The sequence below is a fragment of the Miscanthus floridulus genome, chromosome 1 (genome assembly GCF_019320115.1).
Source record: "Miscanthus floridulus cultivar M001 chromosome 1, ASM1932011v1, whole genome shotgun sequence".
NCBI lineage: Eukaryota > Viridiplantae > Streptophyta > Magnoliopsida > Poales > Poaceae > Miscanthus > Miscanthus floridulus.
The window spans coordinates 90276765-90348853 of record NC_089580.1 but is presented as its reverse complement, the minus strand read 5'-3'; the positions used below and the strand labels follow the sequence as shown (position 1 = coordinate 90348853).

Genomic DNA, 72089 nt, shown 5'->3' with positions numbered 1-72089 from the left:
GGGCTTCTATAAGTATTGTCTCCACCCGACGGGTGACGAAGACTAGATCACGAGCATGATCTCTGTTTATCTTACCCGAATGCTTTTGTGGGTTGTGATGAGCAAACTGGTACTTATATTTGAACTTGGGTGTGTGAGTTAAACTATTTGCTTCCGCTACTTTACAAGACTTGTTTTGTAATAATGATGACTCTAAGGTGTTGTAACCTATTTGCAAACCGTCTATGAAATGTTGTAACATGTGATGTGTTATGTTGAATTACTGTGATCTTGGTTGTATGCAAGTTGGTTTGAAATCCTTTGTGGTTTCAGTTGACTACCGAGTTTATATGGGCTCAAGTGCGAGAATTTGATCGTTTCGATGATTGTTTTTTGTACTTGTGCTCTTATAAATTGGACGGTTCTATGACAGTGGAGATCTAGGTGGGCAGTTGGTTTCCTCGTGCTCGTCGCCCCTATAAAACCAAAGGGTTCACCCCCCGGGTTTTATACCTTGCCTTCTTGCCTTCGCATCTGCAACTGTCGCCGCCAGTCACCTAGGCTTCTTGCATCCGTGTCCCAACTGCTGTCGAGCTCACATCCACCCACCCCCATCTTCCAATGGATCCGTTGTGCCACTCTGACATCACCTTCCAACGCATGGAGGGCCTCATCCATCATGGTCTTCTCCGTGTGTGGACCTCAGCTAAGGAGTGGCTACTACCTAGTGAGGAGGATCTACTGTCGCCGCCCTATGGCTATGTTGTGTTGTTCATGCACTTCCATGAGCACAGGTTCGCCATCCCCGACCACAAATTTCTTTGAGGGCTGCTACATTACTACAAGATCGAGTTGCAACACCTCAATCCCAATGGGATCCAACACATGGTGGCGTTCATCACCCTGTGCGAGGGATTCCTAGGGATTAGCCCCCACTTTGATCTCTAAAGATACTTCTTTGTCATCACCCTCTAGAAGAAGAGGGAGAAAAGTGGCAGGCAGGATCTACACATGCATCTAGCTTTGGAACAATCTGGTCGGTGAGTACTCGCCGATGTGCCTGTCGACATCCAATAAGGAGTGACACTCACAGTGGTTCTACCTCAAGAACAATGCTGTCGCCACCCTACTAGCGTTCACTGAGCGCCTGATCGAGGAGGCCCTAGAGTCATGGAGGAAGTGGGGCATCTCAGAAAAGGACAAGAAGAAGATCTAGGATCACATTGTCGCCATCCACATCCTAAAGGAGAGCGTCCTAAAGGGGTCAGGCATCATCAGGGCCTACCACGCAATGAGGGTGGTGCCATTGATGACGTGTGTGCTCCCGCTATATGTGATGGCGCCCGAGGCGTCGTTCGATGGAACAACGCTTGCCGATGGGGCACTCTCCAACTCTGAGATCATGCAACGCATCAAGGAGGCGATGGAGCCTTTGTGGGATGACATGGGCTCCCCCATTGACTTCATTTAACCAATGCCAAGGCATCCTCCCATGCGGCTAGAGCCTAGTCACGTTGTCTTTGTAAGTTTCCCCTTTTCATGTCTTTTCTTCAGTTGATTACCTGACCTCTTGATCCTAACTTTGAGGGGGACAGGACTAGCTGAGGGACCTCATCTTCACGGATCACTCAGCTCCATTGCTAAGGGATCCATCTATGAGGGCAGCGAATCATGCCGAGGGCGAGCGGCTGAGGAAGGCAAAGGAGGACAAGAGGAGGGAAAGGCAGCGGAAGCTGCAAGCATGGGAATAGGGGGAGGACACCGACAGCGATGACGATGATTGTGATGGCAACGATGAAGAGGTACCTAACGATGTCGAGTGGGTCATCCTAGAGAACAAAGATGCACTAACAGGTAGTGGTTTGCCCTTGTAGGAGTCAGGACCCTTTCTGTTCTATGGAGGGGAGGGTACGTCTAGGGAGCCGATAGAGATGAGATGTACCATCGGCCTCCCTTAGGAGTCAATAGGGGTGGACGGCTCTGCCGATGTGCCTGAAATGCTGGCCAAGGTGGGTGACTCCACTACCACCCCCAAGAGTCAAGGGGAGTGAGCCTCTTTGCCCAGGAGTAGGGGGCGGGCTCGAAGCGGCTGCTCCCTGATGAGGCAGAGCAGAGGTCGGTGGGTTCGCGCCCCAAACATATATGTCGCCCAACGACACTGAGTTAAGTTATTAGTTCCTCTGCTTCCTCTATTTTGGGTGGATTTCATCGTGACTTATGTTTTTTATTTCTTGCAGCATTGGGAGGCAGCGTAATCCATTGGTGTCGGCGCCAAAGAAGAGCATCGCCCTTCAAGCGATGCAGCAGCCATTGGCTAGTGCCGTGACCGTTTTGAGTGGGAGCGATGCCAGTGTGACCGCACCTCTAGCTAGATAGGCACCGCCCATGGTGGTGCCCATGCCCTCAGTGGGACTGGTGGATGTGGGGGGCCCAAGGGGCGCCTTCGGAGGTTGCAAAGCAGCCGGCGATTGCGGCGATACCACTGCCATTGACGAGATAGACAGGACTACTGGCCACGCTTATGATGCTGACCACAGTGGGCATGACATAGCCAGTCATGACCCTACCAGTGTCGGTGGAGGTGTTGGTAGCTGTGAAAGACAGGTCACAACCGGGCGCTATCGTGGTGGCACCTAGGGTTTCGACGTGACCCACGCCATCGGTAGTCCGGGCGACGGAGTCTGGCATGGGCCGGACAGAGGGGGACATGGCCAAGGGGTCCCCGGTTGTTGTGGTGCTAGGGGAGAGGTCGACGTCTGTACCGCTGACCCCTTCCATCATCGGAGGAGGCATCCCAGTGGGGGCGTCACGACAAGATGGCTTCTTAGTGCTTGGAGCCTATGGGGAGTCGTCTTTGGCCCTAACGTTGGTGGGCAATGACTCACCTGCGTGGGGCGAGCCCCTACTCCGGTGGACAAATCCATAGGACCCGGTGTCGATGCTCTTCACCCTCGACAACGCCACTGAGAGCATGGAATGGGAGAGCCTCGATGTGGGGGTTGTGTCCATGCTCAAAGCCCTAGACCATGCTCGAGGTGCCTTGGCCGATGTTGTTGTTCCCACAGGCTGGGTATTTGCTTGATCCTGCTTCTCTCCCTTTCCTTTCTCCACATATTTTTGTATTCTGACCATCGTCTTCTTTTAGTCCCTCATTGCTCATAGTTGGGGGAAGTCATGGTTCCTTCATGAGTAGAGGGAAACCTAGGACTGCCTCGTCAAGGAGGCATAGCTATGCAGGGAGGTGATGGCTCAGCTTGCTGCCGCCCAATAGAAGGTGGCTAAGCTGACTCCCCTTGCTGAGGAGGCGGGCAGCCTTTGGTCATAGGTGGCCGAGGTCGGTCGGCATGTTGATGAGGCTGAGAGGGCATTTGAGGCCCTATCGGTGAGGTCACAGAGGGATGACGAGGAGGCCACCAAGGTTAGGAAGGAGAGGGACAATCTGCTCTAGAATGATGCCGATACTCACTAGTGGATCCTCGACCTTCTGGCTAAGGTTGAGAAGGAGAGGATGCTGAAGCTAGGAGCCAAGGAGAAACTCGTGGCCCTAGAGAAGTGGGTGAGCCTAGATGCAGCGGCAATTTCCCGGTTGTGCAAGGAGCGTGATGAGCTGCTCCAAACCTCAGAGAGGCTCCGCATGAAACATGGCGCAACTCACGAGGAGCATGACCAGGCCTTTCGAGAGAGGGACCAGGCCTACCAAGAGCGTGATGACACATAGCAGAAGGTCGGCTCCCTCTAGACTGAGCTTAGAATGGTGATGTCCCAGAAGCTAGAGGCCAAGAGCATTTCAGCCGGGCTAGCCATGGATCTCACTGAGGTGAGGAGGAATCTTTAGGCGGAGTGTGATGAGCTCGGTATCCTAAGCGCTACCCTTAGAGTGGTCTGCGATGACCTTGAGGTGGTGCGGTCAGAGGAGACTAGCTCGCTCGTGGCCCGTGCTATTGAGATCACAGCTCAGGTGTGCCAGCTCGAGAGGAACACCCTTTACACCAGGGTCAATTAATCCTTCATGATTGCTCATTCTCATTATGGGGACAGCATTGACCTAGAGGCAATGAGCCATGGCTTTGCGCCTGGCTATGAAGCCCACAAGCTAGATGAGATGGAGACGGTGGTGGCACCCGTTTCGCAGGACCTGGCGGACAAAATAGAGAACATAGTTCTCCCCTAGAGGTGTTAGTTAGCTAGATGGGTTGGGCAATTTACTCATGTAACAAGCGGACAAGCTCCGACCCCTCTGTACTATCTGAACAAACTTATCATTTTGTTTCGTTTGATCAAATTTGTTTTTCCTCCCTTTCTATGTGTGAAAAGGGGTTCATGCATTCTGACCCTTCCATTTGTTTAGACCATAGAGCTTAAGGCATAGGAGGGAAACTCTGATCATGCTAGTAAGCAAGAGTGCCATAGCCGCCGAGGCATAGGTTTCTCACAGTCCGACCAGTCTTGCTGAGTCATTCGTTTCCGTAGACCTTGCTACTAGGTTTAACATGAGGAGGGATGTCGGGCGTGGTGACTATTTCAAGAAAGGGTGTATGTATACCCTTATTAGCCCTCGAGTGAGACTCGATCTCTTGCCATTGCTGAGGTCAGGTGTTACTAAAGATCGAGGAGAGGATAGAAAAATTAGCAAGAGAAAGTGTCTCTTGTTTTCATGCGTACCCCCTACCTAGGATATGAGCCATCGTTCTATGACTGAGTGTTTGGTCTCCATGTGAGTCCAATCTTTCATCGATCCCCCATGAGTAGTAGGGGTCTGGTTGAGGGTCGGCTCATCTTTGTGGTCGTCGCCCCATCCACGATTTCCACAACCGGAGGGGTTGAGCTAACGTCACTTGCCTCGATGGCTCGAGTGATGCGCTCAGTGAGCTCGCTAACGGGCATGTTCGAGTAGAATCTGGGTCCATTATTTGTGATAGGGTCAGCATAGCCCTCATGTGGCATTCTAGTGCTCCTTAACTCGCCTCCCGACAGATGCCCGTGTCGCTTCAGAGAGTGACTCAGGTGGCCTGATGGCCTCCCTACAATGGGGATTCTATGGGGTCCGCTCGAGGTTAGGATCAAACAAGAAGGTTGAGATAACCCTATCTGCTTCTAAGTAGGTTAGGCAAAGGCTGCTAGAGCTCATATGTGTTTTCGCCCCTAGCTCTATTTGACATGAGGCGGCCTCGGGCCCTTTGCGGGCGGCCTTCGAACCTTGGTCTCTCGAGTTTAGATCGAGCGGTTGGAGCCCCCAAGCCTCATGGGGCTCGATAGGGGTTGGCTATATTTCATGTGTCACCCCGTCCTTAGTTTTCGCAATTAGAGGGGCTGAGCTAACAACACTTGCCTCGATGGCTCGAGTGTCACGCTCGGTGAGCTCACTAACGGGAACGTCCGAGTGGAATCTGAGTCCGTCATCCGCTGATGGGGTTGGCATAGCCCTCATGTGGCATTCCACCGCTCCTTAACTCACCTCCCGATAGATGCCCCTATCGCTTTAGAGCGACTTAGGTGGCCCACTGGCCTCTCCTCGATGGAGATTCTATGGGCTTGGCTCGAGGTTAGGATCGAATGAGAAAGGTCTAGATGTCCATGTTCGCTTCTGAGCGGGGTCAAGCAAGGCCACTAGGGCTCATCTAAGTTTTTCTCCCTTGGCTTTGTTTGACATGAGGCGGCTTCGAGCCCTTCATGAGCCAGCCTTCAAACCTCGGTCAGTTGCCGCTCATGTCGAATGAGACAACTACCACTTCATGACACGATGCGAAGCGTTGTGATGCAGCAATTGCATATGCAATCCTTGGATGTATGGGATGAATGTAAGATGAATGGATGAATGAATGAATGAATGGATGAATGGATGGATGCTCATGCACTAGAAAAGAAAAGTGGGGGTTGTTAAAGTTACCTCGATAGCTTGAGTGATGGGTTCGGGGAGCTTTTACCGAATATGTCTATGTGGGGTCTAGGTCCATTGTTCATGATGGAGTTGGCGTAACCTGCATGAGGTATCCCACTACCCTTTGCCCATATCTCGACCATGACCCGAGCTGTCCAATCGGTCTCGGGCGACCTACCGACATCTCCTCGATGGAGACTCCACAGGTGGGCCTCTCCAAATCCTTCCGGGGAAGGTGGAGGCTAAAGCTCAAGATGCAGGGACAAAAACTCTGATCACACTGGTTAGCAAAAACGCCATAGCCACTGGAGCGTAGGTTTCTAGCAGTCCAACCAATTTTTCTTAGAGTTTATTTCCGCACACCTTGCTTCTAGTTTTTTAACGTGAGAAATGGTCGGGCATAAAGAATGTTTATCAAATAGATATTCTTGCTAGCCCCCAACTGAGGCCTGACCCCTTGCATTTGCTAGGGTTGGTGGCTCGATAGCGAAATAAGTGTGGGTTAAAGTAAGGGTGACCCGTCTCTCGACAGTGGTCCGAATCGTTCGATCGACTTGGGTGACCTGCTGGCACAGGGCTTACCTCGATGGCACAAGTGATGGGTCCAAAGAGTTCTTACCAGATATGTTTGAGCAGAATCTGGGTCCATCATTCGTGATGGGGTTGGCATAACCCACGTGAGGCATCCTGCTTCTCCCTACCCTTCCCTCGGTAGCGGCTAAGTTGTCTAGTCGGCTTATATGACCTGCTAGGATAGGACTCACCTATGGAGATAGAGGATGAGAACATCCCGCGCAAGAATTTAGTTAGGTAGATAAGCCAGGCTACGAACTTGTAATAAATGGACAAGCTCTTGAATTCTATTATAGCCTAACAGATTTTTAGCCCTTCTCCCCTTTTGTATAAAAAAGGTTAGCGCATTCCGACCCTTTCCGTCATCAAGGCCGTAAAGCTCGGGATGTAGGTGAGCAAACTCTGATCATGCTAGTGAGCAAAGGCACTGTAGCCGCCGAGGCGTAGGTTTCTTGCAGTCTGACTAGTTTTACTCAGAGTTTGTTTATGTATCCCTAGCTTCTAGGTCTCGACATGAGAGGGGGTTAGGTATGGAAAAAGTTTGCTAGGTGAACAAACTCTTAGACGCGCACCGACCTCTTCGGTAGCTAAAGCCAAAAACCTCGAGGTGCAGAAAAAAAAACTCTAGTCACGCTGGTGAGCGAAGATGTCGTAGCCGCTGAGGCATAGGTTTCTCATAGTTTGACCAATTTTACTCAGCGTTTGTTTGCTCAAACCTCGCTTCTAGGTCTTAACGTGAGAGGTCGGGGTAGAGAATGTCTACCAGATAGGCACGCTCTTACTATCCCCCGAGTGAGGCCCGGCCCCACGCTGTTGCTAGGGTCGGGTGTCTCTAAAGGTTGGGGAGTTTGATACCAAGACTGATAAGAGAAAGTGTGCGCTTATTAAGGGTAAAAGCGACGTAGCTGCTCGATGTTATAGGCATTTGCGAAGACCTCGCTGTCGATGGTCTTGAGCTTGTAGGCGCCTGGCTGGAGCACCTCCATAATGATGTACGATCCCTCCCATGGCAGAGAGAGCTTGTGACAGTCCTTGCTGCTCTAGATAAGGCAGAGGATAGGTCTCTAACGTTGAAGGCTTGACCCCGCACTTGATGGTTGTGGTACCATCACAATGCCTACTGGTACATGGTCGAGTGGAGGAGGGCAACATTGCGCGCCTCATCCAGTTGATCCATGGCATCCTCGAGGGATGCTTTGGCTCCCTGTTCATCATACGCCTTGACCCTTGGTTCTCTATAGTTGAGGTTGGTCAGGAGGACAGCCTTAGAACCATAGACCATGAAGAATGGCGTGTAGTCGATGGCCTAGCTAGGTGTTGTCCTCAGGCTCCAGAGCACCATGGGAAATTTGTTCAATTGGTTGAAGATCCTAGGTTTGAGGCCTTGTAGGACCATGCCGTTCATGCGCTCAACCTGCCCATTCGTGCGGGGGTGCGTCACGGTGGCCCAATCGACATGGATGTGGTATTCATCATAGAATTGGAGGAACTTCTTTTTAGTGAACTACATGCCGTTGTCTGTGATGATGGAGTTTGGGACCCCAAAGCGATGGACGATGTCGATGAAGAACAACATGGCTTGCTTGGACTTGATCGCGGAGATCAACCGAGCCTCTATCCACTTTGTAAACTCATTTACGGTGAAAAGCAAGTGGGTGTAGCCCTAAGGTGGTCTTTTGAGAGGTCCAACTAGATTGATCCCCCAGACCATGAATGGCCATGTGATGGGGATCGTCTAGAGTGCTTGGGCCAGTAGGTGGGTCTGTCGAGCATAGTACTGACAGCCTTCATAGGTGCGCACAATATGCTCAGCGTCGGCCACCGCAGTCAGCCAGTAGAAGCCCTATCGGAACATGTTTCCGACAAGGGTTCTAGGTGCGGCATGATGATCGCAAACCCCACCATGGATATTGCTCAACAATTGTTTCCCTTATTCAGTGGGGATATAGCGCTGTAGGATCCTAGTGTGGCTTCGCTTGTAGAGTTCGCCCTCAAGAAGGACAAAGGACTTGGCATGATGCATGAGCCACCGAGCCTCTATCTTGCCCATCGACAGCACCTCACAGAGGAGTAGTCGAGGTAAGGCGCCTTCTAGTTGACCAGAGGGTCGGGCTTTGTTGCTGGATCCTTGTCAAGCTCCATGACTTCTAGCTTAGATGGGGCCGACGGCTGGTTAGCTCTTGAGCCCAAGGCAGGTGGTCCACCACCGGCTTGTTCTGACTCCTCATAGTGGATCGAGGGCTGGTGCTGATCGCTGGCGAAGACGCCGGTCGACACCAGATCTTGGCCAAACGCTGCTTTTGCCAGCACATCGCCCGCCTCGTTGAGATGCCTCAAGATGTGGTTGAGCTTGAGGCCGTCGAACTTATCTTCTAGCTGGTAGACTTCTTGGTAGTATGTAGCCATCTTAGCATTGTGGTAGCTTGACTCCTTCATGACTTGGTCGATGACCAGCTAGGAGTTGCCCCGGACGTCAAGGCGTCGGATATCGAGCTCGATGGCAATGCACAGACCGTTGATGAGTGCCTCATATTTGGCCACATTATTGGAGGAGGGAAAATGGATGCGAACCATATACCTCATGCATACTTTGAGAGGCGAAATGAAGACTAGCCCTACGCCGATGCCTTTTTTCATCAGTGATTCATCGAAGTTCATCGTCCAGTACTTCTGGTCGACGACTGCTGGTGGCATTTGGACCTCGGTCCACTCCGCAACAAAATAAGCCATCACCTAGGACTTGATGGCCATCTGGGAGACATATGCAATGCCTTGACCCATCAGCTCGAGCGCCCACTTCGTGATCCTTCCCCTAACATCCTGGTTTTGGATGACCTCGCTGAGGGGGAAGGATGTCATGACTATCACCGGATGTGACTCGAAGTAGTGGCGCAACTTCCTCTTAGCGATGAGGATGCCGTATAGGAGCTTCTAGATTTGGGGGTAGAGGGTCTTGGAATCCGACAAGACCTCGCTAATGAAGTACACAGGGTGCTATACTTTGAGGGCGTGCCCCTCTTCTTCTTGCTCCACCACTAAGGTGGCGCTAACCACTTGTGTGGTGGCCACAATGTAGAGTAGAAGCGGTTCTCCATTGGTTGGAAGGACCAAGATTGGGGCCTTCGTCAGGAGCTGCTTGACCGTGTCAACCGCCTTTGGGCCTCGAGCATCCACTCAAAGCGGTCAGCCTTCTTTAGAAGCCGATAAAGGGGGAGACCTTGTTCACTGAGGTGCGGGATAAAGCAGCTGAGTATGACGAGGCACCCTATAACTCACTATACCCCTTTATGTTCTAAATTGGGCCCATCCTTGTGATGACCAAGATCTTCTCTGGGTTGGCCTAGATGCCACGCTCAGAGACGATAAAACCCAGCAGCATACCCCTCGAGACGCCGAAAACGCACTTCTCGAGGTTGAGCTTAATGCTATTCGCTCAGAGTTTGGTGAAGGTTTGATCAAGGTCAGCTATGACCTAGTCAGCCTATTTGGACTTGACCACGATGTCATCTACGTAGGCCTCAATGGTTCACCTAATGAGGTCACCAAAACATTTGAGCATACAACGCTAGTATGTAGCCCCAGCGTTCTTCAGACCGAACGACATTGTGACATAGCAGAACAATCCAAATATGGTGATGAAAGACGTCGCGAGCTGGTCAGACTCTTTCATCAGGATCTGATGGTACTCGGAGTACGTATCAAGGAAGCAAAGGGTTTTGCACCCTAAGGTGGAGTCGACTACTTGGTCTATGCATGGCAAAGGGAATGGATCCTTTGGGCACTCTTTGTTGAGACCCATATAGTCAACATACATCCTCCATTTCCCACACTTTTTTTGTACAAGAACAGGATTTGCTAACCACTCAAGGTGGTACACTTCCTTGATGAACCCGACCACCAAAAGCTTTGCGATCTCCTAGCCAATGGCCCTGCACTTTCCCTTGTCAAAGCAACGCAGGCGTTGTTTCACTGGCTTGGATCCTAGCTTGATCTTCAAGGTATGCTTAATGACTTCCCTCAGAATGCCTGGCATGTCCAAGGGCTTCTATGCAAAGATGTCTTTGTTGGCACGGAGGAAGTCGACGAGCACGCTTTCCTATTCTGAGGAAAGCGTAGTGCCAATCCGCACCACCTTGCTCTTGGAGCCACTAGGGTCTATGAGGACTTCCTTAGCACCCTCTGCCGGCTCAAAAGACCTGGTCGACCACTTGGAGTCGGGTGCTTCATCGGCGACCTCCTTCTTGATGGTCGCAAGCTCCTTGGAGGCGATGATTGTTGTGGTGTGATCGTAGCACTCGACCTCACACTTGTAGGCATGCTAGAAGGAGGTGCTGATGGTGATGACCCCACCTAGGCCCAACATCTTTAGCTTTAGGTAGGTGTAGTTGGGGATGGCCATGAACTTCATGTAGCATGGACATCCTAGGATGGCGTGGTAGGTTCCATGGAACCCCACCACCTCAAAGCCGAGGGCCTCCGTCCTATAATTGGATGGATCCCCAAAGGTGATGGGTAGATCGATCTACCTAAGTGGCATGACCTACTTTCTAGGTATGATGCCATGGAAAGGCGCTCCGGTTGGTCAGATGCACGCCCGGTCGATGCCCATGGCATTGAGGGTCTTGGCGTACATGATGTTGAGGCTACTGCCTCCATCCATTAGTACCTTGGAGAGCCGCTTTGTGCTGATGATTGGGTCTGAAAGGATCAAGAAGCCCAAGAGGGGGTGAATTGGGATAATTCTAAAATTCTGTGCAATAATTAAACCCTACACTTAGCCCACTTCACCCCTTGTGCCTAGAATATGTTCCTATTGTTCTACCGCACAAAATTTTTGCACCCTATGTTCCAATCCTACTCTAGCTTGGCAATTCTAAGAATGTAAAGACAAGAAATGAATTGCTCAAATGTAAATGCTTAAAGTAAAGAGAGGAGAAGGAACGCTGTGATGTTTTACCGAGGTATCAGAGAGTCGCCACTCCCCACTAGTCCTTGTTGGAGCACCCATGCAAGGGTGTAGCTCCCCCATGATCCACGCAAGGATCAAGTGCTCTCTATGGGCTGATTCTTTGACACTCCATCGTGGTGAATCGCCCACAACCGCTCACAACATGAGTTGGGTCATCCACAAGCTCCACCGAATGATCACCAAACTCCCGATAACCACTAAGCCGTCTAGGTGATGCAATCACCAAGAGTAACAAGCACGGACTCTCACTTGACCACAACAAGACTAATGAGAAGGGTGGATGCACACTTGCTACTCTCCTTCCACTAATAAGGCCTTAATCTTGGATTCTCAAATCTCAATCACCTCACTAGGCTCTTATTCTCCTTAGCACTCTCAAGGGTGTTGTTCAGCTGAACAAATGGGCAAGAGACCTCCTTGGATGAGAGGAGTAAGTATTTATAACCCCTCATTCAAAACACAATGTTTGGAGGCTAAGTCATCACTCTATGGGGTGACCGAACGCTCTAGTCAGGGTGACCGAACACTTCGGTCAGTTATCACCGCCACTGTGTCAGAAAGAGCCATTAAGTTCTGACCGGACTCTGACCAGCGTCCAGTTAGTATTGACTGGACGCCTTTGGTCACAAAAACTACTCTCTGGAACCTTACTGATGTTGACCGGACGCTGGCACCCAGAGTCTAGTCACTTCGCTGTTCAGCGTCTGGTCAGTTACCAGATCCTGACCAGCGTCCGGTCAGCACTGACCGGACGCATCCGATCAGGAATCTCCCTCTCTAGAACCTCTCTGGAGTTGACCGAACGCAGGAACCCAGCGTCCGGTCACATTTCACTGAGCGTTTGGTCGCAATTAGATGGCTCCAGTTGATCAAATGAACTGTTCGGACTCACCCTTCAGCGTTCGGTCACTACCAGACCAGCGTCCGGTCAGTCATTTGACCCTCCATTCACTTCCAACTCAAAATCATATGTGAATGAAGTTTGCTCCAATTGATCTTAGGGCTACTCTAGAGCTACCTAGTGCTAGATTTGACAAGTGTGCACCACACCTAACCCATTAGACTCACCTAGGTCAAGCTACTAGTTCATACCCCCTTAATAGTATGGCTCAAGGAAAAACAAAGTCCTAAACTACTCCGTCTCTTCAACATCAAACGACACTTAGAACTAGTCCATCCTTAACCTTGTCGTCCATCCTTTGAAAACCAAAATGATTTCCATCATAGGGGCATGCCAACCATGATTGCTCAATCAATTTCTATTACCATGGCCTAACTTAAATTGCCTCTATAAAACACACATTAGTCATAGTAATCTCGTATTATCATTAATCATCGAAACCTAACTAGGGGCCTAGATGCTTTCAATCTCCCCCTTTTTGGTGATTGATGACAATACAACCTCGAGTATGTAAAAGAGATGAGGTTTTCAACTTGCTTGGTTCATATAAGCTTTTGACAATAAGAGCAAAGGAGTTAGACATGCTTATATGACCCAAGCCAACATGGTGTACTCAATAGATATGAAATAAGCATGAGTACATGAAATAAAGCTCATTTGAATCAGAGTAAAACGCGAAAGCAAGACAAATGAGCATAATGAAGTGACATGACATATATATAAATCAAAATAGAGAGCACACATGTCACATAAGTATCACATGTCACATAAATATCATAATCACACATATGTAGTTCAATGCATGAAAGTAAACATGAATGCATAATGTATCTATACTATAAAAGAGTGAAGGAATTATAAAATAGCTGTCACCTAAAAGTTTTCTACCCACTCTATATCTAGACCCTTGAATGGTTAAGCATCTTTAAATCTGACGGTGTTCCTTAATCAAATTGTGGGCCATCTACCGTCTTACGGCCTCTGTGAGACGTCTTACGCCTGCCGTTCAAAAGTATCAAACCCCTTCTTCAATCGCGATTTTTTTCACCCACCTCGGTACGTACCCGCCGTCATGATTCCCCCCTCTATGGCACTTTCCTTGCTTGCGCCGGAGTCCACACGACCCATCTACGTCTCCCCTCCAAATCACTGGTGTGGAGGCTGCGTCCTCCCCGAGCCGCTGAAGCCCTAATGCCACGGCGGCCCCCGGCGACGACATGGTCCCGACGCACATATCGGTTCTCAATCAGCGCATATCGGGTCTCAATCAGCGCCCCCTTCTCCATCTTTCTCGACCCACCGGCCGCCCCTGCCCCGGTCGTCGGCGTCGCGGCTTCGCGCAACCGTGCCTCCGCCGGACCGTCGTCGTCCGCCGCTGACCACTGGCCGCCCGCTTGGGCACTCGGCCTCGGCCCCACCCTGCCCTCGCCCCTCGGCCGCCTCGGCAGAGAGACCGATAGCCTCGCTCCATCCAGCAAGCTGGAACCTGTCGATTCGTGTTGTATTTTTCCTTGCTTGCATGCTTCAGTTAGGGAGCCTATTGGTGTGGTTTGGTCAAAGCTTAAGCAAAGATCGCTACTGTTTGCAATGATGCAAGCATTGCTCACTCTGAGCATCAGTATGTTGCTACTGGGATGCCCACAGAAGCTGCTATGAAGTTACGATCTGTTCATGTGACAAATTTTTCTTTCCTTTCATCTGGGGTGCTGTTATAGTTAAGTTGTTTCTTCTACTGCAAATTTATCTTATTTAGGAATGCCTAGATCTTGCAATTCTACAATGGGTCAGCAAAATTGCTGGTGCTGCGATTTGTCAGTTCTATGGATCAATTTCCTTTCACAAAAAACTAAGCTAGGAAACTCTCAAGGCCCTAGCACAGATGCAGTCGGCGCGCACTGCCGCGAGTTCATGATCGCGATGAAAGGTAACCAGCTCACTGCCTGCCCTCAGATTGTTAGCCTGCGTGTTCCTGTTTTTTCCATCCAGTTTATCTATTGTCAATTTTTTTATGCATGGTGTACTACAGTCCAACAAGGCAGCAAGCAATACAGCTAGACCATAAGGATAATAATTCTGCTTGTAAGCATAATGGATCTTATTGTATTTCAAAGAAACAGGAAAGTGCAGAGGAGACCTTATTGTATTTCAAAGAAACAGGAGAGTGCAGAGGAGATCAACTGGTGGTGCACTGATAAATTTCTAGATTATGTAGGAAGCATGCCTCAGAATTTAGGCACATCCTGGTGTGATTCCTTTTCGTATCCATTTATTGTCCTTAATTAGTCGTTGTTCTGTTTAGGAGAATTCTTTAGTATGAAATCCTCCTGGTAGAAGCCTGTCAGATTAATTTGATTTGACAGTGCTACTCCATGTATAATTTTACCATTTAGTAAATAGCCATGAAATACTAATGTACTTATTTTTTTTTATATGAATTGCCTGTCCGTTGGTCAATTGGTTCTCAGGCTCTTCAATGTGTTAAGCACATTAATCTTGGCTGTGTTCGGCTAGCTGGTTGGCTACAGTTTTCAGCCGGAGCAGTGTTTTTCTCTCACAATATTTTAGAATGAACAGTGTTTTCAGCATGAACAGTGAGAATTTAAGTCCAGCCGGCCACTGCCCTTATCTCAAACACAGAGCACATGTGCAACCAGTTTCTTACTTCATTATTTTAGGCAGCAGACAAGGACCATGTCATGCCTAAAGTCCACTTGGATGGTAAAGAGAAAGAGCTCCGTCAGGTAAGAAACCAAGAGGGTAATGCTCTAATTCAATACCATGTCATTTTGCATGTTCATCAGTGATAACTGCCATTTTGTATGATCTACCTTCCTTTTTGAAATCTCTTGTTAATTTGTTTGCATGGACTGACATGGTTCAAATAATATACCGGTCTTTTGCAAGGCTATCTTATATGTCATGCTAATTTGCAAAAAAAAAAAAAAACTCATGTAAAATTGTATTCTGAATGAAGGCCTATAGTTTTTACTACCTTTTACTTGATGTTTAAAGTAATTATGATTGCAGCATGATTACTCATGTTACTGCATTTTCATTTTGAGAAATTTATCAAACCTAAACATATATAAGAAGCGAGTGTTGGAGTAGTTAAACAGTACTCTGAAAAAAATTCGTCTTCAGAACTGGAGTGGCTATTTTCTTTTGGTCGTCTTCTTTTCTCCAGGAATCTTAATGCTACAGCAATATGGCGATATAAGTGGGTGCTAATTCACCCCATTTTGATAATGTTAGAAGAGGTGTTAGATAGCAAGCTAGGGCGATGCTCTTTTGTTTAATATAATTCTCACATGTTTCTATTCTATCATTTGCACATTGTATGCCCTTGTATATTGTTTACTGAATCACACTTAAAAGGGCGGTCCAAATCTTCCCAAAAGTAACATAAGTATACTATTTCTAATATTTGATTTCACTTATTGGTTACCTTTTTTCTTTATATCTTTTTATTAGATGGTTGCTCTGTTATTGTTTGCAAGCTTGATTTTATATCTTTGCCATCTTGAAGCTCCATGGTCATGGCATATTTCAGATTAAAGGATGATGAAAACATGGTGCACAGTGCATTTGGCCAGTGGTTCAATCATTCTCCAATTTGTCATTACAAAGGAGTTCAAGAGATTTCAGAATTGAAGCAAGTAAACATTAAAGAGGTGAACTCATCTTTTAGTTATTTGGAATGAACAAAAGCAAATTGTCATAAGGATTGTATTTGGGTTGTAAACACGGTCACCATAAGCATAACAAATATTTTTATATGCTATAGGAATTGACTTCAAAACATATCTTTGCTATTTTGTTAATCCTTTATAAGAAACTTGTATCAAACATGTGCGTGTGTGTATATAATGCTTGGTCCGTAGTGTCATAAGAGCAACTTGCATCGCACGTTAGATACGAGTATGTCTTACGATAGACACGTGCGTGCCGCACGTGCATGGCCACTAGTCACACATAAAGAGCCAAAAGAAATAAATTATATGCCCCCCTAGATATAATGCTCCCCCTAGATCTAACATACTCGATCCCTCTCCCAATTTGGCATCAAGCACCAAAACCTAAGGATCGAACAGTGAGGTAGGAGCAGACGAGTTGAGCACTGAGGTGTGGTGAGAAATCTAGAACTGTGCAGCATCATCCTCTAACCCTGAGCTCTGAGCGGTCTGACCCTCTGTCGCTGGAAGTGAAGCTGAAGTGGTCTGGGTCTGCTCTGGGACTGGCGTGGCCTGTGACTCTGCAGGTATCACTATAGGAGCTGGCTCTGATGATGCAATAGATGATGGGAGCATCTCTGTAGTCCCAGTAACTAGAGCAACTGTGGTAGGAGTAGGAACTCGAAACTCTAGCGGTGTACGCTGCCTGTAAGCTCGCTGAAAGTGGCACCGAGGCTCCTAGAAACTGGTGTGTCAGTCATAAGCACCGAGGAACTCTAAGGCAGAGTGAAGCCCATAACAATAGGTGTGAAGTGAGGACACTGGGCTGTCACTGGAGAAGCAAACCACTGGGACACCTGCTCTATAGGTAAAGCAACTGAGTAACTGGTTGTCTCTGACTCTAAAGCCCACTGGGCTATACTGTTGGAGACACTAAAGTGGTGGCAGGCTAGCCTATCTAAGGTGTAGTCTATGGAGGAGCGGCCCTAATAGCAGTGACGACATGCTGCATAAAACAAAGTAGCTACTGCTGGATTAGGAGCTGCTGCTACTGCATGGCCTACTGCTGTTGCTGTATGGCCTACTGCTGTCTCTAGAACTCGTCCTGTCTAGCCTACACCTATGCAAGTGTAGCTGCGGTCTGCTGGGCCTGGCGTGCCTGATCCTGCCTCATCCTCTCAAGAATAGCTAGAAGAGCGGGGTCTGTCTGCGGTGGCTATGGAGCTGAGCTGGAGCCACTGTACTCTCTATCATGTGGTCAAGGAGGCATCTAAGGAATAACCTGATAATCATCATCATAAGTGTCACTAGGGTCGCTCTCGACCACACCCTCCTGCTGAGCATCTAGCTCCTCCTCCTCTGTCGCTGCAATGTCCCTAATGATCTCATCCTACTGGGCTACTGTCTCTGGGACCTCTGGGCAATGACTCGGCTAGCTAGGTGTCCTCTCACTACTGTGGCGGAGCATCTGAGTCATGTTATATGGTGGAAACTCAATAGTGGCACCAGTATACTCTGCCATCATCTTAGGAGACTTCACTGTAACTGCCTTGCGAATCAAGAATGTGATCCAGTGAGCATAGGGCAGCTGTCGGTGACCTTTGAAACCCTCTGCAAGTGTATCCTACATCTCTGAAAGAATGACATCCCAAATATCAAATATTGTCTACTGCACCAGAGAGTTCACCAACCATAACTGAATGCGAGTCAATCCCTCGCGGTAACCCATCCTTAGGAGCAGGGTCCTCCTCGTGATAGCATCAAGAAGCCGAGCTATAGGAGTAAGGTCTTGTGGTGTCCTACTCGATCCCTCGCCGAATGGCTTTGTGAAGCATGATCAGATCAGATCTGTGGGTGGCACAAGCCCGCCATGAGGGCATCTAGGAGGCTCTGTCTGACCATAGCAAACCTCATGTAGATGAATGGGTGACTCTAGAATCCTGAGAATCTCTCTGACCCTCGAGCTCTGTAGCCTATAGTCATGACCTCTGAATGTGAAGTGTATGAATCTGTGCCCTAGGTCAATTCAAAGTGAATAGTAGAATTCATGGACCCATGATGGAATATATCGACCAGTCCATCCAAGTAGGTCTGTCAACCCTAGCAAATATGAGAGGTGGGGGCAGATCTGCTCGCCTACTGCTGCTACAAGTGACTCAATAGAGCAAACTCTCTATGATCTGAAAGCAACTCCACTATTCGGATAAGCATTGTAGAAGTCCTCCTACAGTGGTGTGTAGAAGTGCTCAGAAGCACGCTCATCCCGCCTCAGCGAAAACCAGTCCTCAAATTGCACAAAATGGAGCTGTTGCACCTGCTTAGCTATACCTGCCCTCAAGTCAAGGTTAGTCACTAGAGGTGGACCCTATGGTCTGGGAGGTAGACGAGAACCCCTCCGTTGTGTCTCAGGCCTCGACGTCACTTGAGCACAAGTATGACTGGAGCATCGTAGCTATGGCTAAGGTGCCTGCTCTGTCTCCTCGGTCTGCTCTACCTGCTCAGTCTACTCAGCCTGCTGAGTACCCTCTAACTGCAATGGTGGCTGTGCCTGCTGCTGTGTCTCCCCCTAAGGCTGACTCTCCTCTATGGCAACACGCCGTCCTCCAAGCATGATAGTTCTAGCAGGACTACCATGAAGACTCTCAACCCTCTCGACAATGGCCCTCTGAGCTGGTGATAGCTGATCTACAATATGGACACCACTCCTAGCTCCACCTTTCTCTGCTCGCTTAGCTGCTGCTACCACTGCTGCTGCTCTCTCAGCCTCTACATCAACGAGCTTCTGCTTCTTCGCAGTAGTCTTCTTGGCCTTGCCTTTCTCCTAAGCAGTCAAGTGAGGCGGAGGCCTTGGGTCCTCATCACCTGGACCACCTCTGGCATTCTTGACACGTGCCATTGCTGGAGCTGAAAAGAACTACTACCATAGACAAGAATCAACTGCCAACTGACACTCACGAGGCTTGGCCTCGATCCATACTCGCGGCCTTGGCCTCGAGTTGTCAGGATCCATACTCGCGGGCTTGGCCTCGAGTTCACTGACAACTGCAAAGATAACCATGAAAGCACCGAAGAAGCAAGCAATTGATATGAAATTAGAGGCGATGGCTTGCTACCTAACGAACCAGCGATCGAAGAGCAAAGGAACGATCACGGGGCACCACCGGGTCAACAATGTCTAGGGTTAGGGTTTCGGCACGACGTGGTGTGATGGCTAAGCAATGCAGTGGGCACGGTGGATGGCGGCTAGGGCATCGGCATGGATGCAGTAGGCATGGCGGTGAGTGCGCGGCTGAGGTGTAGGCACGGTGGCGCTAGGGCACGGGTGCACGGCGCTGGTGAGCTGCTGGCACATCGAAGTAGTGCGGCACGGGTGCGGTGGCACAGTGTGGCGCGAGTAGGCGGCGCAGGCTGGCGGTGTGGGTAGGCAGCAAGAGTAGGCGCCGTGAGCAGGCGGCGCGGGCAGAGAGCGCAGCGGCGTGGGTGAGCGACGGCAAAGTCTGCGGGATTCGGCTTGGTTAGGGCAAAACGCGAGCGTGGCGGTTAGGGTTATATGGTGCCCCCCATGACGGATAAGAAAAGGAAAGGAATAGAGTCCTAGAACCAACCGATTTCTACTGACCAGACGTTCTGGTGGCAACAACCAGATGCTACCACCTAGAGTCTGGTCGACAACAAAGAGGTCCAAATCCCCTCAAGTCGTGATCGGACGTGTCCGGTTACCCTTGACCGGACGCTAGCCAGAGTCTGATTGATCCTGTGTTCATCTTCTTCGCTTGATCGGACGTAGGGACACCATCTGATCGGACGTAGGAAAGGTACTATTTCAGCGTCTAGTCACTCCTGTGCAGCAACGGTTCACCTCATATGAACTGACAGAGACAAGTTTTTATGGGCACTAGGAACATGTAAAACATTGTTGAGATGTACTAGATCATGTGAAGGGGTATGAACATTGTTGAGATGTAGATCATACATGATCCGCTTGCCGTGTGTACTTCTTGTCACGAAACGTACCGCACCGCACTCGCACAGTCGCACCGCACCGCACCGCACGCTCGAACAAAACGAGCCAGACCTGCCGTGCCTCCCCAACCCATCCGTCTCTGGTACATCGGCGAGCGGCGACCGCCGGCACGAGCTCGCGCCACCAAACCTGATCGCGCTTCCCCCGTCTCAACTCCTAACCTCCCTATTTTGGCCTCAACTCCAGTCCCCACCTCCTGCCTCCTGGTCGGCGAACACCCCCAATTTCGCTGCTTTTCCTCGGTTGCGTCTCCTTTGGTGTGGTCTGCGTAGGGCATGGCGGCCTGAGTACCGGGCAGGACACGGATGAAGGAGCGGAAGCCGGCAGCCTCCTCCCCCGCGCTGGTCCGGATCCTCGCCGTCTGCGCGTCCCAGGTGCCGCCTCCTCTCTCGGGGAACCCTCCCTGCTGTATATGTGGTTTATTAGCGACGACTCGTGATTCGTTCTGTTCGGTGCTCCACCCAGGTGATGCGTGGAGTGCTAGTACGACTAATCTACTGGGGCTTATGGAGTGCCGACTAGTCGGTGCGGGCATGGATCGATTGACCCTTGTGATTTGTGGCTATCCGTTCGTTGCTCGTGCGGTCCGGTATTCCGGGGGTAGTAGATTTGCGGAGTTGCGTGGCTTTGGGGTCTAGATGTTTGCTAGTTGTTCTTCGCCATAATAGTAGTTTCCCTGTCATTCCTCTTCGGTGTCAGTTGATCATCGAATTGCCCTTCAGTTCTGATGCCGGAATCCAGTGCCAATCTAAGCACGGCTGAGAGTAGGTGCAGGCAAAATTCTCGTTCAGATATTTCTTATTGCAGTGGCCAATGGCCAGGTGTCTTATCTTGGGAATACAGCCTTATTTGTTATACATATGTGCAATGTTAACCAATGAAGTGGCTCAATCTGAAAAATGTGAATACTAGGAAAACATTCTAACTGACAAATGTCAGTTATTTACAGGCTGGCTTTGAAGCATGTTACACTTCCCTGTTTGAGTGACAGCATACAGAAAATTTGTCACCTATGGTTGCATGCTTTTTATGAAGAATACATGTTTCCGAAAAATCTAGTGCCACCTTGACTGGTCTTTGCTCTACTTATGTTGTGCTTGTTCTTGTTCGCTATCTACTGTAGGCAAAAGATTATGGGAGATGCATAGCAGCAAAGGTTCCTGAGATTGAACATAATATGTGTTCTAAGGAGTTTCTAGCACTCAGAGCATGCATGCAGACTGGGGTAATTTCCTGTGCCATTAAACAAATATATATAGGCTGAAATTCAACCATAAAGTTAGGTGCATATACTTGTGTGTCCAATTTGTATGTAAGGGACCATTATCCTTGGCACTGGACTGCCTTGAATCCTAAATTAATCTCCTGTTGCCTATGCTCTTTAGAAACGAAGGTATATACTTAAGAACACCATTACTGTTGAGGTTTGGTTCACTTGTACGAATTGTTATCACTGTGACAGAGAAGTGTCTTGGCTTGGAGATATTGCTTCATTAGGAATTTATCCAATTACATCTTAGTGGTATAATAAAACAATTTATACACCAAGGCCAAATGGTCTTTAGTCTATATAGACCATATCTCATGTTCTCTAATCTGTCGCCTTTATCCTTCAGTGTTGTGGTCCATTGGTTAGTACCTTTCTTAAAGATGAAACATGTGTATTTATGTTATTCTTTGGAATGTCTGAAATATGAATTGTTTTATCATCTACTTGTCTTTAAATTATCAACTTTGTAATTGTGCTTTCTCTTGTCTTGAAAGGTTAAGAACAAGGTTTGAGACTCCATATTTATAGGAAGTTTGATACTAATCTCTTTTGGTAATCACTGTGGATTTCAGGTGAGAATCGGAGTCCTTACTTTTAAACCAAAAGAAAATACTTGGTATTGTGGTGCTTTGTTATCATTTTTAATGTTAAAAACTGTACCATGCTGATTGCAGATCCCTTTCTATTTTCAGTCATCTTAACCTCATTTGCTTGGCTAAACAATCAGCAGAGCCTAAGCACGCAAGACACAAGAAATGTTGGGCAATCAGATACAAGGGGGCTTGGGCACACATGGGGCACTGTCTCATGCTTATGTTCAGCATCCTCCTCTGCGATGTGACATACCAGACATTCGGGGTCTGTTCTATGATGATGCAAATAAGTTTCTTATAGCTCCAACTGCTGATCGGGTATATGAGCATTTAATCAGCTGATGATTTTCTATTTGTTTCGAGAAATATGGTTATTACTAAAGTTAACCTGTCTAATTACTGCAGATATTGTACTGGAAAACAACTCTACCTACTCCATCTGGACCTCCAAACTCTGATCCAGTTAATGAAGGACCTGTCTTGTCAGTTCGATATTCGCTGGATCATAAAGCCATTGGGATTCAACGATCCAGACATGAAATTGAGTTTAGAAATAGGGAAACAGGGCAGACTTGTAGCAAAAAGTGCAGAGCTGATTCAGAAACTATACTTGGCTTTTTCTGGACAGATTGCCCAACATGTGATGTTATACTTGTAAAAACAAGGTATGTGCAACTTGTTACAGCTACAACTTCAGGAACAGAAATTGTCTAAAAATTAAATTAATCCCATTGCCATATAGAAGGATGTAACTATAAGCTGTTTATCAGTTAGACTAATAAGCCATTCTATTATTTGTGTTCAAAATATTATCAACTTTTACCGTAAAAATATATCATCAGCTTAAGTGTAATATAATGTCAAGTTCTTTCATAATTTAGTTCTATGTTAAAAGGAGGCAAGCATATTCTTAAGCTATTTATGCAAATAAGTTTTTGTTGCAGCGGTCTTGATCTTCTTGCCTATGAGCCTCAGTCCCATGCTTTTCACTTGGTGGAATCAAAGAAATTCAATGTGAGCTGGTATCTTTACACACACGAAAGTAGGCTGATTCTTCTTGCTTCTGGAATGCAATGCACGATGTTTACTGGCTATCAGGTAATGGCACCGCTTGAGACAAAATCATTGAAACTCCAAGTAAAGACATCATTTTTCCCTGTTCTGGGACAAAACCTGTCTCATGCTCGCTGATGCTGTGGTTGTCCTGCCTATAAGGCAAATCCCCAGTTGAGAATTTTTCAACTTCTATGTGAACAGATGGATCTGTTTTTTCAGCTTGCCATTTTTCTTTCGGAGTAAATTTATATTGATTACTCCCTCTGTCCATGTATAGTAGGCACGACTCAAAAAACACCAAGACCAAGGAGCTGGTCAATTATCGCGTGTTTCTAGGAGACTCTTCAGTTTCACCTTAAAATAACTGCAGCCCACCACTTCTCCATCACGCGCCGTTCTGGAGAGCACTCGGTTTGCACGCGCATGCAGATTTCCCCCTCCGTGGACTAACGTCTAGTGCTAAACAGCCAGCTGCATGTGCGAGAGCCGTAGAGTCCGAGCATAAATGCTGCATGCGGCCATGCACAGAGCCGCATTGTATTTGAGGACAAAAAAAAAAAAAAAACGGTTATGCCTACTATACATGGACGGAGGGCAGTATTTGTAGAGTATAGAACAAAGAACATCTTATAGATTGAAGGAAGCTTACGAGTCACTGCTAACAATTTTGCTGTGGCTTGTACTCCCTCTGTTCCAAATTACAAGACGTTTTGGCCTTTCTAGATATATTGCTTTTACTATGCATCTAGACAATAGTGTATATCTAAGTGCATAGCAAATGATACGTATCTAGAAAAGCCAAAACGTCTTGTAGCTTGGAATGGAGGGAGTATGTTCTAGGTAAAATATAGGTGAAAGCAAATGCATATATGTGAATAATGTTGTAGATCTTGTCCCAAATTCATGAGAGGCACGTTGACTCAATATGCTATTTGCCCACTGTCCCTATTTTTTGAACTCAATCTTGTGCTGAGTTTTTTGTGCATACAAAACTTTGAACCTGTCAAACATTTCGTACAACAATCATATTTGCAGGTGTGACTTGTTTTTCTTGCTTTTCTTTTGAGTCCTGACATTTTTTTCAGATTGAATACATAATTGCAGCAAGAGTATTTCTCGAGTTACCTTTATTTAAGTATTTAAGATCTGAACAGAAACTTTGTTTTTGTTTTAGTTGTGTGCTGAGGTTTTAAACTTTCCTTCCTTTCAGTTTTCTGCTGGTGGGATTGTCAAAATACCAAAGTTTGAGATGATGATGTCTAAAAGTGAAGCAAACAACAAGCCTGTTCTAGCTGCAGATTATGTTCACATTGTAACAGTGTATGCTCTCTCACTCCTGCTCATCTCTTTTGGAGCAACATTTACACTGACTTTTTCTCAAACTTGACAGCTATGGTAGGATTTATTGCTTGCAGCTTGACAGAGTTAGTATGTCATTGAATCTATATCGCTTTTATCGTGATGCTGTTGTACAGCAGGTTTGAACTACAAGTTAATTTTCCCTTCTTCCTTTTTTACAAGCTATGCTTGTCTCCTAACTCGTAACTTTAATTCCAGTGTACTCTGCCAACCTACTCAAGTCAGAATTGCAGTTAGTGCCGTTGACAACATAATTATGGTTCACCAAATAGATGCAAAAGTAGTCATACTTTACGATGTGTCCCTGGATTCTTATGCCCCAGTTTCTGCACCACTTCCACTGCTAGTGAGAGGGCTGCCCATCAATAGTAGACAAGTATCTCAGACTGCAGATAGCCAGTCTAGTGCTTATGGTGGAACCATCTATGGAGAATGTTGGAACTTTCTCATTCCAGACCTCATCTGCGATGCTGAGAATGGACTCTTATGGAAGCTCCATTTAGACCTGGAGGTAAGAAGTTGCTGATGGTCAATCTTTTGTATCACTCCTTTTTCATTGTGAATACATTTTTGCTCTAACATGCTTATCTTGAATTACAGGCTATTGCTGCTAGTAGCTCTGATGCTCCTTCAATTTTGGAATTCCTTCAGAGACGAAAGTCTGACACAAGCATGGTAATTTTATTTTACTACTTTGCAGATAAGCAAATTTGGTGTTCAATTTCGCCAACTATCACCATTATGGTACCAATTCCTGTTAATTGTTATGAATCAGGTTAAGACTCTATGCCTTGCTATAGTTCGGACAATCATTCTGGAAAGGAGGTCAGTTCCCACAGTTGCTAAGGCAATGGATGTTGTTCTTGATTCCTACACGCGTTTGATGAAAATGGGAGGGGCTTTTCCTGGGGTTAGGCGAACACATGAGCAAAATCAGCAGTCAGGTAGTCAGCCTAATGAGGGCTCCAATGTGGTTTCTCAGGAACCTAGTCCTGGAACAACAGTTAGTCCTGCTGTGAACCCAGACCAGGCAAGTGGGGCTGTGAATATATCTGAACAGTCAAATTCAGGAGTTGAGCATGCAATAGAGAGGGGATTACTAAATATAAATATATCTTCTGATTCTGCGGACAATACATCTGATGCTGTCGACAAAAGACAGCAAGCTGTAGGTGAAGCTAGCCGACCATTGTCTTCAGGCACATTGACTCAACATGGACAACATGCTGGAACCGTGGCAATTTCTCCAATTGAGATGTTCCAGTCTGTCTTTACACTTGTTGAAGATGAAATGATGGGTGATCCTGCATATCTTATTGCTGTCATCATGGAGTTTCTACGGAGGTATTTTTTGTTGATTTAATATCTTAAATTGTTGAGGATTGCCAATATTCCAGTTCATGGTACATTTTCTGTTTATTGAACACTTTGTTTTCTGCACATATTTACTGTTTATTTAGCATGCTGGGGTGTGCTGGTAGCAAAGAACAATGAATCTGGCCATATCACTGCCACAATTGGCATGTTGCTTCCATGCAATGACCATTCACTCCATTTTATGAGGCCAACATGATGACAATGGTGTTTCCTGTGAAATCATCTTACATCATCCATTTTTCTCTTTTATGGTGTATGCTTTGTTTTTTGTGTAGTGGATGTTGTCTATCTGCTCTCAGGACAAAACAGGATGGTCACAAAAGGTACTATGTTGTCTTATTTGCAGTGTCTCAAAGGCTGGGCTCAAGGCTCCTCACAACCTATATGTGATGATGGCAACACTACTAGCTCGTAGCAACCGTTATGCAGAAATAGCATTGTTTGTGTCAAACAAGGTCAGTTTATTGTTCTTACGCAATGTTTAATGACGATTATGTTGTTCGCTAGGTACATTTTATCAACCGTTATGCTAAAATAGCATTGTTCGCTATGTTGCGTGTTTTGGATTGTGAGTGGTTCTGAAGCACTAACGTAGCACTTAGCTTGTGCCTTGTAGTTTTCCTAATGGTTCCAACCATTGTTAGAGTTACTTCGCATGTACATTAGACTAGAGCAGTGTGTCAACTTGTCTTCTAATCCTCGCCCCCCCCCCCCCCCCCCCCCACACACACACACACAAATAACAGGTACATTTATCTGGCCTCTTTTCTTATCTTATCCAATTTCCCTTCCTTTTTCTTATAGTTATACATACAATTATGTATGTATTATATGACCAACTTTCTATGGGTCACATAGACACCCCAATAAGCAGTAGAAGTAGAAATGAGACGGAGAAAAGAGGATCTTGAATAAAAAGGATCCCATATTTTAATTTAGGAAAAAGAGCGTTTGCTTGGTTTTTATTTTATTAGGTTACTATCAATATACGCTTTTTGGGGTCTAAAGATGAGAGCAAATCCATAAAAAAAGGAGTCGGCAAATGGAGTGAGAATGAGGTGGATTCTTTCCGATTATTCATTGAGCATACACAAACAAAGTTGGAACTAGAAAATGCGTGTTTTCTGATTGGGCCCTCTGGAATTGAATGTGGTCAATCACATTTTGCTAAGTTGAATTATTAGGCTATTGCTTTAAGCTTTATACTTGTACGTACTACCACTATTAATATTAAACAAAAGTTGTGGTTCATATTCCGGTTGACTTGTGATGTTGATGTTGTTTATCATATAAAACACTCCGAAACATGCTGTCTTCATTTTGGCTACCGACCACTTCCTGCAGATTCTTGAGCCATGTAAAGAACTGGCAATGCAACTCATGGAGCTGGGTCTACAGCACCCGGCAACAAGGAAGCTGGGCATGGACATGCTGAGGGAGCGAGGCCTGCATCACGACTACGTGACTGCGATGCTGCAAGATGGGTACTACTTGGAGGCCTTGCGCTATGCCAGAAAATACAAGGTCCTTGGCTTTGCTTTGATTTGCTCTTTTCCCCCTTCACCTTGCAAATAGTACGTTTTGTTGCACCTGGTCATTGACACTGACGCGAGGATTGGCCCAGGTGATCACCGTGCAGCCTGCCCTGTTCCTTGAGAAAGCCGTGGCGAAGAACAGCGCCCACAACCTGGCTGCAGTGCTGAGCTTCTTCTGCGAGTTCACTCCGAGCTTCAAGACCACATCGGACTTCGGCAGATACCGGCATATCCTGTCTGAAATGGTTTGAGCAGCTTTGTGTAGTGCAATCCTGTTGCACCGAAATGACTTAGCACGTTCCCTGTAGCAAGCAACGTCGCCTCGGAGGATATTTTTATTTAATTCTTTTGGTCACTCTTGCAGAAATAAAAACATAAGTAGTAGCACTGTTGTAAATAAAATACGTTTATACCGAGGAAAGAAGTCTGGTTTTTTATTTTCGAAGCAATACGTCAAACTTTATTCATTTAGGATTGTTACATCATTGATTACAAGATCTAAAATAAAGTAAGGGGGCTCATCGACGCAAATACAATTATGCCTGTGTTGCCGAGCTGCTCTTGCTAAATTATGGGTCACCTGGTTTGCCTCCCTACTTCAATGCTCAATAGATATCTTGAAAGCCACTTTATATAGGCCCCGTTTGGTAGGGCTTCACTTCACTAGTGAAGTCATTTTTTTTTTTTTTTTTTGCTTTAGCTCCACGAACAGTTTTATCGGTGGAGCTGAAGCGGTTTTGGTAAACCGTTTGGTAAAATAGCTTTCCTGTGAGAGCATGTTTTTAGGGGCCTGGAGGAGGAGCCGGGAGAAGCTACTTTTTTTTGCTTCATCCCACCCCAAATTACTGTGAGAGTATGTTTTTAGGGGCTTCATAAGTGAAGCTATTTTACTTTACCCCGTTTGATAGAAAACGGCTCCTAAAGCCGGTGGAGAAGCCCTGCCAAATGGGGCCATAGTATTACAATCATCATATATTACAGTTGCTGAGTTCATCATCATATATTGCAGCTGCCGAGTTCGCTGAAAAGCCTCCTTCCTTCATAATTTGTACCACCTCTATACAATCGGATTGGATGATCAATCGGTTGCACCCTATGTGTTGTGCTAGCATCAAACCCTCCTTAAGCGCATAAGCCTCCGCCATTGGTGCATCGACAAGATGTGGTACAAAGCTGTGAGTTGCTGCTAGCACACCTCCAGAACTATCACTTATAATTGAACCAACACTTCGGCAGCCCCCATCTTCTTCAAACGTTGCATCAATATTCACCATAACTTTACCCTCAGGAGGCTTCTTTCATCCTTGCCTTAATCTTGAAGTTTTCTTCATTGCCAATTTATAATTATTTGTCAGTGCCGCAATAGCCATGGCAGACCTCGAAGGTTGCTGGACGGTCTCTCCATGAACCACTTGCTGTCGCTCCCACCAAATGTACCAGCTGGCAGTGAGAACCAGCTCCACGAAACCCACCTCAAGAGTATGAACTTGATCATCTCTTGTAATGATTTCCTCAAGGTGGGTTTAATATCTTCTCCCAAATACCCAGAAGGTATTTAGAAGGCGTTGAATCTTCTCCCAAATACCCAGCGAACACCAACTTATTAAACCCACCTTCGATCAGTATTCAGAAGGTGTTGAATCTTCTCCCAAATACCCAGCGAACACCAAACTTCCTTCACTTGGTCACATGTGAAAATCATATGTTTAATATCTTCAGCTCCGTTCTGACATACTGGGCAACCTCCTGTGTCTCCAATATGCGGATTTGCAAAGAAGTCTGGTTTAAATAGCTAAGCTGACCGCTTCGTGTTCTCGCTCGCCGACTGTGCAGCTAGAGCTAGCCATCTCGTCACTGGATGCTAATCCTAGCCAACGACCGCTTTGGTCTTGGTCTGGAACTCGAGCGCAGGCTGATACTTGAGGCTGACGCTGCGCTGAAATCCGGCAGCCGACGCCGGTTGTTGACGACGAAGCTGGACTCCGCGGCGGCCTTGGTGAAGGCTAGGTCTACAAATGACCGGGTACTCTATTGTAGCTGCTGAGTTGCTGGCGGAGCAAAACGACCACCAGGCCCAAGACTGGAAGCGGAGCTACAGCGAGAAAGTGGACGAACTCCAGCAGGTACAATCTGAAGTTGATTCCATAATGGCCAAAGCAGAGCAGATACGTCGTGATGCTGACAAGAATCTTGCTCAGGGACTTTCCACGGTGAAAACACAGCAAGAACAGATCCAGGCGCAAGAGGCCAAATTAAAGTCTCTGAAAGAAGCCATAGAGCCGCTCCTAGATATGATTCCCGAAGTCGAGGGAGGTGGAGAGGCTACGCTTCTGGAGCGCATTAAGTCAGCGCCCACTCGGGTTGGTCAGTATATCACGGAGATGGTTGAATCCATAGTTAAGGGAGTACTCTCCATCATCCAAGTGCATCTCCCCAGTGCGGACATGAGCATGATTCACCGCAAGCCACGAGGGAAGACTGAGGCTGAATTAGCTGCTGACTTGGCTGCTGCAGAGGAAAAGGTTGAGGGAGTAGCCAAAGCATATGCTGGAAAGCTAAAGCTTCTGTAGTGCTAGCCCCTCATTTTGTAATGCCTGTAAGAAACAGTTATATAGTGCAAAAAACACTTAATGAAAGTACAAGTTAGCATAATTGCAATGTACTTCTAGTTTTGTTGTTTTACTCCAATGTATCTGTGCCGAGTAAGTTAAGGATAGGATGGACATATATGACCAGACATTTGACTAGAGCGCATCCGCCGCTAGAAACGGGTCTGTCCAAGTGCTATGATAAGCACTAATAAGGGTGGATGTAATTGACCAGACACATAGGAGCTAGCTTGCTGCCATAAGTGAGTCTATCCGTGTGCGACGATGGGCACTAGAGGTGGGTATACTTGACCAGACGTCTCAAAGAGTAAGGATAGTCTCTGTACGGGTCTACCTGGGTGGATGTGATGACCAGATGTTTTAAAGAACTAGGTTGTTTTAAGTACGAGTCTATCCGGGTGCAACGACAGACACCAAGTGAAGGGACTTTAGTTGACCAAGCGTCTCATCAAGCTTTCGTAGCCAGAAGGACGAGTCAACCCTCTTCCGCTTCCGCATCGGGATTGTTACTAGAATCCTTTTGGTATGTGCACCGTGTGCGAGTCCATCCATCATTACTATGGACCTCGTCACAAAGTAGCATAGAGCTATGTGTCGGGAGCAACAGTCAAAGGCCGCAAAACTGGATAATGACATAGTAGTCGGTATATCCAGTAGCCGGTAGCATAGGTAGTCGGAAGACCACAACGCTAGTACATTGGAGCTTAGTAGTAAGAAGGTGTTGGTATTTCTTAATGCATACAGAAATAATCCGCAAGCACACGGAATAATCGTTGTAACATTTTACCCTAGAAGTATTCGGGGAATCGTATTTCCACGAGGAACGAAGGTGTAAGAGTCTCTTAAGCTAGTTCACCTAATGTAACAAGAAGAAAGATAGCTTCGGGTAGTGAGGTTTTCTAGGAATAGAGATCCTAAGCTAAGATAGCTTTGCCACTATATACTTACTTCGGGCATCGGAGCACACCTGGTCTACTAGGTGACCCCGGCCTATGACTCTATGCCGTACCCGGACGTGGGGGGTTACGAGGGATGGACAGTGTAACAACCCGGATTTTTTCTGGAAACCAAAAATACGAGCTTTCCAAAAATTTTCTTTCAATTGAGTGAAACATGTAATTGTTAGGTCAAACACGAGTCCAACTCGCTAACAAGACGTGGCCTACATGTAGATGGTTTGTAGGTGATTGCCGGAGTTTTCGAGTTGTCCTGTGTTTGAGTCTCGTTTTTGTTGGAGAGCACAAGTCCATAGCAAATCCTTTTGACTCCTTCTGGAATCTCTCATGAATCCTTCTATCTCTCTCTCTCTCTCTCTCTCTCTCTCTCTCAATTCATCTCTTTAGTTTCGAACCCCTTGACCTAATTTCTATAGTCAACCAACTATCTTTATCAACTCAATGCCCGTGAATTGCCAACCCTTGACATGGATCCCACTGCCCCTAGTTGACCTCTAGTGGACCCCACCAGGAGGTGTATAAGTTGGCGACACATGTATACAATATAGGAGCCTTGGTTTATTTAAAAAATAGGAAAGCCAATCTGGCCCAAGCACATGACCAGCCAGCCCAAGATGCGCGACCGGCCCAGCACTCCCATCCCCTTCTTTCTGCACCGGCCCAGCAAGCGGCAGGAGCCCAACCGAGCCCCCCTCTCCTTGCCCAGCCTGGCCTCCTGCCTTCGGCCCACGCGGGTAGCAGCAGCAGCCCAACAACCCTGGCCCGTCTCGCACCCCACAGGCCCATGAGCGTGAGCCTGCTGGCCCAGACCCAAGCTGCCCCAACCCTAAACCCTAGCGAGCAGATGCTCCTAGGCACCGCCATCGCTCGGGTGGCAAGGCACGCGCCCCTGCACCCACGTCCTGACCGCGCCCCTTGGCTCAGGTGCCCGCGATTTGCGCCGCGTGCTCCTCTCCCTGGCACGGACGTCGAGGATGGACGACACCTCAGGAAACCTAGCCGTCCACGCCCTTAAATAGCGCCGCCCCTTCTCCTCCATTTCTCAGCCGCCGCCTTGCTCTGGAGCTCCTCCCAGCCACCGCCGCCCTAGCCTGCACCCTCCTTCACCACGGCCTCGCCCCGAGCCTCGCCACGCCAGAGGCACACCACGGCAGTGCCGCCTCCCTGCTCCGCGTCACGACCAAGCCACTAGCAGGAGCCCGTCCCTGCCTCGTCGGGGCCCCTGACCATGGCGACGCCGACCGCGATCCCCTGCTCCTTCCCCGCATGCGACACGAGCACGTCGACGACCACGTCGTCGACACCGTCGTCATCTGCCTTGCCTGGCCGTCACTGCACCGCACCGACCCGCTCTGCCTCCAGCCACCGGCTTTGGAACACCGCGACGTCGTCCGTGGCCACGTCTCCGCGAGCGCATCCGCGACAACCACCACGAGCCGAGCCTGAGGACCCCGCGACGTCCACGCAGCTACACCACCTCGTCGATGTCCACCTCAAGCCTCTGCTTCGCGCCTCGTCCTCGGCCACGGCCACGCCAAGCCCGACGGTGAGCACTGGACTCCCAAGCCCCCACCTTTGTTCATGCCTTTGTTGCCTGCCTGTGCCGGCCTTCGATGCCGGCTTGACCCCGGAGCATTCCTGGAGTCCACAGCGCCTCACCACGCCGGCAGCCACAACCACCTCGCCTCGAGCCTGCAGAACTGCTGGTGCCATGCCAAGCCACTCCATCGTCCTCTGCTCCAGGCCGGTCTACGCTCGCGAGCCCCCTGGACACACGCACGCACGCACCTACGTACACGGCCAAGGCCCTGCCTTGCCGGGCCGATGGCGCTCGGGAACACAGCCGCCACCATGCCTTGCCACAGCCGTTCTGGCCATCTCCGGCCACCTCGTGTCACGAGGATGCGCCGTCGAGCTTCACCGTGACCCAGCACACCCTGCCACGTCGCTGTCGCCAGTCACCTGGAGCCCCAGCTGCCGTCTTCTAGCCCACCGGAGTACTCGCCACTGCCTCGCGAACCCTTAGCGCCCTATGTCCATGCCTCCGAGCCACCAAGTCACCCGAGGGCGTCAGCTCGCCGTCGGCGGGGGACTCCATCGGGAACAGAGGAGCAAGAGGAAAGGAGGAGCAACAGCGTGGTGCACCAGTTTCACGTGAGCCATAGACCGAGGGAGAAGGAAATGGACCTGGACCACCATGAACCGAGCCTTCGGTCCACTGGACCCTGCCTGACGGTGCACCGTGAGCCACGCTCGTGGACCCGAGCCTAGTAGCAGCCCAGCGCCTCCACACGGACTGCCTAACCAGCCGACACATGTCCGGGCCGGGCCGGCCCAAATCGGCCCATATCCGGCCCTTGACCTGGCCCTCCGGTGCCTACTTGAGCCCGGTCAGTGTTGACCGTTGACCAGTCAATGTTGACTGATGACATGGTCCCACCTGTTAGTGATTGCAAGCGCCTGGCCCAGTCCCATGCTGCCACGTATCGAGCCCTGGATTATCCTTTCCTTTTCTTTTTTAAGAAAAGGATTTAACCTCTCGAAATTCATAGAAAATCCATACGACCTCAGAAAAATGTGAAACTAGTTCCCACATTTTTCTAAAATCGAGCTCTACATGGTGGACTTGTCCCCACTTGTTGTTCGTGCCGCAAAACTCAAGACCGAGATCTGCCTCTCTTTTAGACTTGCAAAGGGCCCCGACTGCCTTGGCCGAATACCCTCGTCGCCAACCCTAGCTGTGTCCTACAGCAGTAGCCACCCTCTGGCCACCTGCTACCACACCCGGCCAGCAATAGCTAGCCCTTGGCCACCTATAGCACGCTGCAGCTAGTCGTAGCCAGCCACAGCTAGCCACAGTAGGCCGTAGCTGGCCGCAGCTGGCCAGAGGTAGCCATAGCCCTCCGGGACAAGTTACAACAACCCTTGGGTCTCCACATCTTTGCCACGAAGTTGAATCCTAGTCAAACGCCATTCCCGACACCGACGAAAGCCCCTTCTTGCTCATTCTTATACTCGTTCGTACACTTACAACACGTGATCTTGATCTATTTATATCTGTCTGTGCCGTGCCCTTGTGCAGGTCTACCCATCCCCCCAGCTATGGAATGTGCTACTCCACAGTCATGTCAAGTTGTTGCGTCTTTCGGTCGTGTTTGGTTCTTATCGCGGTGTTGTTGCCTGTGTGCCGAGCCTTCGAGCCGGCTGAGGGATCGTACCTCGTTCGGACGCTACGATCGTGGGATCCGTCTCGCCATGACCGTGATGCCGAGTGTAACTCGACCCCTTGCTTTTTAGTTGACTTCATAGTACCATGAGTGTTAGCTCCTGTCTTTAGCCCTAGAACATGGTCGTAATGGATTCGATGTCGATACTAACATCGATGCGGATATCACCCACACGCCTTGAGCCCTCTATGACCAAGTCCTGTGGGAGATGACCTGGGAGATAACAATCATGGAATGATGGATGCCAACTCGTTGGTGTAGCTTGTGGCCATGAGTTCGCCTCGCCATGACCATGGAGCTACGCCACTCTTTTGCTTTTACTTGCCTCTTCGTGCTCAAACCCCCGTATGCTTGTACCTTGTATGACCATCATATTTCTTTGATTTCCGCGGTGACAACCGCACAACTATGAATTAGAGAGATGTCTTAGTGCCCGTGCACCTAAGTCGGGTACCCTATGAGTGGTTTGCGCACTTGGTGTTTGTCGCTTCCTTTCGATGCCCTATCTTCTGTCGTGGCGTGTGTGTTGGAAGAAGTAGACCTTGTCCCTTGTTGTTCTTGCTCTGGTTGCACCGTTAGCCCGCTCTGTTCGATTCCGTCTTGCCCATGGCGATTGGATCAAAGACCGGACTATCTCTTTTTAGTAGCGAAGCAATGGCCTATGTCGTACCTTGGACCCATGCGTGTCGACCCGATCAGCCATCTAAAACCATCTTTCCCGAAGATGTGTCTGAGAACATGACATGGATGTGCCTACTAACCCCCGCTTCTTTTGTTTTGCTGAGCAACTCTCTTCTTAGCTCCCGACGTTATTATGTCATGTGGATCGAGAGGACCCATTGCTGTCCAATCTCTTTGCGCTACCGCATTCTACCATAGCGGGCGAGCCGAAGTACGTTGGAGCCAAGTCACAATAGTGTTAATTGTTCTTGTTTGCTACTCGTGTCCAATTGTGACTTGCGGGATAAGGCTATAAGAGCCGAACCCCATCGTTCTTCTTTCTTGGGGCCCGACTTCCAATCCCCGTCAATTCAGTGACACCGGATCGAAAGATCATGAGCCGTGGTGTTTGCTCTGGATAAGCTCTGGCTTAAACCATTTATTGTAAAGCCATACTGGCTTAGCCATGACTTAAGCTTGTGCTCAGCATACCACCACTTGTGTTTCTTTGGCCCGAGGGAATCGGACAACCACCGAGAGGGCTAAGCCATGTATCTTTTATTATCTCATTGGTGTTATTGGATCTTCCTGTGCCTTGTCATCTTTTCAGGGTGTCGAGTGTTCTCTTGCCTTGCGTGACGCTTAGCGGAGTAGCTGGCGATCGGACCAAGAGAACGTGGACGATGACAAGGACTGCGGAATGGAGTCGACGCAGGAGGAGGTGACCCCGCTAATGGAACACCAACAAATGGAGAATTGTGCCACTACTACCTCTACATCACAGGTGTCATGGCAGCACCCTCTTTTGGAGAATCCTATTAGACATTGCATAATATCTAGAACTGCTAGCGCATTATAATTATTCCCTTGCTAGTGCTTTGATGCATGCTACTACCTAAGCCATTATTACCCTAATGCAACCCACTCTACCATGTCACCCTGCTTTGCGCATTCGCTCACTTATATATGCTTACTTGCCTGCTTGCTTGCATATTATACCACTATACTTACTTTTAACTCCACTTCGCATTATATCTAGGATGTGATGCTGGCGGTGAACCCCTAGGAATGGTTTGGCTATGGGTGCTGGACTTGGTGGTGTGTGAGCGTGCTGCGTGTGTCTTGGGTGCATGGAGAGTGAGGGTTGTGTCGACCGAGCTGGTTGTGTCGACCGAGCTGGAATAACGATGAGCCTGGGGCAAGTCTTGCCATGTGGTGCTACCTTGGCACTTGGATATGGAATACCTGTGGCAGGTAAATGGTAATTGGTGGTGGCCTTGGGTGTGAACCTGTGATGGGAGGAGCCCAGGGTGGAGGTGCTGTGGTGGCACATAAAATGGAAACCCTGATGAAGATATTCTGGCTTGGTCAATCCCTAAGGACATACTAGTACTCAGATTCACCGGGAATCCCTTACATCCCACTCGCCCTATATGGTGCGGGATGATCGGACTACTTGGTAGAGTGATGCCACTACTGCTAGGCGAATGTGTGCAAGGAGGTACGAGGCGCACGATTTTTCCCCACACCCTTCTGAGACTTCAGGAGGCCTTGTGGACCCGACTCTTGACATTCGGAGAGCCCCGGCTCTGTCTATGACTCACAGTATCATCCATCCCAGACTAGACTTGGGATGTTCTAGGGCTAAGAGGTAGGGTGGCATCGTTCTAGGCTAGCAAGCGACTGGAATTCTGCCTAGGAGATACATGGCTCCGAGGATGGCTAATCTTGTGGGTATGTGAAACCTCTGCAGAGTGTTTGGTTGATCGATCGATACATATGCCGACTTGTCGGCTATGGACCTTTCCTGGGTTTTGCTTAAACTAGATAGGAGATGAGTCCTTCTTTCCTCCCTCCAGGGTTGGGGTATTTTCTGGTCATGAGCCTTGGGGGCTGCGGGCCATTGAGATAAGGCCGAGAGGGAGTTGGCCTATTGACCTGAGTGTGTGAGATGAGATGTGGTGTGGTGGTGTGGAGATGGTTTGGGATGGATGGTTGGTGGATGGATATGGATGGTGTGGTGGTGAATGTGTTAAAAATTAGATATTATTATTATATTACTAATGTTATTTACTTCTCATGCGCTAAGGATGCAAACCACAGCCAAATATTAGGATCGCCTAGATCCCTTGTTTATCTTTTCCACTAAAGCTCATCGGTGCTGACCATGGCCTGCACACATCTGGCGGTGTGCAGATTTCCTACTTCTCAGAGATGCTATCTTTAGAAGGATTAGAAGGTCTCGTGCCTACGCTCAAGTTTGGTTCGGAGATGGAATCTACGCTGCACACGCCAACTCTGATGATGCCCGTGAAGGAGGAGCCTTCACTTGATAGACTTCCGCTAGATTAACTCTGTAATAGGTGTGTTCCTTAGTGATGTAATACCTTTTATCTTGTAATCTTATGATATATGACAGTGATATCGACTGATATATGATAATATGATGGAATCAACTATCGGTTTCATCATATTATAATTCGTTCTGTGGATTTTCCCTTTGTGGAAAATTTGAGGATGTTTCAGACAGGGCTGCCATCACCTACCGCCTACCCCTCAACCATAGAGTGCGAGGCAAATGAAGGTAGCCTCTAGCCTAGACACCACATCTACACTATCGACTACTACTCTAGCATGATCAGGGTTATCTGTCTCTATTAGGGCCCTCTACTAGAGCATCTGCCTCGAAGACGAATGACGAACCCGCAAGTAAATAATGAACAAAACTAACTTAAAGTAGAACTCACCACTGAAGATAAACACGAACCTTATACTCCAAGTAGTATTTGGATCGTAGAGGTACAATTGGAGAGGAGCTGATGATTTTCAGCATTCCTTCCGCTAAGTGTACAAGGGGCCCCAAGTACACAAGAGAAGGTAGCCGACAACTCTGGTACTTCTCCACTCTTACTCACTCCCTACACTAAAAATAGCTAAATACTAAAAATAGGAGTGTAGCTCTTCTTCTTGTCACATTGTTTCTCTCTTGCGTTGATTATATGAGGAGGAGGCATTCCCATCTATATATAGGAGTGGAATCATCGGTTGTAGGGAATATTCCACAGGATCCCGCATGTAACCACCTTGGGAGAGCCACCAAGAGACGCCATGTGGACGGGGGAGGCGGTGCCTGCAACACCTGGGTGCAAAATGCTTGTTAGTATTTCTTAACACATACAAAAATAATCCGCAAGCGCATAGAATTATCGTTGTAGCATTTCACCTGAAAGTATTCAGGGTATTGTATTTCCACGAGAAACGGAGGTGTAAGAGTCTCTTAAGCTAATTCACCTAATGATAACAAGAAGAAAGATAGCTTGGGTAGTGAGGTTTTCTAGGGATAGAGATCCTAAGCTAAGATAGCTTTGCCACTATATACTTACTTTGGGCACCGGAGCACACCTGGTCTGCCAGGTTTCATTCCATCCTACTATGTCTCATATTTCAATCACTTAGATAAAATGGGTTCCCTATAATAAGTTGTTCGCAAGTGTAGGAATATTGACAAGGAATAAAGAATATGTAAAATTTTAATCATAGGATGACATGGAGATGGAGCGTCACTTTTTAGTTTGCATTTTTGAATTATTGAGTTTATTTTAGTGATTAGAATTATGCTTGTTTTAAACTCAAAATTATAGGGAGTTGAGGGTAGTGTTGCACAAACCATCGTTGTAGAGGAAGGTGTTTAAGGGATTCAGATGTGATTAGGCTAAACTAGAAGTTCTAACCCTCTCTGGAGCCATTTTGTCCTGTCCTTCCCGCATGGTGGATCTTCTGAGGTTGTGCAACATGTTGGTGGGAGATCTTAAAAGTGTGTTCGTTATGCATGAGAGATCTCCCCCACACTTATTTTTGTACCTATTTTATTTAATAAAGAGAAACAAAAAACAAAACAAACAAGGGCTCTACCAGCTTAAACACCAGGGAGCTTAAATTTATTCATTACTATCATTATTATTTTTATTATTAGTAGTAGGAATTATTATATTTTATTTATTTATTTATTTATTTGTTCACCCAACTTTTTATCTTTAAGCATAACTCAAGCAAGGCTAAGGTAAAGATACAATGTATACATAGCCTTGATTTGTCTCCATAATTGATTAACTCCATTGTTTACGAAAGTAATACTCCAAAGTTCATTAATCAAATTTCAACACCATGTCAAATTTTGATTAAAGAAGGCTATTTTAACCAAAGCACCATGCTTAATTTAAAAAGCCTTTGGATGTACCACGTGTGAAAACATCCAAACTAGAGCATACACCATAAGCAAGGGAGATATGATTTGGTGTGAGCAAGTTATTTTCTCATGGAGACAAAAATGAGCAAAAGAGTTGGTGGACTTTTATTTGCCTTTGCATACCTGAGTTTCACTTACCGGCAGCATGTGGATGGAGTTTCAAAGTTGCTGCAGCGGTTGCATGATTGTGTATGGGTGCCGACTCAGGCTAGCATCAAGGCTAGGCCACACACACAATTAGTGTGTATGGACTATGGGCCTTGGTGGTATTAACAAAGGTTTAGAGGAGAGCCCTTCTTGCTTGTGAAAGCAATGTTGGGTGGAGTTAGGCAACACATTGGTGTTGGCCATCCTACGCCTTCTCTCTCCTCTTCTTTCTTTCTTTTTTTCTTTTTTATCATATATATACATTTTTCTTCCCCTTTTTTTTATCATATATTGTCTCTTTTTTATATCTCTCTTTTTCTCAGTTTTCTTTCTTTTTCATATATTTTTTTCTTTTAGCCCCTTCTTTTTTTAGCAAGGCAGAGCTGACATCATTTTTTTCTTTTAACCAAGATAGCCTTTGGTGTGTATGGAACTTGTGGTGAGACTCTCACCGTTCTCCCCCACACTTGGACTTTTGTGTAAAAGTCAAGCGTGCCCATGTTGGGGTCTCCTTTTGAGTGTGTTCCATCACCAACAATTATCAAGGTGTATAATTTGATGTAGCTCCCATGGTTTCAAGCCTTGTATGTCCCCTGTTCTTCTTGATCTTGACCTGAAATGGTTAGCGACCAAGAATACCCAAAGGTGCATTCTAACTTAATAGTATGTTCTTGCTTTTATTAATAGGAAAGTTGTTGTTTTGTTTTATGATAATCCGGGGTATCTCCCGGTAGTGCTTAGTTTATGGTCATAAGCTTTACCGCCAAAGCCAGGACAGAGTTCGTAGCCAGAAGTTGTGCTTGGCTTCGATGGTGGTGGCTCTAAGAACATGTCCTAAGGAGCAGAAAGTTTTTTTCGAATGGTAGGACTTCATGGTAAAAAAGAATAGAAGGAATAACTTTTTTTTTCTTTTTTTTTGAAAAGGAAGATAAAACACAAGGATACACGGGCGGTGTGGGGGTATATCCCCAGGTACCCACAGCAATGGACATGGGCCACACCGCCAGGGGAGGTCCGACCCATAAGATTAAGGCCTACGGTGCCCAATTCTAGTCGGCGTGCACCACAAGGCAGTTAGAAGACATCTTGGCGATGAAGGAAGATCTGTTCGGATATGCTAGATATCATATTCCTTGTAAATACTTACCATATAGCCGAATAGATCTAGGTCTAAACTGACTTGTAACCCTACCTCCTAGACTATATAAGGTGGGTAGGGACCCCCTCGAATTCATCTCATATACAATACAATACCCCAAAGACACAGGACGAAGGGTATTACGTTAATCAGATGGCCCGAACCTATCTAAATCGCTATCTCTACGCTTGTGTCACCATCCGGTTCCTATTACGCACACCTCTACCAATTCGTCTATTACCATGGGCATACCCCTCGATAGACTACCGACCATTTCATCGATAGTGGCGTGCTAGGTAGGGGCTGTGCGTGCTGATTACATGGCCAACCAGATGGTCACTTTCTCGAGCTCCATGGCCTTTCCCGAGCTAGGCTAGATCTTCACGGTTGGATCCATGACTTGGATCATCGGCCTCGATGGCAACATGGAGATCGTGGAAGCGGTGCAGGATCACCCTGCACCAATCGCGCTAACACTTGCAATGACATCTCTGATCTCGATGCCCCGCCACTTGGTTAGGAGATCCATCAGCAATGATGATCTGATCACATCCATCGATCGGGTCACAGACTGCTTAGCAGAATGTCAGCTCCTCATGGGTTTGGTCTTAGATCAATCTAGAGCGAGTGATGAATTTCCCGTACTCCAAGATCACCAAGCCGCTACAAACGAGCGACCTACTCAGCCACTTTGTTCAAGGCAGCCAGATTTTGATCTGGTGATCATGGCAACTTCGGAAGGGCATACCATTCAACGCCGACCACTCCCCACCCCGACAAAGATCATGCTGAAGCCCTATTCTTTTGGGCTGGTAAGTACGAGTCTGATCTATTAGGACGCCTTGCACCATCTTTTTGTTGACCACACCGAGCGTAGCCGCGTCGACGACCTCTATCAGATCGACTTCCTTAAGGCCGACCAGCCTACACCAATGGTAAACATGGTGCAAATCCAAACAGATCTTCTAGACGAAATGCTCCTGTTTACACCAAAATTTGGGAAGAAGAACGCGGGAATTCCAAGCTTCCAAGATTGTGTAACCAAGGAATCGATTGCATAAGAATCGATATCAGCTAGTTCAGATGTGGTACTGGGATCGGCTCTCTTTGGATGATGTCAGCAGATAACATCAATAAGCTATGGTTGGCGTCGAGAGAAACATGTCGGACTCTACAAAAAGGGAAAGATTAGGATCTAAGTTATCTTAAGTTAGGAATGTTTTCTCTTATACCAAAAATTGTAATGAGTCATATTTGAGTAGGATTCACACTTAGGTTTCGGGTATAAATATTGGACCCCGGCTATTGTAAAAAAGAGATCTAATCAATCAATACCAATTACTTTTTTGGCTTCATGTCAACCCTTAGGAGTAGGAGTAGTGTAGATCTCGGCGAGTTCTTCAACAAGCAGGGCTGCATCTGTCCGGCCGACTTTTGGCTTGTCTGTAAGTACCGTCATGGCTTATACCTCTATTTGTAAGGCTGCATTGGTCCGGCCGACCTCTTATGAGCTCTAGTATAAGCTAGTTATCGATCCTTATCTAGTTCAAGTATGGCTGCATCGGTTAAGTTCGACCTCCACTGCTCGAATTAGATTAAGGTCAAGTTATTGGCTCTACCTAAGGTTGTCATCCTTTGGGGAGATTTATTAAGTTACCGATCTTGCTGATGTTCTTATTGTCATTAGTTTCAGTAATATCAACCTGCCTGATCGAGATCGAACTAGATTGGCCTCATACCCTTTTAGTCCCTCGTTCATTTTGTCACACTGAGATGGATGTTACTTTAAACGATGGATTATGTTTTCATTGGCTGTTCTACTTTGATCTTGATTGTGCATAGTACGCGGTTAAGACATGTCTGATCTTGAGAAGGTTTACTGGTTAGTTAAATCTGGTCTATAGCTCGCTTTTATGGATGTAACAATCTGGTCTATCCCCACTATTAGTACTTTAGATTGAAGTATACTAGCTGATAGATTTGCTTTTGACCAGGCGTGATCTTGGCTGTTTGCTATGCCTGCATCGGCTAAATAGCCGATCGCCCGCACTTTAACGCTCATAGGATGTTTTCATGATCCTGTTAAATGTGAATAGATCTGTTTACTTTATAGGTTTAATTTGTTATCTTTATTATGGCTGCCATCGATCCGGTCGACCCCCACTGTTAAAGATAATAGGCTAGATTTGATGAGTTTATAAATCTGTTCGTATTAAATAGTCGATTGTTCTCATGGTATGATCCTCTTTCTACCTGAATCGGCTATTTTAGCCGATTCACCTGTGTTTTCACACATATAGCATGTCAATGTATAGATCATTTTATGGATTCTTTGGCTTTAGTTTGTTATTATCATCATAGTTACATCGATCCAGTCGCACCTCACTGTTGATGGTAGCATATTAGATTCAGAGCGTTTGTAGATCCATTTTTACTAGATAGTCGATTTATTCGTATGTTATATCCTTTCTCATTAAACTTATCGGCTCAATGCTTTACACCGGTTATACTTATCTAGCTGATGATGTTACTTATATCTAGGCACATTATGTTTGTTACTATAAAATCAATCATGACCCACAAAAATCGCAGTCCTTAACAGCCGATTTCTTCTCATATCGGCTATTTAGTCGATTTTCCCGTCTGGCTGCTTCCGAAGCGGCACACTTGGAACTGTCTGGGCAAAACCGGCATGTTCCACCTTAAATTACTGATAAACTTTCTCTCCTTGTCAATTGCAGGTCAAATTGACTAGCACGCCTTCAGGAATTCGCAGGATCGGCTAGTCCTGCATTGAAGTCAAGTGGATCTCTAGGCTCATCCCAAGCAGATCCTTTTGGCTTCCTATGTGTTGACACTTTTTCATGCCGACACGCATTCTAGCACGCCCGGTGGGACCCCACAATCATCATGGCAACTTACAACAATAGTGACATCCTTATGGTGCCTTATGAAGACCTATATGATGAGGATAAAGATATCATCAGTAAAGCTATAGAAGAATTTCAGAACAAGTGTTTGTTGTCCTACACCAAGACACGTGACAATAAAGTTATTCAAAAATATCCACTACCAAGAGTTTTGTTGCATGGGCAGTCAGATATGGACGAAGCTGATGATAGACATTTCTTTGTAGATGCTGTAAACAAATCTTTTGTAGATGCTGTAAACAAATCTGTTCATGATGCCATGTTGAACCATAATATAGTTTTCTTGAACACCTTCCATAATACCATGAGAGAGGTGTTTCATGGATATCCAATTGATTAGGTTGGGCTGGCTTATTACAACATTCCACATCTGTCGACTCAGGGGACTAATCAAGCCAGTACTAGCCATCAAGAAGCAGCACTAACTGGTAATGATGATGTCCAGGCAGTTTAGAACTCATTTGAGCAAGTCCAAGGTACCACTACTAATCAAATACAAAATAATCCTGGATCAGCAGTGCAGTATGTGCAACAGCCAATGGGGCAAGTTCAGAATCAAATGGTTAATTTTGGCACATTAGGCCAAATACCCTCATCGGCTCAAAAAATAGCTCCATTGTGGGGGGTATGACCCTAGATACCCATGAAAAACTACATGGGCTATGCCCCCAAGGGTGGTCCAGCCCACAAGATGAAGCCTTGCGGAGCACGGCGCTGCTCGGCGCACCCCGCAAGACACCGGGAAGATATCCTGAAGATTCTATGAGATCTGTTAGGATACGTTTGATCCCATGATTCATGTAATCTGATATTACTTTCTGGTTATCTCCTAGATCTAACCAACTTGTAACCCTGCCCCCAGACTATATAAGGCAGGCAGGGACCCCCTCAAAACACATGCAAGATCATATGAGAGCCAATACAATCCAATAGACCATAGGAGTAGGGTATTACATCACGCTGATGGCCTGAACCTGTCTAACTCTTGTGTCTCTATTGCCTTCTTGTTCTCAATTACACGCATCTCTGCCGATCAATCTACCTTCGTAGGATACCCCTCAGAGAACTGCCAATGATATTCTATCGATAGTTGGCACGCTAGGTAGGGGTGTGCTTGTTGTTTCCATGACAAATAGGATGGTGTGTTTTGCAGGCTCTTCATCCTTCCCATAACCCGACCAGATCTTTATAGTCGAATCAATCTCCTAGGTCATCAATGCTGATGGAGATGAAGAGCTCATTGAGCCGGTGCAGATCGATTCTACGCTGACCACACCAGCACCTACAATAGCAGATCCAATCTTGGAACCACCTCCAAGGTCACCTTCACCAACAACTCACCGCCTGCTCCCCCGCTACCCAAAGAAGCGGATCAGTAATAACGATCTAATCGCATCCATCGATCAGGTTGGCTAGAAGCTAGCCGACTGCCTCTCCATCGCAGAATCGGCTGTGACCACTTTGGTTCAGCACTGACCACCCTCTAATTCCGATCTATCAAAAGCTAATCAAGAAACTCCAGGGGTTACAACCCTACCCTTTTGGCTCACCAGCATCGCCGCCACTTATCAAGATGCCCTAAGGGGCAAATTCACCGACCAGGTGGGAGACATCTATCCTCTCGCCGACCAAATCACCGACCAACTCTCGTCGACTATGAACATGCTGCACATCGGCCGATGACCCAAAGCATCCCTCCACGCCATCCTGGAGGAGAATCTAGACTCTGAGTCCTAGGGATCCATGGAGACTGTCGCCGAAACCACCACCGTACAACCTCCTTTCCCACCCTTCCTAGGAGGCAGAATTTTTAATGTCAGCATTGATAGCCCTCCATGGGATGGAGAAACCAATGAGGACCGTGCCACCCATGTCAATAGGAACACCAACCGTGCGCAGCGGCGAGCAAATGAGGCAACCATTGTGCTAGCCAAGGCTGCTCGCAATGAACAACTTGACTCACAAGGGAGGCCACGCCCACTCCAATGCAACCTCGATGATGAATTTATCTGTGTCGACAGCCACGATGTCTATAGGACCCCAAGTGCCAACTTGGCCATGGTTGCCAATGAGCTCGCCCGGCTTGAGTAAACGCCAGAAGTCCCTAAGGTTGCCGCAATGCTCAAAGCTACACACTGCCAGGTCAATGAGATCCACCAGGATCAAAGACCTTCCTACTCGATGAGCTCGATTCGTCGATCCGCCGTGCCAAGATCCAATCGCCGCCCTAGCCGAAGCCGTTTTGCTGACCAGCATTATGAAGATGGATAACCCCTCTAGGGGGAGCTAGGGGGAACCGCATTGACTACCCTCGCCAACATGACCAAGAAGTTGACCAAGACATCTGAGCGCACATCAACAATCTTTGAGACGCGCGATGTCATATCGACGTGTGTCGTTTCCCTCACCACAAAGAGGAAGTACGCTGGCACCAAGAATATGAGCAAGAGTTCAGTAATCCAGACACAACCCTCCAGCCGCTTAATGCCGGCAATGTTGTCGATCACAACGATGATGATCCTGAAGGGCCCCGAGCATGCACAAGAGCACTACGAACACTCTATTGGCCCCATGGTTTCAAAATCACCGGGGTCGAGCCCTACGAAGGACGGATGAACCCCACACAGTGGCTACAAGCTTATGCCACCACCGTGCGCGTCTCTAGGGGAGCTACCAGTGTCATGGAGAACTATCTTCCCATTATGCTCATGCCAACCATGATGAACTGGCTCACTAGCCTCGCCTTGGATTCCATCGGATCTTGGGAATAGCTAAACAAGGTCTTCATCGACAACTACATGGCTATGTGTACTCGGCCAGGCACCAAGCACGATCTGAATTGCATCTATCAGAAACCGTCCGAGCTCCTCTGTAGCTACATTAGACGATTTTTTGAGATGAGGAATTCTATTCCCAACATCACAGAAGTAGAAGTCATTACCGCCTTCGTCAATCAGTTCAAAGGATTCATAGAGATATAGATCCTAACATTTATAACCAGAGACTTGAAGCAGCAAACCAGCAAGGTACCCAATAGATAGAGATTCCACAAGGATATCATTATGGCACAGATTACAATACCCTTCATATGATTCCAAATCCGGGGTATCAAGGTACCCAAAATTTGAATCCGTAGATGGATCAGCAATTGCAAAGAAATCCAGATTCATGTGCTGATGAGTTGTTGCTCAGATTGATCGAGATGATGAAGAACCAGTTCAGTTTGAAGCCAAAAGGGCAGACCTTTTTGTACAAACATCCATATCCAGAGTGGTATGGTTTGGTCACTCTTCCTGCAAATTACAGGCTCCCAGAGTTTGCAAAGTTCACTAGCCAAGATAGCACAAGCACAATAGAACATGTCAGTCATTATCTTACACAGTTGGGCGAAGCATTCATTAAAGAGGCCCATCAAGTTTGTTTCTTCTCCTTGTCCCTATCAGGACCAACCTTCACTTGGTTTTCATCATTGCCAGTTAATTCCATTGCCAATTGGGCTGACCTAGAGAAGTTTCATATATATTTTTATACTAGGACAGGAGAGAAGAAAATCATAGATTTGATGACTATAAGGCAGAGAACTAATGAATCATGTGCCGAGTTTCTTCAGAGGTTCCTTGAGACTAGAAATTTGTGCTTCTAATTGAACTTGACTGATGATCAGCTTGCTACTTTGGCCGTTCAAGGAATGTTGCCAACTTGGAGAGAGAAGCTGCTTGGGCAAGAGTTTAACAATTTAGGCCAGTTGACTCAACGAGTGGCAGCACTCAATAGCCAATTCTAGAGTATGCGTAGAGATACCTGATTCCAAAAGAGCACCACAATTGCCGAAGCCTATAATCCATATTCAGTTGATGACGGCAATGAGGATGACGAAGAAGAAGAGATTGCTGTGGCTGAGTGGAATTGGAGTAAGAAGACAATAATGGTGCCAAATCCTTGGGGAAAAGGAGTTGAAGAGAGTTATGATTTTGATGTCACAAAATCAGACAAGCTCTTTGATTTCTTGCTTGAAAGAGGACAGATCAAGTTGCCCGCCAATCATGTTATGTTGCCTCCTGATCAATTGAAGAATAAGAAGTTCTACAAGTTTCATAACGCTACTTCTCATTCTACTAACGAGTGCAGAATTTTCTAGCAACATATACAAAGGGCTATTCAGTAAGGGAAGCTTAAATTCGATACACCTCGGAAGATGAAAGTTGATGATAATCCTTTCTCGAGAGATCAAAATATGGTTCATGCAAAGTTGCTCAAAGGGAAGACTAAGGTCCTAACATCAACCAGAGCAAAAGAAACTGGAACAGTCGATCCCGAGATGCAAATATCGGCTGATGAATATAGAGAGATTAAAAGGCGCCACGACCAACAGAAGAGCCAATATGAGTAGGGAGAGACGTCAAGGAATAGGGCGATAAGGCTGTGTATCACATCTCAAATTTTGTTGAATAAATGGCAATGACAAAAGGAAAAGGATTATCAGCATTGGTTAGAAGAGAAAGAATACCAGCGTCAGCAGGAGAAAGAGAGGTATGAAAGAAAGCAAGCTGAATCACATTGGAATTGTCCTTTCTTCAGACATTGTTGGAATGAAGGTTTGAAATTGCCTACTAAAAATAATTGCCCAGAGTGTAGTGAGCAATATTGGGAGTTTAGACAATCTCAAGCCAACCGCTGGTCTGTCCATGCTCGAGATAAGTATCAATAATAATATGGATCTGTGATTAAAAATAGAAGTGTCGACGATCGGCTCAGGAAGTGAGTTGTTGATCAAAATTGGGCTGATTATAAAGAAGAAGATAATGAGGAAGAGTATGTTTGGCAAGAAGGGCAATGGTGTCTAAGAGGTTTGATAAGAAGCTAAAAAAGTAGGGTGCAACACAAAAGGAACAGAGAGCTAGAACAGGCTCAGACATCTGGTAGGCCTCAAGTGTGGTGTGCTAAATAAATAGCCGATAGGGGTCAACCATCGACTAATATTCAAATGGCTTTTCTGTTGTCGTCAGAATTCAGAGCTCTAGCAGATCAAGAAGTCTATTTAGATTTTGATGAATCAGAATATGAGGAGATAGTTGACAAGTTGATAGTTGTACATCAAGCTATATTCGATAAGCCAGTCAAGCATCGACACTTAAAAGCTTTATATGTAAAAGGTTTCATTGATGGGAAGCCAATGAGCAAAATATTTGTGGATGGAGGTGCTTCTGTCAATCTTATGCCTTATACTACTTTTGGTAAACTTGGCAAGGGACTAGGAGATTTGATTAAGACCGACATGATGCTTAAGGACTTTGGGGGTAATGCATCCAAGACCAGGGGGCAATGAACGTCGAATTGACAATCAAAAGTAAAACTTTGCTCACCACATTCTTCATCATTGATGGAAAAGGATCATATAGTTTACTCCTTGGTCATGATTGGATTCATGCAAATTGTTGTGTACCATCAACTATGAATCAATGCTTGATTCAGTGGCGTGGAGATGATGTTGAGCTGGTTCATGCTGATGATTCTGTAAGTATCATAACAACTGATCCAATGTATTGGGAACTAGAAGACTTTGAGTGTTTTTCTGGTAAGCTATGGGAAGGAGGCTTCATTAAGATCAATGATGAAAGCCAACAGCGATCCAAGCAATTGGCTCTAAGAGTTTGTTTTAATGGATAATCCAATAGATGGTACAAGTGGTAAGCTAGGGCATGGCTTGTAACACCTCTGGTGTTTTGACCTAGCACTAAAATTTGACATGTCATCATGTGCATTGCAAAGCATTCATAAAGTAGAAAATTTTGAATACATTCACTAAATAAGCTTTATTTCATAATGTTGTTATTTTATGTGATGTGATTCAAAACCCTAAATAAAGATCATGACCACAAGGGTCAAATTTCATGTGATCATGTGAGACCATGTGTCATTTGACCCAAATAACCCTAATGGGCCATGTTACTGGTCAAAAATCAAAGTTAAAGTAAAAAGGTAAACAAATCAAATTTGAATTCAAATTCAAATCATAAAGGTCCTTTTTGCCCCTTTTGTCTAATTCAAAATCCATTTGGAATTTGGGGTTGTGACAAAAAGCAAAGTTGAAGATTATTTTATAAGGATCAACTTTGGTATTCAAAGTTTTTCAAGTTTACATATAAAATTTGGAGTAATTTTGAAATGATTCAAATGCTCAAATGCACCCCAAATTCAAATTTCAAAATGAATGTAGAATTTGAAAATGTTCCTTGAAGCAAAGTTGTAGAGTTTGAAAAGTTGAGCAACTTTCATTTTTGGAGATTTTCAACTTCTTTAGAAAATTTGTGAGTAATTTGCAAAATGGACTCAGTGGCAAATCTGTAATTACTTCAAAAATCAAGATAACCACAGGACGCCACCGCCTCACCACCGGCGTCCTTTCTCTGGCCTTCTAGGCGCACCTGCGAACACCCTTGGCTTCGCGCTGGCGTGGGGAGCACGGTGCGTGTCGAGTCCGTGTGCTCCTAGCCGAGCTATAAGACCTAGACAACGTCGTAGGCTTTTCTTTCCTTCCCTCTGTTTTCCCAACACCGCCGTCTCAACTCCGGCGAGCTTCTCTCGTCTCCTCAGCGCAAGTTAGCCCCGAAAAAGCCATGTTCCAGTTCTGCCTGCTCCTTGTGCATCCGACCGAGCTGTTGCTACCGCTTGATTTCACCGACGACCTCAACGTTCATCTTCCGGATTCATCTTCCTCATGGCCGGCGACCTCAACGGAAACTCCGATTCACCATGGCCAGCATCATCCGGTGAGTCATTGCTGTTGCTTGTTGACTCGATGGCTTTGTCTTGATGCTGTAGTGCTTATTCCACTCTTGCCTACTCGTTTTACCCACTACAGTCGCTGAAACATTGTCGTCGATGAGGTCCGCTCCGCCATGATCCCAGTCACCGTCGAAACGCGTCACCTTAGCTTCTCCGGTCTCGCTTGTTGCTTCAACACGATCGGGGTGAGCCACTGATGCTTCCTGAACTCTCTGTTTCACCGTTACCGGCCTTGTTTCACCGGTGTAATGCTGCCGTGCCACCACGTCTGCCATGGCCGGTGTCAGCCTTGTTCTATGTCATAATCAACCTTCGTAGTGACACAGATCAATGCGCCAAGCTCTTGTGAACATGTTGGTACTTTGGCCGTCGCTGTTGGGCTCACCGTCGGTGAGTTAGCGCCGATCAGCGCCGTCGAAGCCATGGTCAATGCCCGAGGTTGGGGATGACAGGTGGGGGCCGGCTGTTAGTGAGAGAGAGAGAGAATAGTGTATTTTGGTATTTTTCTATTTTTGAATAGTGCTAAATCTATGGAAATTTGTAGGAAAATAATCATAGCTCCAAAAATTCTAAAACTTTGTGTGTAGCTTCTGTACATGTTCTAGTATGGTTCAAAAATTTCAAACTTGAAATTTGAATAAATTTTTAATGTTCAAATATTCAGTCCATTAATTGATAAATGCAAATTCCATGATTTTTGTAGGCCACTGTATAATTCCAAAAATTATGAAATTTGTTTTGGTACACTAATTTGTCATGAGGAAGCTTACATAAAATTTTGATGTCATTTGGAACAAGTTTATTTTTGGGCTTATTTCCAAATTAATTCAAAAATAAACAAAGCAACCCTAAGTGTTTGATTAGTGTTTGATCTTGTTTTGATCATGTTTTGTGATTAGTAGGGTTTCAAGATTAGTTTGGTCAAGTCACATGTATGATCCTTGATGGTAGATTTGCAAGTTGGTTTTATTGGCTTGCAACTGTACCGTGAAAAACAGTTGTATTCAAAGTGTTGTTATATTTTATGTACCATGACAGCATCATCTTTACATTATCATCATGTTAAAGCATATGTTATCATTTTGTGTAGAATTCAAGAGTGAAATGATTCTAGTTGAGCAAGTTCTAGAAGAATCCCCGGTTGTCACGGGATTCAATAATTGTGGTACTGATCCGGAACCCGAGATCGTCAACGAAGGCAAGCCCCGCTTTATGCATTAAACCATTACCTTGTTTACTTTGAAAAGTTTATCACCTATGTTACCTATTGCATTAAGTTGATTTATTCAAATGTTACCTACTTGATGCATTGCCTACCTTGTTAATTGTTTACCATCCTTGAAGATGATTTCTTTTACAAATGCGTAGAATGCTTAGTATGCTTTATGATAGGCTTTCAAAGTAAAAGTTTCGATACAATCAAAGATGGCATACTGGCCAAAGAAAGAAAGAAGATAGAATGAACTAGAGACTAGTCGGGTGACTTATCTTGAATGTTGGGTAATGTTACCGACTATGTCACTTAAAGGCCACTCATTGTGGATCTTCTGAACGAGACACTTTGTAGTACTAGTCACATACTCCGGTAAGCCTACTTCGGCTAATCCGATACTAAGACAAATGCCCACGCACTAGGAGTGGAGAGATGGCGGGAGTAGCGTGTACCCAATGATGAGGACATCACCTGCCTGGATACAACCACATTAGCAACTTTTGATTCACAGGTGAAACAATCCTTTACCATGATTGTATTTGATACATTTGATGAATTGATGCTGCACCATGATGTGTGTTCGTTGTCATTTTCAGAAATACTTACATGGATCAAGGGAAGGTTTGATTGCATATGGAAAGCATGGAAGGTTAATGAAGTTGATTGGGGACCAAATCCATGTATTCCTAACGTCCTCCACCTGGACACCACGTCACTTTTGGTCCAAGGAAAGAAAGAGATCAAATCCAACACGTTTTGGGGCTGGATTCGGACTCCAGGACAGCTCCAACTTGTGATGTTCACCACGGTCGCATACGGACTCGGATTGGGACGTTCTAGCACTTTTTGGAAAGCTTATCAAGTCTATTTTCCAACGGATCTAGACTCATGGCTATATCTTATCCGATGCTTCCGTAGTCGTCGTTTTCACGCCAGGACCTTTTCTGCCTTTGGTGCTGCGTCACCCTATTTTGGGCCGATGGTCCATGTATCAAGTTGGGTCCATTAGGGACGCGTCCTAGGGTTGGAGAACGACCCCAACACCCCCCTGGTCGTTCCCCTAGGTATTAATAAGGATTAGAGCCGCCACAAACAGATGGGGTTTTTGTTTAGATCAAGTTTAGCCATTGCTACTTCCTTGTAGACGCGTGTGTCGACTAGACCATCCGTTCTACTCGATTCAGAACCCCAACTTTGTGAGTTCAGATTGGTTTTTCATCTCCATATTTGCAATTGAGTTGCTTGTTCTACTTGTTCTTGCTTGTTCCTCGATTGCTTGCAGGAATTACCCTAGTGGTTTGGTTGATCGTGCTCCACAAGATCGCGACGGCTATTGGAGGTGGTGTATCGGTTGCTAAGGCGCATCATCCTTGGATGGTTGTAGTCGGGCCGTGAACGTCATCTCCATCCCCAAATCGAGTTATCCACCTTCTCTCATCGAAAGATCGGGATTCACCCTAGCGGGTTCATATCAGTTGGTAATCAGAGCAAGGTTGATCGGTGAGAGACTTCCAGTTCTTTGCTGTTTTTAATCTCCTTTAGTCCAGAAAAAGCCAAAACAAAATTAGTAGATTAGTTCTTCATAATCCCAAAAACCCTTTGAGCTTAATACTATTACTGCTTAGTTAGGGCTTATTGAATTAATGGTTGCATCGTCGTGTCAAGTTGCTGGTCTTAGCGTCTAGTCGTTTAGAGTTTCGAGTTCTAGTCACGTTTCTGTCACCATCGCAGATTTGAGTTTATTTGTTTCTCTCTACGAATCCGAGTGGATTTCCAAATTCCTTTGTTTTGTTTACCACCATTATCCTAGCCACGTCCTTGGAGGTTTCATCCACGTCCATATTTCCATCTACAAAAAGGAAATCCAACAAGATCAAGGTAGAATTCGATTCGGAGTCCTGTTTTATCCTGAAAAGAAAAGCACCATATTTCCTTTGTCAGGAGTCCGAATAAGGAGTTTAAATATAATCTGGAAACCTTAACTTGTGCTCTTTCCAACAGATCTGACATTGCTCCTAAATTCATTTTGAGCGCTTCGTAATCGCCCTGGAGATTTGCGCATCTCCTGGTTTTGCAAAACAGCCACTGGTTTGACTTTGCTACTGAATCACCCTTCCCAAGGATACATTTAATTGCTATAAGTAGCTTGTTATCTCTTGTTGCAAAATTTCAGCTTTGTGCTACTTGAAAGAAAAAGAAAGAAAAGAAAGAAAGAAAAGAAAGAAAGAAAAGAAAGAAAGAAAGAAAAGAAAGAAAGAAAAGAAAGAAAGAAAAGAAAGACAGGAAGAAAGAAAGAAAGAAAGAACAGAAAGAGAAAGAAGAAGAGAAGGATTTTTCTTTTGTTGTTATTCCTCTCCTTGGGATCCTTCTTTGTTGCAGCTCAGTGACTTCGTTTGTGTCTAGGCTCGCGTCTCTAGCATGTACTAGCCTAGGACCAGCACAATAACGTCATTGAGCGTTTGTTCAATTTGCTTGCAACTAACGTGGTTCTAGTACTTCCTTGCTTTAGCCCACCTATAGCTCCACATATTTCGACTACAGCTTGACAAGTGTTGTTGTTGCGGCACCGATACACTTCATTCCATGGTTGTAGACTTGTTGGTTGCCGTCACCTCCTGTTTGGCTTGGTAAGAACTTGTAAGGGCTTGTTTTAACAAGTTGAGTTTGAGAGAATTACAACCGACACATCCTAGTAGTTGATAGGAGGATACATATTGTTTTTTGTGTTTCTTGTTTTCTACTAATCATGGCAGGTGATATGGAGATTTTTGAGCTGTTGAAACTAGACCCTCATATTCAGGATATCATTCAACACTTGCCGTTATATGATGGTAAGTTTGATCCTCAAGCTTACATTGATTGGGAGTTAAAAGTAGACAATGAATTTGATGAGCATGACCTGTCCGAGAAACAAAAGATTTGTATTGCCTCTAATGTTTTGATTGAATATGCTTTACTAGAATGGAAACACATTTGTAGGCATAACAAAGTTCTAGAATCTTGGGAAGACTTCAAATTTCTTTTTAGAGATGCATTCGTTCCTTCATATTATGCTGATTATTTGCTTGCAAAATTAGACAACTTGAAGCAAGATAGTAGGACTGTAAAAGAATACTACCATGATTTTAAGATTTGCATCATGTTTGGTGGATTAGATGAATGCATGGAAGATGTTATGAGTAGGTTCATGAGAGGGCTCAATTCTGAAATTCGAACCTTGTTAATTAGTAAATCATACAAACATATTGGTCAATTGTTTTGTCTTGCTCTCAATGCTGAAAAGGAGAGTCTATTATCTGTGAATACTTGCAAGAATGATGTGACCCATAATGTCCAAAATTTGTCCACTCTGCATGCTAATGAAGAGCAACAAATAGTGGAACCCACTACTGATTTTCCTTTGTCACAAAATGAATTACTTGTTGTTCCTTGTGATAAAGAGGAGTTGTGTGCTGATGATTCTTTTACTCCTATGCCACAAGTAGCGAATAAGTGTGATACTTTTGGTTTGGAACCATACAAATGTGCTGAAGATAAGCTTTTTCATCCTATTACATGTGCACAAGATGAACTGAACTTGCTGTCCTCTTTAAATACTTTGGGTTATATTGAATTTGATATTCTGTGTAATCTAAATTGTCTAAAAGAGAAACTTAAATTTGATTCTGGTTTGCCAAGTTTTAATCATTGCTCGCTTCATGCAATTGGCAAATATGACAGCAAAGGAGAATATTTGGTGCATAAAGTTTATATTTGCTCTAATCTAAAATATCCTTTTGGGCCACAATACCAAGATCAAATTGAGGGCTGCACTAACACTAATAATGTCTTGCAAAGTTTTCCTAGTTTTTCCAATATGCAACAGGGTAAGGCCAAAGAAGGGGAGCATTGCTGGTTGTGGCCATGCAGCATAGTCATCGCTCCATGCTCCAACATCAAAGCAAGCACCTTTGAATGCCATTGGGGCAAGTCGAGGACGACTTGCAGCCAAGAAGGGGAGAATGATGAGGACATCACCTGCCTGGATACAACCACATTAGCAACTTTTGATTCACAGGTGAAACAATCCTTTACCATGATTGTATTTGATACATTTGATGAATTGATGCTGCACCATGATGTGTGTTCGTTGTCATTTTCAGAAATACTTACATGGATCAAGGGAAGGTTTGATTGCATATGGAAAGCATGGAAGGTTAATGAAGTTGATTGGGGACCAAATCCATGTATTCCTAACGTCCTCCACCTGGACACCACGTCACTTTTGGTCCAAGGAAAGAAAGAGATCAAATCCAACACGTTTTGGGGCTGGATTCGGACTCCAGGACAGCTCCAACTTGTGATGTTCACCACGGTCGCATACGGACTCGGATTGGGACGTTCTAGCACTTTTTGGAAAGCTTATCAAGTCTATTTTCCAACGGATCTAGACTCATGGCTATATCTTATCCGATGCTTCCGTAGTCATCGTTTTCACGCCAGGACCTTTTCTGCCTTTGGTGCTGCGTCACCCTATTTTGGGCCGATGGTCCATGTATCAAGTTGGGTCCATTAGGGACGCGTCCTAGGGTTGGAGAACGACCCCAACACCCCCCTGGTCGTTCCCCTAGGTATTAATAAGGATTAGAGCCGCCACAAACAGATGGGGTTTTTGTTTAGATCAAGTTTAGCCATTGCTACTTCCTTGTAGACGCGTGTGTCGACTAGACCATCCGTTCTACTCGATTCAGAACCCCAACTTTGTGAGTTCAGATTGGGTTTTCATCTCCATATTTGCAATTGAGTTGCTTGTTCTACTTGTTCTTGCTTGTTCCTCGATTGCTTGCAGGAATTACCCTAGTGGTTTGGTTGATCGTGCTCCACAAGATCGCGACGGCTATTGGAGGTGGTGTATCGGTTGCTAAGGCGCATCATCCTTGGATGGTTGTAGTCGGGCCGTGAACGTCATCTCCATCCCCAAATCGAGTTATCCACCTTCTCTCATCGAAAGATCGGGATTCACCCTAGCGGGTTCATATCACTCATGGCTAGAAAGTGGCCGGATTTGAGGTGTGCTGTGCTCTCGGGTGGCGTGGAGACGGCTTAGTATAGGAGGATCTGGTAGCGAGGTTGATATATGCAAGATTAAGTTCTACATATGTCATGTGATAAGGAATCCCCAGCTGGGACTTGAATTAATTCGAATTGCCTGTGCTCCGCGGATATGGAGACTCGATTCATTACAGAAGCAATGCAGGACTGGTGAATTACTAAAATATAAGAAAAGAATGGAATATGGGAAATGTACATTTAGTTGAGATAATGAACTAAAAGGACTTAGGGGTAAAACTTGAAAATAGAATAAGAATAGTAAGCTTTTGGCAAAGAACTTTTGAATCTTGCTACATCCTTACCTTGTCCCAACACCTGCATCTTTAAAGTCTTTCACCCACTGTTACGTTGGGTTAGTCTTGTTGAGTACTTTTCTACTTAGGGTTTGTTAACCCTTGTTGCAGGTGAGTCGCATGCGCAGGCTTGTTTTGGTCCCTGCTACATGTCTGTGTTTGAAGTCAATGACGATGAGGAGTGATGAATGTCCTTTGGACAAGGCACTAGTTTGTATGATAAATAAAGTTAATGTAATATTATCCCGCTACTATGGTTGTAAGACACTTATGGTATTGTAAGTTTGAAAACAACTAGTTTGTAAACTATGTTATCTTAAGACTTCCGCTATCTTTTACTCTGATGTATATATTTGAATAAACTGTTGTAATCTGCAATGTCTGTGATTGGGATCCTGTTTGAAAAGAGAATCGTGGATCATTCGGGTTTCCCGAGGACACCTGACAGACCTATTGAGTTGTTGGGAACTCATGAACGCTATCCGAGGTCTGTTAAGACAACAATAGGTGCACGTGGGCCTGATTTCTTAGGAGATTCTACCACAGCTGGTATTAGAGCAGTTCCCATCTAAGATCATTGTAGGTTACTTTGGAAAACCTTCAAATTGATTTGGATCAAAGAAAGTAAACTTGATATTTTAAAGTTCAAATTTCTTTCTACTTACCTTTGATCTAGACTCAATCCGGTCTTATTTGAAAGTTCGTGGCGGATAATATGATTTGGTTTGTCCTATGTACTAAAAATTGAGTACTTATGATTATATAAATCTTTTGTACTTAGATTCGTAAGATCGATTCATGCATCATGCTTGAGCACCTTGCATAATAATTCCCCTTAATAGTGGTTGAGTAAGTAATGTCAATCCCATTCTTGCTAACCTCCATTATCCTCAAGCCATTCTTATAGTCCTACCCTAAATTCTACAGGCTATGGCAAAGACCAAGGTAACCACATGCAAGTCCACCGAACCTCATGGAGTCCCTCGTCACCAGTTGGCACCACGAAACCATGAGCTTGGTGAAGGAAGTTCCAAGAACCTAGGAGATGAAGGATCTTCAAGCAACCCCGTCAACATTGAGAACCTTTCCAAGGAGCTCAACACTCTTTGTCGAGCTCATGCCAAAGATCAAGAAGAGCTGGTGGAAATGCAAAGGGGCATCACCATGACCATGGAGCTGCGGAATGAAAGCCTGGACATGAGAGGATGCGGCCAATGAATGCGTCCATGAGTTAGAGTTCTATGTAGAAGACCTGGAGATGGACAATGCCATTCTTCATGAGAATGTCCACATGCTGTACGCTCAACTTCATCCTCCTCATGGGGATGGTGAAGTTACAGATGAAGAAATGATTGTAGATCCTAGGAGAAGTCAGAGATTACAGAAGAGGAGGAGGATCCTGAGGAGTTAGTATACTTCTCAGATGAAGATGAGGTTTCGTCCGATATGGGCACGGATGCCGATGACTAAGAGCTCGGAGTAGTAATAGTTCCTTTACTGCTTTCCTAGTAAACCAGGGTTGTCTTGTGGGATACAAGACATGTAAATTAAATAAGTAACCCTTTGTAGCATGAAACCTTTTAAATGCTTTCAATAAAGAATAATGTAAGTAAACGTGTTTCTCTAACTAGATGCCTCATCCTATCACCCGAACTGGTGCTAGTGGCTCACATGACGATGATGAGTGCCCAAATCCTCCACCAATGCCTTCAACTATGGCGGATGCCATCGCCGCACTTGTCAATGCAACGGCAGAGAATGCTAGGTTGTTAAGGGAATTGACGCAGAACCAACAGGCACCATACCCTAATCGTGGCCGCCGAAGAATGGAAATGACAGTCAACCTATGTTGATTTTACTAACACACGTCCGCCTATGTTCTCTAAGGCAGAAGAGCCTTTAGAAGCTGACGATTGGCTTAGGACAATAGAACAAAAGTTTGAGCTAATTCAGTATACCGAGATTTAGAAACCAAGGTTTGCGGCACAGCAACTCCTGAGGAGCTGCTGGTGCCTGGTGAGGCAAATTTGGTAGCAGTACAGCCCGCTGGTCACCAAATCACCTAGAGGGAGTTTAAGGATGCCTTCAGGGCACACTATATTCCAGATGGTGTGATGACCATGAAGTTAGAAGAGTTCTTGGCTCTTAAGCAAGGGGAGCACCTGGTGATGCACTATGTTGGGCGTTTCAATCACCTGTCGCAGTATGCTATAGAGTATGTGAATACTGATAGGAAGAAGAAGAATCATTTTCTTAGAGGCCTAAACACTAAACTTCAGACCATGATGGCAACTTGTGGTAACGCAACTTATCATGAGACAATCAACATTGCTATCGCTTCGGAGGAGAATTACCGCAGACACAAGGAGGCGAAGAAAAAGAAGATATCTGCTTTCGGATCATCAAGTGGAAAGCGTCAAAAGATAGTCTACCATCCTCAGAATCATGGCCATACGCCATTCCGCCCACTACAAGGCCAAGGTAGGCAGCAAATCTTTATTCGCCCTACAACTAATACGCCTTATCCTCATCAAGCACCGCAGCAGCAAAATAATACAAATAATGCAAACCACAATGCTACTCCCTAGAATCACAATTATCCATGCTATAATTGTGGTAAACCCGGACACTTTTCCTAAGAATGTCCGTATCCGAGGAAGAACAATCCTGATGCACCCAAAGCCCCTATTACTCAAGCTCAGAATCAGTACAAGGGCAATGCTCAGAATAGTCAGAAGGGTCAGGCTGAGAAGAAAACTGGAAGGGTCTTCTATACTCAGGTGGAATCTATTCCAGAAGGAGAACCAGTAATGATGGGTATGTTTCCCATTGCTAAGCATCCTGCAATTACCTTATTTGATTCTGGTGCATCCCATACATTCATCAATCGTATATTTGTTATGAAGCATGGGATAGCTATTGGGGAAACAAAAGAACCATATCATATACAGTCACCCGGGGAACGAATCTATACAAGGGAGGTAGTTCAGCATGTACCTATTGATTTGGGAGGTTATGAGTTCCCTACCAATATGCTGATATTAAAGGATCAAGATATAGATGTGATCCTTGGTATGAATTGGTTAACCGAACACGGGGCTATCATAGATGTCCTACGTAGAACCATAAGGGTAAATGCACCTGACAGCAAAACCCAACTTCTCATCCAACTTCCCTTTCCTAAGAGTATAATGGAAACAGTCTGTGCAACTATTGTTGAAGAAGCCAAGAAAATTCTAGTGGTATGTGAGTTTACGGATGTCTTTCCCGATGATCTACCTGGTCTGCCACCAGATCGAGATGTAGAGTTTAGAATTGATCTGAAGCCAGGAACGGCACCTATGTCCAGAAGAGCATATAGGATGCCACCCAAAGAACTAGTAGAATTAAAAATGCAACTACAAGAGTTGTTAGACAAGGGTTTCATTCAACCCAGTTCATCACCTTGGGGATGCCCTGCTATCTTCGTGAAGAAGAAGGACCAAAGCTTAAGGTTATGTGTTGACTATCGGCCGTTAAATGAAGTCACCATAAAGAACAAATACCCCTTACCCCGAATTGATTTGCTTTTTGATCAACTTGCGGGAGCTAAGGTGTTCTCGAAGATAGACTTGAGATCAAGCTATCACCAGATTAAGATCAGACGAGAAGATGTGCCGAAGACAGCGTTTACTACCCGATATGGTCTATATGAGTATCTAGTCATGTCTTTTGGGCTGACCAATGCCTCGGCTCATTTCATGTACTTGATGAACTCAGTTTTCATGCCCGAGTTGGATAAGCTTGTTGTGGTGTTCATTGATGACATTCTTATCTATTCTAAGAGCAAAGAGGAACATGCAGAACATCTCCGCATTGTTCTACAAAGATTAAGAGATCACCGACTATATGCCAAATTCAGTAAATGTGCATTTTGGTTGGAGGAAGTATAATTTTTGGGTCACGTGTTATCTGCTGAAGGTATAGCTATTGATCCGAGCAAGGTAGAAGAAGTCCTTAACTAGAAAGCATCTACCACTGTTCATCAAGTTTGTAGTTTTCTGGGGTTGGCAGGGTATTATCGTCGGTTCATCCCTGACTTCTCTAGAATTGCGAAGCCAATTACTGGACTATTGAAAAATCAAACTAAGTTTGTATGGTCAACAGAATGTGAGGAGGCCTTTCAGACATTGAAGAAGTTGCTGACAACTACACCAGTTTTTGCACAACCGGATATCGAGAGGCCATTTGATATCTATTGTGATGCATCTGGAATTGGTATTGGCTGTGTTCTGATGCAAGAAGACAGAGTCATAGCATACGCTTCTAGACAACTCAAGAAACATGAAGAACATTATCCCACCCATGATCTTGAATTAGCCGCCGTTGTTCATGCACTCAAGATTTGGCGACATTATTTATTGGGCAATATCTATCATATCTATACGGATCACAAAAGTTTGAAATACATCTTCACTCAGTCAGAAGTTGAATATGAGGCAAAGAAGATGGTTGGAACTTATCAAAGATTATGACTTAGAAGTGCATTATCATCTAGGCAAGGCTAATGTGGTTGCCGATGCCCTGAGTCGCAAGAGTCATTGCCATTGTCTGACTGTGAAACCTATGCAACAAACATTGTGTCAAGAGATGGAGCATCTAAATTTACAAATCATAGAACAAGGTTCCCTGTCCAATATTGTAATTGAGTCCACTATCAAAGATCAGATCATTACTGCTCAACAGAAAAGTAAGGGCATAGCCCATATCAAGGATAAAGTCAGATCTAGAAGACCAACATGTTTCAAGATTGATGAATTAGATGTCATATGGTTCAAGGATAGATTGGTAGTACCCAAGAATCTGGAGCTGCGAAAGTAGATTCTTGATGAAGCTCATTCTACAAGATACTCCATTCATCCGGGTAGCAATAAAATGTATCATGATTTGAGAAAGAGATATTGGTGGACCAAAATGAAAATAGAAATAGCTCAATATGTGGCCAAGTGTGATATTTGTCAGAGAGTCAAAGTAGTTCATATGAAGACTGCAGGTCCATTACATTCGTTGCCAGTTCCATCTTGGAAGTGGGAAGATATTTGTATGGACTTCATCGTGGGATTGCCCAGGACATCTGCATGCTACAATTCAATATGGGTTATTGTTGATTGCCTAACCAAGATAGCTCATTTCTTACCAGTCAGAGATAAATATCGAGCGGAACAATATGCAAAGCTTTATCTTGATAGAATCTTCAGTCTGCATGGGGCACCCAGAACCATTGTCTCTGACAGGGGGTCATTGTTCATATCCAAGTTTTGGAAAAGTCTACATGAGTCTTTGGGAACTAAACTTATCCGTAGTTCTGCTTATCATCTGCAAATAGATGGACAGACTGAGAGGGTAAATCAAATTCTTGAAGATATGCTAAGAGCATGTGTCCTTTCCTATGGTGCTAAATGGGATGAATGCCTTCCTTTAGCTAAATTCTCATATAACAATAGCCATCAAGAGAGCATTAAAATGGCACCATTCGAAGCATTGTATGGCCGTAGATGCCAGACACCTTTAAATTGGTTAGAAGCTAGAGAATGTTGGTTCTTTGGACTGGATGTGGTCAAGGAAGCTGAAGAGAAAGTTAAACTCATACAAGCCAATATGAAGGTAGCTCAATCCCGATAGAAAAGCTATGCTGATACGAGGAGACGACCGCTAGAATTCAAAGTGGGAGATCATGTCTACCTCAAGGTATCGCCGATGAAAGGAGTTCATCGTTTTGGGATTTGGGGAAAGTTGGCGCCCCGTTATGTCGGTCCTTTTCAGATCCAACAACGATGTGGACCGGTCACCTGTCGCATCAAGCTACCAGATCACATGTCAGCGGTGCATGATATCTTCCATATATCCCAGTTAAAGAAGTGTCTTCAAGTACCTGACCAAGTGGTCGACTTTGGTGATGTAGAACTAGAACCTGACTTGACTTACACTGAGTACCCTATTAGAGTCTTAGATCAGAAAGATCGAGTCACTCGAAGACATACAATCAAGTTCTACAAAGTACAATGGAATCAACACACTGAAGATGAAGCTACTTGGGAGTCCGAGGATTACTTAGAAGAAAACTTTCCTGACTTCTTCACTTCTATCTAGTTGCAATACCTTGTCTATATTGTAACTTGTCTCATTTGTCAACAGAATGGAAAACCCCCTCACTAGCCTTTTGAATAAAGTTGTAATGTGATAGCTTGACACATTTCCTTTTCCATTACTTAGCTCTAGGTTTTAAATCTCGGGACAAGATTTCTTTAAGGGGGAAGGGTTGTAACACCTCTGGTGTTTTGACCTAGCACTAAAATTTGACATGTCATCATGTGCATTGCAAAGCATTCATAAAGTAGAAAATTTTGAATGCATTCACTAAATAAGCTTTATTTCATAATGTTGTTATTTTATGTGATGTGATTCAAAACCCTAAATAAAGATCATGACCACAAGGGTCAAATTTCATGTGATCATGTGAGGCCATGTGTCATTTGACTCAAATAACCCTAATGGGCCATGTTACTGGTCAAAAATCAAAGTTAAAGTAAAAAGGTAAACAAATCAAATTTGGATTCAAATTCAAATCATAAAGGTCCTTTTTGCCCCTTTTGTCTAATTCAAAATCCATTTGGAATTTGGGGTTGTGACAAAAGGCAAAGTTGAAGATTATTTTATAAGGATCAACTTTGGTATTCAAAGTTTTTCAAGTTTACATATAAAATTTGGAGTAATTTTGAAATGATTCAAATGCTCAAATGCACCCCAAATTCAAATTTCAAAATGGATGCAGAATTTGAAAATGTTCCTTGAAGCAAAGTTGTAGAGTTTGAAAAGTTGAGCAACTTTCATTTTTGGAGATTTTCAACTTCTTTAGAAAATTTGTGAGTAATTTGCAAAATGGACTCAGTGGCAAATCTGTAATTACTTCAAAAATCAAGATAACCACAGGACGCCATCGCCTCACCACCGACGTCCTTTCTCCGGCCTTCCAGGTGCGCCTGTGACCACCCTTGGCTTGGTGCTGGCGTGGGGAGCATGCTGCGTGTCGAGTTTGCGCGCTCCTGGCCGAGCTATAAGACCAAGACGACGTCGTTGGCTTTTCTTTCCTTCCCTCTGTTTTCCCGACGCCGCTGTCTCAACTCCGACGAGCTTCTCTCATCTCCTCAGCGCAAGTTAGCCCCGGAAAAGCCATGTTCCAATTCCGCCTACTCCTTGTGCATCCGATCAAGCTGCTGCTACCGCTTGATTTCACCGAGAGCTCGCTGTCGATGTTCATCTTCCTCACGGCCGGCGACCTCAATGGAAACTCCGATTCACCGTGGCCAGCATCATCCGGTGAGTCGTTGCTCTTGCTTGTTGACTCTATGGCTTCATCTCGATGTTGTAGTGCTTATTCCACTCTTGCCTGCTCGTTTTACCCACTGCAGTCGCTGGAACGTTGTCGTCGACGAGGTCCGCTCCACCGTGATCCCGGTCACCGTTGAAACGCGTCACCTTAGCTTCTCTGGTCTCGCTTGTTGCTTCAACACGATCGGGGTGAGCCACTGATGCTTCTTGAACTCTTTGTTTCACTATTACCGGCCTTGTTTCGCCGGCGTAACGCTACCGTGCCACCGTGTCCGCCATGGCTGGTGTCAGCCTTGTTCCGTGTCGTAATCAACCTCCGTAGTGCCACAGATCGATGCGCCTAGCTCTTGTGAACATGTTGGTACTTTGGCCGTCGCTGTTGGGCTCACCATCGGCGAGTTAGCGCTGGTCAGTGCCGTCGAAGCCACGGTCAATGCCCGAGGTTGGGGATGACAGGTGGGGGCCGGCTGTCAATGAGAGAGAGAGAGAGAGAATAGTGTATTTGGTATTTTCTATTTTTGAATAGTGCTAAATCTTTGGAAATTTGTAGGAAAATAATCATAGCTCAAAAAATTCTAAAAAATTGTGTGTAGCTTCTGTACATGTTCTAGTATGGTTCAAAAATTTGAAACTTGAAATTTGAATAAATTTTTAATGTTCAAATATTCAGTCCATTAATTGATAAATACAATTTCCATGATTTTTGTAGGCCACTATATAATTGCAAAAATTATGAAATTTGTTTTGGTACACTAATTTGTCATTAGGAAGCTTACATAAAATTTTGAGGTCATTTGGAACAAGTTTATTTTTGGGCTTATTTCCAAATTAATTCAAAAATAAACAAAGCAAACCCTAAGTGTTTGATTAGTGTTTGATCTTGTTTTGATCATGTTTTGTGATTAGTAGGGTTTCAATATTAGTTTGGTCAAGTCACATGTATGATCCTTGATGGTAGATTTGCAAGTTGGTTTTGTTGGCTTGCAACTGTACCGTGAAAAACAGTTGTATTCGAAGTGTTGTTATATTTCATGTACCATGACAGCATCATGGTTACATTATCATCATGTTAAAGCATATGTTATCATTTCATGTAGAATTCGAGAGTGAAATGATTCTAGTTGAGCAAGTTCTGGAAGAATCCCCGGTTGTCACGGGATTCGATAATTGTGGTACTGATCCGGAACCCGAGATCGTCAACGAAGGCAAGCCCCGGTTTTATGCATTAAACCATTTTTGTTTACTTTGAAAAGTTTATCACCTATGTTACCTATTGCATTAAGTTGATTTATTCAAATGTTACCTACTTGATGCATTGCCTACCTTGTTAATTGTTTACCATCCTTGAAGATGATTTCTTTTACAAATGCGTAGAATGCTTAGTATGCTTTATGATAGGCTTTCAAAGTAAAAGTTTCGATACAATCAAAGATGGCATACTGGCCAAAGAAAGAAAGAAGATAGACTGAACTAGAGACTAGTCGAGTGACTTATCTTGAATGTTGGGTAATATTACCGACTATGTCGCTTAAAGGCCACTCATTGTGGATCTTCTGAACGAGACACTTTGTAGTACTGGTCACATACTCCGGTAAGCCTACTTTGGCTAATCCGATACTAAGACGAATGCCCACGCACTGGGAGTGGAGAGATGGCAGGAGTTGTGTGTACCCTCGTGGCTGGAATGTGGCCGGATTTGAGGTGTGCTGTGCTCTCGGGTGGCGTGGAGATGGCTTAGTATAGGAGGATCTGGTAGCGAGGTTGATATATGCAAGATTAAGTTCTACATATGTCGTGTGATAAGGAATCCCCAGCTGGGACTTGAATCAATTCGAATTGCCGGTGCTCCACGGATATGGAGACTCGATTCATTACAAAAGCAATGCAGGACTGGTGAATTACTAAAATATAAGAAAAGAATGGAATGAGAAGGAATGGAATATGAGAAATGTACATTTAGTTGAGATAATGAACTAAAAGGACTTAGGGGTAAAACTTGAAAATAGAATAAGAATAGTAAGCTTTTGGCAAAGAACTTTTGAATCTTGCTACATCCTTACCTTGTCCCAACACCTGCATCTTTAAAGTCTTTCACCCACTGTTACGTCGGGTTAGTCTTGTTGAGTACTTTTGTACTCAGGGTTTGTTAACCCTTGTTGCAGGTGAGTCGCATGCGCAGGCTTGTTTTGGTCCCTGCTGCATGTCTGTGTTTGAAGTCAATGACGATGAGGAGTGATGAATGGCCTTTGGACAAGGCACTAGTTTGTATGATAAATAAAGTTAATGTAATATTATCCCGCTACTATGGTTGTATGACACTTAGGTATTGTAAGTTTGAAAACAACTGGTTTGTAAACTATGTTATCTTAAGACTTCCACTATCTTTTACTCTGATGTATATATTTGAATAAACTGTTGTAATCTGCAATGTCTGTGATTGGGATCCTATTTGAAAAGAGAATCATGGATGATTCGGGTTTCTTGAGGACACCCGATAGACCTGTTGAGTTGTTGGGAACTCGTGAACGCTATCCGAGGTCTATTAAGACAACGATAGGTGCACGTGGGCCCGATTTCTTAGGAGGTTCTGCCACATGGCTTCACGTCGGCCGATGAATTAGAGGAGATAGACATTGGTCTTGGAGATAGGCCTAGGCCAACGTATGTGAATGCTAACTTGGATCCTAAGTATAAGCATGAGTTGATGGAGGAATTTAGAGATTGTGTTGCTTAGGAATACAATGAGATGCTTGGACTAGATCGATCAATTGTTTGATCTTTGGTCTGAAGAGTTCTGGTGCAACCTATCAAGAAGCGACCAATTAAAAATATCTAAAGGGATATTATCCTAGCATTTGGATCAATACTTGACAACCAATTTATTCAGTCATCGACTCTAATAGCTAGTACCAGAAGGGTATTGCCTTTAGCTCAAAAACTACCCCAAAAGGGGGAAAGCCGATACAGTATGTATCGCCTATAAAGCAAAAACCATCATAGAAATGATTATGGTATACACAACACACTGCAGAGAATACACTGAGATATAATCATAGAAAATAGAGATTTTATTCATTGATTAGTGTTCCCTAAATACAAACTAATCAAAGACATTGTTTATCACATCCTGAGCGGATGTGTGTCCACGATGGCCTCCGCTGCATCGACAAAGTCCTCAATCAACTCCTCGTGCTCCTCGGGGCCATCTCCCATTAGGAAATTAGTCTCCATGGTATGGAGCTTGTACACGGTCTAGACCTGCACCGCGGCCAGCGCCACCGATGTGCCACGATGGACGCCATGAAGGGCGATCTCCTAGACACAGGCTAGGACATCGTGGAGGCGGGCGTTGATGAGGGGGGCCTAGGCATTAACAGCTGCCATAGCCATGTTCGCCGCCAGTCGGAAGGGACTCCAATTGCATCATCAGGGCTGGCAATCATAGAAACAAAGGAACTATCAAGATAAAGATAGTGGAAATTAGAAGAAGAGTTTTCTTGGAGTTCACCTTACACACCACCATGGTGTCAAATTTGGCCAGCCGTGCCCGAGCAGCATTGGCCTCTTCCTTGGTAGCGAGAAGGGTGGCTTGAGAGGCCCCAAGGTGGATCTCAAGCTGACTGTTTTCCCAAGTTGCCTTGGAATAATGGTCCTAGGCTGCCCGCCACTCCAGGAGGAAACGCTAGGCGTTGTCGCTGTTGTAGGAATCGGAGGAGTCCGACGATGAGTCTGGTGCGGAGGCAGCATCAGATGTAGCATTGGAGGGCTCATCGGCCCTGGGAGGATGTCACACCCAATTTTGCATAGCAAAACCAAGTACTCATATATGTGCGCCCAGGATGTCCAAACACACACATATATCAAAAATTGCAATAGTATGAAAGTAAAGTACTTATTACATCGCATATCTCATTATAAAATGAATACAAAGTTTGCTCAAAGGCAATATTATTACAATCATAGAGGAATAACTAGCCCAACTACCACAGGGACTCCAACTGGTGAACGTCTCCCTAGTAGTCCTAGACATCCTCTAGAAACTCTTCATATCCATTATCTATTACCCATCCAGGATTTTCATTGGATGTAAAGCAAGTGTAAGCTCTCCATGCTTAGCAAGTATATCAAAGGGATCTATGAGGCTCAAAAAGGCTTGACACTGTTTGACTACGGTTCGCAATTTTAGTTGATCGAATTTTAGCATCCTGAATCACTACTTTAATGAACAGTCCCAATTCCCAAGTGATATCAAAGTATAGTCATGTTTATCTCAATTCCCAACCATCCATCATCCACAGTTACCACTAATCTCGAAGGATCCAGACCGCTCATATCCGTGAGCATGGCTGTTATAACAGGTTAATTATTTTGGCAGAAATTGTACAACTTTACCCACTGAGCCATGATTCCCAATGCCGGGGTTTGTGAGACCCACTACACCTCTTCCCAGGAGGTGTGGTAGAGTTTCACTATGAAACCCTTAGCTAGTTGCACTAACAGGTCATAGCTACAAAGGAATGGCACACGTGGGCATCACAGCATGGTGCACACCCTAACAGAAAAAGGAAAGATACCCTCTTACCCCTTACTAGAGCTATAGATGAGCTAGTACAATCTAGTTAATAGGTTAAAGTCAAAGCCATGTGACACTCGGTGTTGTACGGTCCCTCCTAGGTTGCCACTTCAGGATTAAGTCCTTATGGAGAGGCACTAGAGTACTCAACCCCGTACTCTAGCCCCCTATCTGTTGCTAAAAGCAAATTGCATATAGCCTTTAATCAAGTTTAACAATTATTTCATGTTAAGCGCTGCAACATCTATCCAAAATGCCTACCCAAAAACCTGAGGTATCAAGGATATGTGGTACAAGTAATCATCTAGGTAAAGTCCTTAAAGGCATTTCAAATTAAACACATGCATGAATATGAATGGTAATAGTTCATAGGTAACAAGGGGCCTTTGGTACACTTGCCTTCCTCAAAGTTGTCCTAGAAGTATGACTGATCTTACTGTGGGTCCTCAGTCACCTCAAATGGCTCACCCTCTAATCGTGATCCAACCACCAATCAAGCATCATACCAATCATTACATGCATACAAGATAGACTTCCATTAGAATAGTATAGCAAACAGTGAAAACATAAGTTGAAAAGCTTATAAATCTATTCTACACATTGCTACGAACATGTGAGCGAAAGAATCACTCAAATCAGACTTAAAACACGGAAATTATGCATGAAATAAGAAGTAATGGCATTCATGTAGATAAACTGAACCTATTTTTGAATTAAAACAATTAAAAATATGAATATTCACGTTTATTGGACTGCGGGCACTAAATTTGGAAAGTACATGGTCTAAAGTGAATAAAAACAGGACTGAAAAATAACTACTTTGAATTGAAATGGACTGCGGGTTGATTCTGAGAAAACAGAGGGGTTTTTTCTGAAAAATGCACGCGACTGACTGCGGGTTTGACCTACGGCTGACTGGGCGAATGCGTGGCACCCTCTGGTTGGCGCGGTGCACCACACATGCGTGGGCGCACTGATGTGGCACTGCAGACTGCGTCCATGGTCCAACTGATGGACCGATTGTGATCCAACTAGTGGGATCTAATCCCAACCGTCTAGAGCTGATCGGATGGCACGGTGAGTCCTACGCCACTACACAGGAACTTTGGCGAGCACACCATGGCCGCTAGCAAGGCAGTCACGGTGGCGAACCTCTAGTACGGTGGTTCTAGCCATCTCGAGACGAAACAAAAGCATATACATGATCTATGGAACCTCACGAACTCGTTGAGAGGCAAATCGGGGGTGGAATCACGCTGGTGGGTTGGTTCTACGGCGGCTCCATGGCCGGCTTCAACTGGGGATCACCGGTACGGTGTTCCAGGGTGTGAAACAGAGAATGGAAGGTATGGGGAGGGTCGGGAGCTCACCACGAGTCTAGTGAAGGCATTCTCGGTGTTCGGGACAGCTCTAGAGGCGAGGTCGATGGTGGTGGTGCTCTGGAGAGAGGAAGAACACGCGGGTGAGGGGGAATCCAAGGAATCCATCACCAAAACTTCAAATAGAACGTACCTACGGGCGTGGAAGTTCACTATGGAGCTTTGAGGCACGTCGATGTCGAGTTTAGAGGTGTGGGCGAGGGAGAGCTACGGCGGCGGTGGGATTCGGCCACGAACAGAGGATGGGAGAGGGAGAAGGGATGGCGTAGGGATTTATAGGCCAGGCAGTGAGCGCAAGAAGGAAGGGAAGCAGGCGGATTCGGGCAAGATTGGCCGCTTTCCTTCTGTGGGCGACAACGGTCGCCTTCCATGTCGGGCAGCGCTGAAGGCGGCCGGAGAAAGGAAAGAACCATGGGGAAAAGAAAGGAAACCAAGGAAGAAGAAAGGAAAGGAAAGAATGGGGCGCTAACAGGTGAGTGAGAGAAGAAAGAGAGTGGCGAGCGCGGCATTGCGGGCCACGGTGCCTAGCTGGGCCGGTGCTGGCATGCGGTGCGCTGCGGAGGAGGGCTCGTAGCGTGTGGGAGAAGGCCGGTGCGGCAGGCCGCTGAGTGGGCTGGTGCGCCTGGCTGGGCCGCGTGTGGTGCGCGCACGGGAAGAAGGAAAAGGGCCACGCCATGCAGTTGCGGGCCAGTGCGGGCAGTGGAAAAAAAGAAAAGACCAGGCCTAAACCTAGGGTTGCGCCAGAATGGAAGATGAAGTTTTTCCAAAATCAAATCTTTTTTCCAATTCCATTTCCTCTATTTACAATTCTAAATCAAATTCAAATAAGATTTGAATTCAACTTCAAATCAACTACCCTACACTCATCCAAAAACCATATGCTTCGGCATGAATGCAACAAACATGTTTCTAAACCTTATAGTTTATTTTATTTATCCAGTATTTATTATTTGGCCTAAGTTAAAAATATCTAGAAAATGTAATAAAGGTTAAGAATAAATTGCTAATTTGTAGTAGAATTTTTGGGTGTTACAAACCTACCCCCTTAAGATGAATCTCGTCCTCGAGATTCGGATGGTTCAAAGAGATTGGGATAGTCAGTTCTCAGATCTTCCTCTCTTTCCCAAGTTGCCTCATCCACGGAGTGTCTGTTCCACTGAACCTTGCACATTCTTATTATCTTGCTCCTTGTGATTCTCTCTGTTGTTTCCAAGATTCTCATTGGATATTCTTTGTATGATAGATCTCCTCGGATATCCAGTTCTTCCAAAGGTAGTTGTTCCTCAGGTACTCTCAAACATTTCTTAAGTTGCGACACATGGAAGACATCGTGAACACCTAAGAGTTGCTCTGGTAATTCAAGCTGGTAAGCAACTTCTCCTCTCCTGTTGATGATCTTGAATGGTCCCACATACCTGGGTGACAACTTTCCCTTGGTATGAAATCTCTTAACTCCTTTCATAGGTGAAACTTTGAGATAAACAAAGTCACCGATTTCAAACACCAAATCTCTTCTTCTCGTGTCCGCATAGCTTTTCTGACGAGACTGTGCAACCTTTAAGTTTTGCCTTAATGTTTGTACTTGTTTTTCTACCAGTTGGAAAACATCTGGTCCAAAGACTTAACTTTCCCCCGTTTGATTCCAAAACAATGGGGTTCTACACTTCCTGCCATACAATGCCTCAAACGGTGCCATCTTGAGACTCTTTTGGTAGCTATTATTATAGGAGAATTCGGCATAAGGTAAACTCTTATCCCAACTTGTCCCATACTGCAGAGCACAAGCTCTTAGCATATCCTCTAAGATCTGATTTGTTCTCTTGGTCTATCCATCTGTCTGAGGATGATAAGCTGAGCTAAAGTTCAACTTCGTATCCATGGACTCATGCAATTTCTGCCAAAAATGTGATGTGAACTATGTACCCCTATCCGAAATAATCTTCTTTGGTACTCCATGTAAACATACAATCCTTTCCATATATAACTCTGCTAACTTTGCACCCGAATAAGTTACCTTGACCAGAATGAAATGTGCTACTTTTGTCAGACGGTCTACAATCACCCAGATAAAGTCAAATCCTCTCTGTGTACGGGGTAATCCAACTATAAAGTCCATTCCAACTTCTTCCCATTTCCACTCAGGTATCTTCATAGGCTGTAGCAAACCTGATGGCCTCTGATGTTCTGCTTTTACTCTTTGGCACGTGTCACATATGGCCACATGTTCAGCTACATCTCTCTTTAGTCCATACCACCAGTATCTCTCTTTAAGATCAAGATACATTTTA

General features: G+C 45.3%; 1 pseudogene; it reads left to right on the top strand.

Moving 5' to 3' along the window:
• Positions 1–20007: 20007 nt before the first annotated feature.
• On the top strand, positions 20008–27621 carry LOC136537589 (uncharacterized; annotated as a pseudogene).
• The last annotated feature ends 44468 nt before the right edge of the window (positions 27622–72089 follow it).